A 72,089-nucleotide genomic window follows, 5' to 3' on the forward strand; every position below is an offset into this window, starting at 1 on the left:
AGAATGAGTAATCCTTCCCTGCCGGGTTATAGAGTCTCCAAACATCTTCCAGACCATGCGTTTAGCACAGGATTAGCATTTGATTGTGGGATCCATTGGGTTTGAAGGCGCAAACTGAGTTTCAATCTAGGGTGCAGTTCCTCTTTAATTTGAAATCGCCACACATAATTATTCTAGAATGCAGTGGGAGGAGAGCTATCTTTTTTTGAGGCTGGTCCAAAATGTCAGATTGTTGTTGATGGGGGCATAAATGTTCATAACACAAATTTCAGTGTTGTCATTTTGGACTCCGGTAAAGAGCCATCTGCTTCTGAGTCTGCTTCTGAGTAATTGATGGATGAACTGGAAAATTTGGAAATGAGGGAGATTACTCAATTTTTCTATTGGTGGCTGGTGCTCATGCCAGAACGCTGACCCAAGTTTTCTTTAGTAAGGTATCTTCTTTCGGGGCAACTTCTGTTTATTTAGGGGTATAAGATCTCCTATGAATTTATGTCTGTAATCTAGGATATTTTGATGCTTTGTAGGGTGGGTTAGGCCCTTAATGTTAAGGATAAGTATTTTAATGTTGTGGATTATTTGAGGTCGGTAGCATGTCAGATGTGTCTCCAATAGGTGGGTTGAGGAGTTGGGGTATGTGGTTAATGAGGGAGGGGTGGTGGGGGAGGAGTATGTTGTTGCAGTAGGAGGGTTGGGTAAGGTATCAGGAGAGGGGGGATGTGAGGCAGAGTTGGAGGAGTAGAGAGGAATGGAAGAGTACAGAGATAAAGAAAGAACATGAAGAAAGAGAGAAAAGCTAAGTATAAGTGTACCATAAACACATTTTTTCACAAGAAGTAGAGAGGCAACATAAACAATTATGGATGACCACATTCAACTTTAAACAAATGCTTGTGGCTCTTGGTTATTGATGTAGTATTTTTCTTTATTGTGTATTTCCAGAATAGCACAGCCAAAGTGTTTCACCTTACAAAGGCTTCATCAGGGCAAGAGATATGAACCACTGGGAAACACAAGGATCTTCTTGACACAGGATAAGAGGTATTGGAGTCTAAAAACACATGTGATTGAATGTTAAGTCCTGATGAAAAATTAGATAATTCAGGGGACAATATGTTGGTCTTCTAGTTATAGCATCTATGACGTGAGTTCACGTAGATAAATAATGCCATGATCCCATAGTCCACATAAACTAATCACTTCAAAATTATAATGTCCAATGTAAGTTCCTCTAGAACCAGAACTAGCAAGAGAAACAGCTACAGGTGCCCTGCATCCAAGGCTCGTTGCCGTCCAGTTTAGGATGTGTATTGCTCTAAAATTAACGTCATGTCCTATATTCTGCAGTGTTGTCGGTTGACAATTGTGAGATTTGTCAAACTAGTTGAGAACTATTGTGAACCAGCATCAATAATGAGATTTACATTTGCAAAAGGTAAACTGTTGTTATGATCCAGGTCAACTAGCCCATCGGTCTATTCAGCAACATGAAACTTTAGTAAGAACATTACTGTACAGTAGATATTAAAACAATTGTGAATGTGTGTCAGTGGCCTGAAATCGTGCGTTTAGTTATGAATTTGTCTTAATGCAAGATAGAGCTCCTTGGTAACCATCCATTCCCTGACATCCCCAAACCACTGCAAAACAAGGGGATCCTGGATGTGACCAATGTATCATGATTCTGCACTTTGCTAACAGTAATACCAGCGACAGCTATCTATGTCTTATTTTCAATATTTATTATGTGTAGGATGTAACCCCAGCACACAGCGTTTCAGGGAGCAATCCACTCTCAACCTTGGAATCATTGCTAAAGATTCTGTGATCTTACCCCAATATTGTGTGATCACTGGGCAGGAATATAGCATGTGTAACAGACGCTTTGCTGGCTGCCTGTATTGTGGGCATTCCTCTGTATGCGTCGGGTAGATTTTACTAAGAGCAAGAGTGGTAAAATAAGCATTATGCAATATCTTTGATTGTATCAACGGGGACCAGGTATTACTAGTTACAATATTATGCTACCCCAGTACTCCATCCCATTCCAATTCAGAAAAGGGGACCCCAATATCCCTCTCCATTTAGCCCTCACCACCAGGAGGGAGTGTACCTTATCCTGGATCAGGGTGCTATATGTTTGGGAAACTCATCTACCTCCCATCTGCAGGTCCATCATAGTATGTATCGTATGCGAATCTGGTGAGTGCCCCGGAAAACCGGGCCAGCATCTGCGCACTACTGCAGTCATTCTGGTGTATGTCAGAAACTGTCCCGGCCCCATGGCACATTTTTGTTACACCTCTTCAAATGTAAAGTTGGATTCTCCTTCATAGAAATCTCCTTGTTCCCGGCAGCCTCTGTCAATCCATCCCTCTCAGTTAGGGGCCATACATCTCAAAATATCAGGTGGGTCCACAAGTCCATGCCAGAGATAAAGGGGGTCCCCTGCGTCATATATCTCCTATAATGTTCCCAGATATGCAACATTGATATTACCAAATGCAGTGTCTCCCGCCCTTCCCGGTGTCTTTCAAGGTGTGCTGTCTTCAACTCCACTTCCCAGTAGCTGCCACGGTTGGGCTGGTCTGCCATCCACAGCCTCAAGTGCTGGAGCTGGGCTCGCATGTAGTAAGAGCAAGAGTGGTAAAATAAGCATTATGCAATATCTTTATTTGTATCAACGGGAACCGGGTATTTCTAGTTACAATATTATGCTAGCCCAGTATTCTACACAATACAAAAGATCATGAAGGACCACCCCACACTTTTCATATGTTCATTTCAGTGTGTCAAGTTTAATCCTAGGGTGTGCGCCCTCCCATAGAGATGTTGTAATCAGCTTATCTATGACTACCAATGGTGGGAGTAGAGTCATCATCCCCTGACATTCATATAGGCATCTAGGTAGTATGATCATTTTACAAGCTGCCATCATGCAGGAGCTTTCTCCAAAAACGGATGGACATCTCAAGGTTCTGCAGGAGGCACACAACTTTTAGCGTTAAGCCATCTGTTGGAGTGTGTGTCACATATATATCCCCAAATTTTTTCCCAGTTAGTAGTCAAGTCTAATACTCACCGAAATGCATCTATGTGATGCAGCAGCAGTGGCACCAAGCCATCCAGACCCCGCAGGATTACCAGGGTGTTATCAGTGTACATGGATCCACATGCATCCCCAAGCTGACCTGTATTCCCCAGTCCCTCATCTCTAAGCGCAATACATGTGCTAAGGGGTCACCAGATTGGGCAAACAACAGAGGTAACAGTGGGCACCCCTGCCGTGTGCCCCACTGCAGCTCCCACTTGAGAGGCACAATTCCTTTGTGTGCACTCTGGCCTCCGACCGGGTGTACAGCAGCCTGATTCATCTGATAATTTCAGGCCTAAAATTAATCTTTCTCAATACCTCAAATATATCTTCCCATCCCACTGTATTGAAGTCTTTCTCAACAACCGATGAGGCCACTGCAGTGACCTAATTGAACCCCTCCCCATTGCGCAGGGAACATTCCACATGCTCAAGCCACCTGAGATTAAATACTGTGCTGCGTTGTGGGATAAATATGGTATGGTCCTCTTTGACCAACCCTTGTAAAATCCCAGCCACATGGCAGGCTATAAGTTTACTTAGTATTTTAGTGTCCGTGTTAATCATAGAGAGTGGGAGATAGGAGTCCAATTGGGTAGGGGTTCTACCCGGCTTCACGACCACCACAACCACTGCCTCCCTCATTGTCTCTGGAAAGAGTCTGTTCTGTGACACCTCCTCCACAATCTCATGCAGCGTATCCATCAACAGACTAAATGCCATTTTATAGAACTCCGTCTGTCTCTAGTGCCTTCCCATTTTGCATATTGTCTAGGGCCTCTCAAAGTTGCTCACCAGAGTTAGGGCGATCTAATTCTTCCTTAATATCATTTGTCAAACAAGACTGTCTTGCAATATATAAATACTCATTGATCTGATGTCTGTCAGACAGTGTCTGCTGCTGAAACACTTGTTGCAGATGTACGCTAAAAGCCTCATCAGTGACAGCCTTTGTATTGTGGACCTGGCCCATGGTGTCAGTCACTGTAGTAATACAGGCCTATTTAGTTCTCTCATTTGTAGCAAGGCCAGCATTGGGCTAGTTTTACCTATGTTGGTTGCTGTCTAAACTGTTTATGGGAGTATTTATCAAGCCTGACATATGCCTCATTCAGCTGACTTTTAGTATGTAACAGAGTTTTCACATCGTCCCCAGCAGGCTGTAGTTCTCCCAGTCGCTGCTTTCCCTTCTGAATCTCCTTATGAGGCTGTCCAGCCACTTATTCAGTGCAGTCTATGGTGCTTCCCTAACCGCATCGGAATCAGGCCCTTAATGTCCACATAAAAAAACTCAGCCAAAGTAGCCCTCTTCACTCTCCATCATTTCAAATAAATTAAACCCTTCATTCCAGCTGACAACTTCAAATTGGTAGTCCAATCACTAGTCCTCTTGAGAATTGACTTTGGTAATGCTGTCCTCACTTGAACCCCAAAAGTTAGTCTAGCCCCCCTCAGATCTATGCACAACCTAGCGGCCAGGCTAATCACTGACTGTAAATGTTTTGACCTCATCTTCCCAGCACTTAAAAGGCTTCCTATTGAAGGGGGATCCCCCAACAAGACTGCTTGCATTATTCACAAAGCCCTTCACCAAAAAACCTGCTGTACCTTACAAATAAATTCTAAAAGGTGGGCTGCTCCCGACCGATGAGAAGTACCAACGCACTCCTACTCATCCCCCCTGCTAAAAAAGAATGCCACACAATCACACTCCTTCACTCGTAATTCCCCAACCATCTGGAACCCTCTCCCTAAAGACCTGTAATGTAACCCTCCTACCTCAGCTTTAAGAAAGACCTCAAACAACATCTTCTCAACAAATACCCTCTTTTCACATTTACCTTGCCTACTCTCTCCCTTCCCCCTCTTTACTCTTGCCTCCATTGCCTACTCACACCCAGCTCCTCCTTAAAACTAACCCTGGGTGTAGGACTACGCTACGCTCATGGAGCGTGTGTAGTTTGCGATACTACGCAAATTGCACGTAGCACAGTGCAAAAACACATAGTGTAGCGGGCCTTTTTTGCTTGCTCACTGTCCTCAACATCAAGTTGGCGACCGCGAGCGAGCAAAATCAACATACCAGCGAGACTTTTTCCTCGTACGCGATCAGCAACATCAAGTTGCCGATCGCGAGTGTGGAAAATAAACCTACAGGCGAGATTCTTAACACGGGGAGGTCTTGTTTCTTATTGCGAGTGGTCATGTATGCTTGTGACCGCGCGTGATGAGAAACTACCAGTCCGCGTTGAGAAAGCTGCTGCTCGAGTACAAATCTACTCGAGAGGCAGAAAACAACTGCTTGCACTATGCAAGATGCCTTTGCAATGATTGCACAGTGCGGACAAGCATCCAGCACTTTGCAATCAGTGCAAACAGCATTTTCCCTACCGCACTATGCAGTTCACATAGCTACACGCAGCGTGCGTTGTGCGAAGTGCACTTTGCGTAGCTACGTGTAGCGCTACTACGCAAACTACACCTAGGGTTACCTAAAACCTCTTGCGTTGAGAAAGCTGCTGCTTGAGTACAAATCTACTCTAGCGGCAGAAAATGACCTCTTGCACTGTGCAAGATGCCGTTTGCAATGATTGCAAAGTGCAGACAAGCATCCGGTACTGTGCAATCAGTGCGAACAGCATTTTCCCTACCGCACTGTGCAGTTTGTGTAGCTACACAGTTCGCGTAGCTACGCGTGCGTAGTGTGAAGTGCACTTCACGTAGCTACGTGTAGAGCTACTACGCAAACTACGCCCAGGGTTACCTAAACCGCTCTCCCTCTATACTACCTACTTGGCCTCAATTCGCTCTCACCCAACTACTTTCATTTTATCATTCTCCACCCGCAGACCCACCCAGAATTTTTGGCTCCCCATTTACTCTATCTTGAGCTTACCTCCGTTTCTTTTCACTGTGTAAAACTTTACTTGATTGCCTATATTCGTGTACATAGCCCTCTGTCCGTCTGTTTACTAATTTGTGTTTTAGTCTTCCCTGACTGAATGTTATTCTATTGAAAATACTGTTTTATTCCTGTACTGCCTTGCTCATGTAAAGCGCTCTGATACCCCCCGATCCAGCCAGCGCTATATGAAACCTTTCAAATAAATAAATAAGATAATTCATCGCTAGGTAGGTTTTATTTTGATGCAGACATTTTAGCTTGTAAAAGGAACTTTTCGTACTATTCTTTATATGATCTTTCATGTTCATTTGTGGGTCCCGTGTGATTCCAAGAGATTTGGTGGCGTTAGCCAGGATTAGATTGTTGTTTAGAGCATAAATGGAATATAGCCATTCTTGCATCGGGGGGTTCTATCTTTTGTTAGATATTTTGGTAGAGTTTTAGGTGGTTGGACTTCTTTGAGGGTGGCATTTAAAAGGTACACATCATCTAGTGAGGACATTTCCATGTAAAGCTGGGTGTCATCCGCATACAGGTGGAAGGGGAAGTTTGTGAGGGGTTCCATGTAGATATTAAACAATGCAGCAAGAGGACTGGGCCTTGGGGGACACACTGGGTTATTGCTACTATGTCTGAAGTCAAATTGTTTATTTGTATCAGTTCAGAGCGGTTTTGTAGAAAAGATGACATCCAAGTGAAGGGAATCCAAGAGAAGCTTGCAGTTGACCATCTCGAAGGCTGCAGAGAGGTCTAGGAGTATGAGCAGGCAGCATTAGTCTCTATTCAGGGACTTGTTTAGGTCATCTACTATATTCTGAGGTAAGTAGATATAATATCGAACTTTTGTATCGATATACCTAAATATCGAGTTTAGTATATCAATAGTATTAAATATTGATGTTTGGGCGTGGCCTGAGGCGTCAGGATGGCCGTCGCACTCTAAGAGTGCGACGGACCCCCTCCGTCATCCGCCTTGCACCGGTCGCCAACAGCCGCCATCCACCTGAAAATCTTACTGCTACAGACCAGCTGTCACCTCTGCTACACTTTGGGACAGTTTTCAGGCATTTTGTCACCGCTGCTGCTCTGTTCCCGCTCCCCTGCGACAGCCGTGCACTGGAACTGGCAGGGCTGCAGGGGGCGCGGCTTGGGGCTGTGGGCCTTCGATGGCGTTGATCCTCCCTTCGAGGCCCCTGTCACGGAGCTGGGAGTGTCCTCCTGCGGGTCTGTTGCCGAAATCGGCGAAGGGTGTCACAGAGCTGCAGATCGCAGCCGCGCAGCAGGACCCGCCACCTGGGTTGCTCACCGAGGCCGTTGGAATTGGACACAGCTCTTCAGAGGGGGACCAACATTAATGGACTGCCCTTACGGTGAGTTGCGGTGGCCGGAGGCGTGGCTGTGCTTGTCTACCGCTGCCGGGGTGCCGGCCTGCTTCGCCTTGTGGGCCTTGGGTGCTGCTGCTGATCCTGTTGGCATACTGCCCCCCGAGCCGGCTGAATCGGCCGCCGAGATCAGGCGGTGCCACATCGGGAGGGGGTGGGCCCGACAGTTCCCTGGGCTCCCGCTGGTCCGCCGCAGCCTGGATTTCCTTGGTCCCCATGGGCCTCGGTCGCTATAGTTGGGTGGCGGTGCGGTAGCTGTCTTCTGGTGTAGCGTTTTCCTATTAAGGGGTGAAAACCTCAACCAGCTTTTATGCCTTTTCTGCAAATAATACCCGTTTCGGAAAACGGAATGGCCTGATGAACTACAACTACCAGAAGGCCAAGGGGCAAATCAGAAGGAGGAACGGGGCGGTCTGGATATAAGCACCTCCTACTCAATGTGAAGGTGCTTGACAATCTTTACCAGTGAGAGGCATGGTGGATGGTGTTCCCCGCCGGATTCCAGCGTGAAGAAAGAAGCCGTGTTTTCCAGAAGTGTTCTTGCCCAGAACCGTTTCCTGTTACATTTCAACCTGTCGGAAAGTGTTCCCACTTTGCCAGGTACTCCATAGGGATTTTAGTGAGACGCTGTAATTCTAAACGCACGTTGCGCGTTTAATTGTTACGCGGCTTTGCAGGCAGGAGAATTTAGCGTCTCTGTGTCTGCTCTTCCAAGACACACTACGCCCCGTGTTTTAGAGTTAGTCCCCGAAGACTTGATAGTATTTCTGTTTGCCTTTGCCTATTCTAGTACTCGGACTCAGTGTGCAGGTCATCTTCTTGTTGGGAAGTTCCAAGACATTCACCATGAATTTCATTCCGACGTAGAAGGAGAGTATTATTGATTTGCATCATTTTGTGACTTGACAAAATTACAATAACTATGCTAGTACAGAGTTGTGACGCTCACAACTCCCATTGCTGGATTTTGTAAATATTATAAGAGAGTGGGTACTATTGTTTTCGCACAATTTCTGGTCCTATCGTGCCTACGACTCTGGTGAGCATTATACCCTGGAATGATAAAGCATGCATAACTTTATTTAAGTTCTCAGCTGTCTGTGTTTCTGTGTGAGAGCATCTCTCCTGAGGCTTTGCAGCTCCTATACAAGATCTTGCAGGGCATACAGACCATACTGCTGGTTTAATATTTTATCCACTTCCCTTTTCCCCTGGGGCACAATTTCACGCAGTAGGATTGTCTTTCCTCTGTAGGGGGTTTTGTTATGGGGAATTGGGGGGAATTACATCAGGCATCATCTCTGCTGGTCACAAGAAAAGAGGTTTGTGGTGTTTATTGATTCTTGCGCTGCTGACGATCCTGACATCTGGTCCCCCCAGATTTGTCTCCCACCCCCCTTTGACTATGTCCCAGAAAGCCGGTGGCTGACGCAGCACCTGGGTGCTCTTGGATCCACCTGGGGCCCCGTGATACTGTGTATTTTGGTGGGCCCTTGCAACTATTCTGGGTGCGTGGGCCGCCTTGGGGTCTGGAGATCCTGGGTCCGGCCATCTTGTCAGGTGACAGGGCGGGGAGCGGTGGGTGCTCCCGCCCCTCCCAACCTTTCGGCGCTCTCCGGTTTCCCCCCAAGATTCTGGGCCTCTTTCTCAAGATCTTCCTTGCTGGACGTCCTGAGCCCAGGCCCTCCCTGCTAGCCCGCACCGGCGTGGGGATGGCGGCGACCTGCCTCAGGGTCATTTGAGACTTCCGGGCAGAGTGACATTGCTGTTCCGGTGAGTGGGGCCTGGGGTGGGGGACCGACCATCTTGTCAGATGGCACGGTGGGGGCGGTCCGCCCCCGCCCCCCTCAACCATCTTTGATTCTCCTGACTCCCTCTCCAGTCATGAGCCTGCCCCACCAGATCACCCTCACTGTCGAACATGAGCCAGCAATTAATGGACCGCCTGGAGGCCTGTGTGGGGTTGGGGGTTCTCCGCCGTGGTGGCCGGCTTTGGACAGGAGCCGTCCCGTCACCTAACCCTACAAGGACACAAAAGCTTTGCTTCTGCTGTTGGAGCGACTGGGCCTGGGGGTGAGTGAGGTCCCCCCTGTCTCCTTTGCCGCCCACTAGGTCTGCCACTCCCAGTCCAACCCACTCTCTGATTAACTTGAGCCGTATCCCGGACCCCTCCAAGACCTTGCACCCCTCCTTCTGACTCGGTCCTGTCTCGGAGCCCTGCACTTCATAGATCCAGAGAGGACGGGGGAGCCTGAACTGTGGCCTATGCACACACTTTCCATTGTGTTCCCATTGGGGCACCTACACCTGTGAATGTTTGCCAATCTCTATAGTATGTGCAATCCAGCTCCATGTTTACCACGGCTGGGTGAATTGTTTCCTGTTCCACCGCCTGACTCTAAATGTACTTCTGGGTGCATATTGCTTTAAAAGTAACTACAGCTTTTGATGAATCTCTTATCCGGCTAAAGGGACGGGGGTCCTTCTCTGCCAAGTCTATGTTTAGCTAACCGTTTTAGCTTAGCAGTAAGCATCACTAGTGGGTTGTTCTTTTGAACTTTTTCCTTTTGAGGGCGACAGATGCTTCATCTTCAGAAGGTTAGGGTGGGGGGAGTTGGGGGGCGAGGGAGGGTGGGTAGACAGCTGTCTCCCGACTGTTTGTTGTTTTTCGCCGCCTACGGGCCGCTGTTTCTTGTCTTTCTTGGTAGCACCTCGAGCATGTATGCCAGGGATGACAACACGAGATTCCTTGTTCTTTGCACCATTTCTGCCACTCTCCCTCTGGGTGATCGCATCCCACACATTGTCATGACCCCATGTCCACTGGCTCTGGGCTTGGCCTTCTTCCCACCCGTCCCACCACGCGGGCCAATGGCCCGGCTACCTTCAGAGTCCCCTCATGTCCGGCGACTCTAGCGGAGTGTCCTTGCTCCACATCATGTCCTAGAATGTTAATGGCTTACTGGACAAGATTAAGCGTGCTGCTGTCCTACAATATGCTCAGCTTCATGCCGTGGATGTGCTCCTGCTTCAGGAGACTCACCTGCTAGGCAACCGCTGCCCCTTCCTTGCACACTACGGCTTGGCGCAGTCTGGCATTCTGGATTTAATAGAGGTTCGAGAGGGGTGGCAATCCTGGCCTGCCGTACTTTTCCCCTAGTAGCGTGTAAAGTGACGCATGACCCACAGGGTTGTTTTGTTCTTCTAGAAGGGGCCCTCGGGGACCACCCCCTTAATCTACTAGTGGTTTATTCACCCCTGCCCTGCTGGCTCCCGCACTGCATAGGCTTAGCCCTGTGATCGCTGCCCTGCTCCTGGGACTGACCGGGGTGGGAGGTGATTTTAATGTTGTAATGGACCCTGACCTTGATTCTACGTCCCCCTCCTCCGCCTCCAGAACTCCCCTATCTGGCCTCCTCTCATCATGGGCCGCTGGCCTGGGGCTCGGGGATGCCTGGAGACTTTGGAACCCGATTGCGCAGCAGTACACCCACACCTCGGCTTCTCACCACACTCACACGCGCATAGACTATATCTTCCTGCCAGCCTTGTACTGTTGAAAGACTCAAGCGGTCTCTACCCTTCCAGGGGCCTTTCGGATCATTATCCGGTGACTCTCCATATAGGGGCCCTCCCCCCATCCTCGCGCCCACTTTGGCAACTCAATGCCTGGTTCCTCCAGGATGAAGAGTTCAGGGGCAAGCTTGAGACTCTTCAACCCAAGGACAGAGTTGAGGTCCAAGACAGGCGGCTTACATTCCTGAGAGACGAGATCAGGCAGACCTACATGGAAGCTGCCAAACTGCTTTGGCACTCTTGGTGGCCCGAGTGTGCGGCTGGGGTGATAAAAATGGTAAACTCCTCCATCGCCTGGCCACTTACCCAATGACTAATCGTATCATACCAGAAGTGGTTGACGCAAGTGGCGGGATTCATCGTACTCCGCTAACGGTGGCTCAGTGCTTTGCTACTTACTACACTACCCTATATTCGGCGTGGGTGCCTGGTCTTTCCCTTCATGAGCTTCTCCAGCAAGAACGTTTCCCCCTTCCGTGTCTTAGTGAGGCTGAGGCGGCGGATCTGGATCTTCCGCTTACCCCCGAGGAGGAGGCAGACGCCATCTCCCGCAGGGCGGCGGGTAAGACGCCGGGTCCGAATGGGCTCCCTCAAGAATTCTACTCGTCCTACCTGGATACCTTGACCTGCCTCTCATTGAGATGTACAATGAAGCAGTGGAATGTGGCTCCTTTTGCCCTGAGACGGACCTGGCTACCATCTTAGTGATCCCAAAGTCTCAACCCCTCTCAAGCTGCTGTTCGGACTATTGTCCGATCTCGCTCATCAATACCGAACTTAAGATCTTTGTCTCCATCCTGGCCAACCGCATACGGCCCCATCTAGCCACCCTGGTTCATCCAGACCAATGTGGCTTCATGCCTCTCCGCGTCACTAGGCACTGCCTCAGACACCTTCATCTTGCTCTTGCAAACCGGCACTTGCTGTCCCCATACTTGTCTTTCCTGCTTGTAGACTTCGAGAAGGCATTTGATTCGGTCGACTGGGGCTACTTAGAGGTTGTCTTGGAGCAGATGGGCTTTGGTGCTCCCTTCCGCAAGCTGGAGAGGACGCTGTACCATCGCCCGCGTGCAGGTCTTAGTCAACGGAGCTCTATCCCAACCTTAACCTATTCGCCGTGGTACACGGCGGGGATGCCCCCTCTCCCCGATACTATTTGCCCTGGCTATGGAACCCCTTGCCGACCTTATTCACAGCGACCACTCCCTCACGGGCTGGAGGTGGCCCGGCTTAGAAGACAAAATCGCACTCTATGCGGATGATGTTCTGCTGTTTTTGGCAGATCCAGCCCAGTCGGGACCCCAATGCCTCCGAGCGCTTGGCCTCTTTGAATGTACCTCTGGCTCGTGGCTCAACCTGGCTAAGTCCGTTTTGGTCCCCCTGCACCTGTCACCGGAGAGCTTTGATTGGCAGTCGACGATTCCCCTTCGACAGCAGTCCTTCAAGTACTTAGGGATCTGGGCGGCCCTTCTCCCCGAACTTGCATGGTCGCTAAACGTCACCCCACTGGTCAAACGGGTCTGTGAGGACCTCTCGAGATGGCGTTCTCTCCCCCTAAACCCTTTGGGAAGGATAGCCCTCTTCAAAATGATGATTTTACCTTGTTTTCTCTACATGCTCCAAAACATGCACCTCTTGTTCGCCAGGTCTTGGTTCCAGGAGATAGATGGCCTGCTCACAAAGTTTTTATGGGGGGGAGGAGGCCCAGGCTGGCCATGGCCCAATGTCGCATTCCACCTTTCGACTGTGGTCTTGGTCTGACGAGACTTTATTTGTATTATTTAGCGACCGACTCCTCACTCTGCACGACTGGTTTAACGGCAGATGGTCCGACCCGGCGTATCGCCTGGAATTGTACACCCTGGTCTTCTCCTCCCTCCAGGGGATGCTATATGGTGCAGCTGTCCCTCTGACTCTCCCTGAGGTTACCCGGGGAGTGTTCCTGGCTTGGCGGGCCTCATTGCGCCACACCCGCTGGTCGGGCAGGCTGACTCAGTATACTCAGTATTTTTGTTGACACCGCATTAACTGTGCTTCAGGATCTATTTGATCACAGCGCCAGGATGCCCGTTGGGTGCCAGAAGCGCTCTACAAGTGTGTTATACATACATACATACATACCCTCCTGTAGTGCGGTACCCGGCTCGAAGAGGTGGCGTCCTTGGCAAGGTTCCGGCAGTTGGACCTCATTTGCATATCCCTGTTGGGCGATGTCTGGAGTGGTACCCATTTGCGCTCCTTTCAAGACCTGCAGGCCAGGTACTCTCTCAACTCCTCCCAATTTTTCCGCTATCTGCTGCTGCGCCATGCTCTACTCTCATACATCCTGGACGGTACTTCCTTGCCGGAATACAGTCTGCCGGAAGCTCAGATTATGACTGGTGACTTGGGGAAAGGGGAGATTTCCAGAATATACCGTTCATTTTCCAATAATACCCCCAACTCCCTCTCTCAACTCCGCGATACATGGGAGGGCTGGCTTGGGGCTCTGGAGGATGCCGACTGGAGGGATGCCTTGATGGGCCCTAAAACTATCACGGTCTCGGCACGCTTCAGTCGGTCCAAGTCTACTTCCTGCATGCTGCCTATCTTACCCTGCTGCACCTTCACAGTGCGGGGCTCTGATTGGATGCCCTTTGCCCCCGCTGCTCCCACCCCGCAGACTTCTACCACATGGTGTGGCTCTTCCCTGCGATACAGAGGTACTGGGAGTCCTTAATAGGAGAATTGAAGGAGGTCTTGGGCTGGGTGGTTCCTGTGGCTCCTACATGGGTTCTTTTGGGCATCACTGATGATTGGATGGTAGCAGGCACGGAATTCTAAGAACTCGCAGATTTGCTGCCTTCCAGGTTTCCACACTGGTATTTGAAGCATCCATACATTAAAAAAACAAGACTTCAGCGTTTACTTGCTTCGCCCTGAAATGGATGCAACAAAAAAAAAAGAAGCTCCCGAGTGGTGCGTGCGTGCCACTGCGAGCATATGTCTTCAATTATTCAAGATATATTACCTCTGGTGTGCGTAACAGACACCAATAGGCCATAGGCGGAATTACGTGACCGCCTATGACCTATTGCGTGTTCTGTTAAAAAACAGCACACACGCAAAGGCCAATGAAAATGGACCTTGGACATAATATGCACAAGCTGCATGGAATTTCCAGGTCCATTTTCAAAACCCTGGGAAAAGGACTCTCGCTGCGCGACACTGCGTGCGCAGTGTACGCTAGGCCCAAGACCTAAAAATGCCGGGCGACATGATCGATGACCTAAAGATCTAACAACAGGGAGAATCCATCTCTTTCTCTGAACTTGATAACATTTACAGAAAAATAAAATGTGCATGGTGGTCTTGGCTGATAACTCATCGCATGGACATTTGATTAGGACTCTAGACCAGTCATTCATGGCTGGGAAGCTGAGAGATCTATGAATAATACCCAGCCTAAAACGGGTAAGCAAGAATCTTTCATAATCGGAGGTGGCCAGTTTCAGATAGGGCTGCATCTTAGGGGAGATCAGGATGTGTTGATGGGCTAGAACAGTCATTTTGGAGATCTCGGAGTTAAATCTAAGATTTTCTACAAAGTGAAAATAGCTTTGTTTAAATACTTTCTTGTCTAAGTTGGCTAAAATGGATGGGTCATCAAAATATTCCTGATGGCCCATTCTACACAAAAAATCTCGTACGTATTTCAGCCAACCTATATGAGAAACTCCATTTATTTATTTATTTATTTATTTATTGGCATTTTTAAAGCGCAGCATATACCCTGGGGTGTCTTGGCGCTGCAATCAGTAATCAGTAATCATTTGGCAAGTAGTCCAAACACAATACCATAGAAGAATTGGTTGGATATGGATTACGTCCATTATATATGATAAACCATGTTCCATATGACAATTAAAAGTGGACACACACATTCCGGAACAGCCAATAAAAATCTAAGGAATCTGTTTTCTGCCATCTGAAGAGTGGTCGCATCAACGTGGCCTCAAATGCCTGCCCCATAGGTTGCAATTGCAACACATTTGGCTTTATAGATTTGAAGCAATTCTGAGGGTGGGCGTTTACCCAGTTTCCTGCTAAAATTAAACATAGTGTACTCAATTAATATAGGTATTGTGAAATAATTAAACTTAAATGTAGAGTATAGTTAGTGATATTACATTGATTTTATTGGAAAAATAAAAATATATATGTTTATGATCAGGCAACTCCTTTTATTTTACAGTAATTACAGTGGGTAAAGTAAATTTGATATGTTTAGTGTCCAGCATCTACCTTTATTTAATGGTAACTGGGGTGGGAATAGTAAATTAATTCTGTTTGGGTTCCAGCACCTACCCTGACTTATTACTAACTGGAGTCAGAATAGTAAATTAATTAAGTTTAGTGTCCAGCAACAACCCTGAATTAATGCTAGCTGGAGTGGGAATATTAAATTAATTACATTTGGTGTCCAGCACCTACCCTGACCTAATACTGACTGAAGTGAGAATAGTAAATTAATTAAGTTTAGTGTCCAGCATCTACCCTGGATTAATGTTATTTGGAGTGGGAATAGTAAACTAATTAGGTTTAGTGCCTAGCATCTTCCCTGAGTTAATGGTAACTGGAGTGGGAATTGTAAATTAATTAAGTTTAGTGTCCAGCACCTACTCTTAATTAAAACTAATTTGAGTGGGTATAGTAAATTAATTAAGTTCAGTGTCCAGCACCTACCCTGGATTAATGTTAACTGGAGTGGGAATAGTACATTCATTAGGTTTAGTGTCCAGTACCTACCCGGAATTCATAGTAACTGGAGTGAGAATAGTAAAATATTTAGGTTTAGTGTCCAGCACCTACCCTGGAATAATGTTATTTGGAGTAGAAATAGTAAATTAATTAAGTTTAGTGTCCAGCACCTACCCTGAATTAATGGTAACTGGAGTGGGAATAGTAAATTAATTAAGTTTAGTGTCCAGCACCTACCCTTAATTAATACTAACTGGAGTGGGAATAGTAAATTAATTAAGTTTAGTGTCCAGCACCTACCCTGTATTAATGTTAAATGGAGTGGGGATATTGAATTAATTAAGTTTAGTATCCAGCACCTACCTTGAATTAATACTAACTTGAGTGAAAATAATGCATTAATTAAGTTTAGTGTCCAGCACCTACTGTAGATTACTGTTAACTGGAGTGGGAATAGTAAATTAATTAAGTTTAGTGTCCAGCACCTACCCTGGATTAATGCTAATTGGAGTGGAAATAGTAAATAATTAAGTTTAGTGTCCAACACCTACCCTGAATTTATACTAACTGGAGTCGAAATAGTAATTTACATATGTGTGTGTTAATTTATAACCTTTAAAAAAATAATATAGTTTAAAGTAGCATAATATTTTTATTATAACATAGGGGCTCATTACAATGGCATTGTTTCGGATTTGGGATCGGCCGCCCATGAGGCGGCTTCCCCACAATCCAAATTATGATGCAACCAACCCCATGGCGGTTCCATCAACTATGTTTTGCATTGTGGCGGGGATGTGTTCAGCAGCCCCCACCACAATGCAAAATTAAAGGCACTTGCATATCCCTACATTATGTGGCAGGCACCATGAGGTGCCGGCTGCATGGTGCAGGGATATGTAGGGGAGTACCATAGTTGGCCCCCAGTGCCCCTGACCCAGTCACAGGGACCAAGGGGGGCCCGCTACGGCCCCCAAATCCATTTCTGCCATTTGTTTTGCTGCGGTTTTGTCGCCGCAAAACGAATGGATGAAAGTCTTGTTCAGTCACCATGGTTTTATCCCAGGAAGAGGCACGGTCAATCACGTTAGCAGGGTAGTCACCATGTTGGACTCCGCTAATGTACGGAACAGTACGGATGGAGTGGTGTTACTCGATGAAGAGAAAGCGTTTGACTGTGTCTCTTTGGAGTTCTTATGTGCAACTATGCGATGGCAAGGCTTTGGATCTGGATTTATACCATCTCTTCAGACTATGTATAGATAACCAAAGGCAAAAATATGCATGTTGGGACTTGAGTCTGACTATGTTACAATATCAAGAGGTGTCCCCGTTCCCCCTTATTATTTTCCTTTTATATTAAGCCTTTTTTGAACTTATTGGAAAACAGATTAAATGCTCTGTTGGTGAGACCCGGGATGGAGGTTACTATATTAGCCTATGCAAACAACATTGCGGTTGTCTCACCAGAGTCAATTAGCAGGTGTATTTGGGGAAAGGTCCGGATTTTAATTAAATGTAACAACAACACAAATAATAATGATTCTAGGGTTACAGAGGAGGTTACATATTTGGGGATTCGTATTAACGCATGCCTGGACAAGATGGTATTATCTAACTGGGAACCACTGGTGCGGAAAATAAAAAAGGATTTGGACAGAATAGAAGGCCTACATCATTCAATATTAGGCGGATGTAATGTTTTAAAAATGGATGTCTTGCCTAAAGAGATGTATTATTTTAGATGCGATCCCTTGGAACATACGGGGAAGCAACTTCAGAAATTGCAATCAATTTGCAGTAGTTTCTTGTCGACACAAAGTAAGCCCTGTCGAGCAATGAGGCACATCATTTTACCAAGATCTTGAGGGGGTGGGCGGTTCTCAATTTTCTGTTTTATTATTGGGTGTGTTTATTACAACACATTGGCATCCTGTTGGTTGAGGACGGTGAGGGCAAGGTAGAACAGTCCCCAAATATTTTTCAGATGTGGCTGGGTTCAAAAACAGAGAAGAACGTCCTCAAAAACTTAGAACCCAGCTAATATAAAAAAAAACTCGATTTAGGGTGTTCCAGACTACCCATAAAGTATGGCGGCAGATTCGAAAGTATTTGAAGATCTGTAAACTTATCTTCTATACACCTATTGCCTCCCTAGCACTACATCCCTCTATCTTTTCTGACACCGTCATGGCTAGATGGAGACAAAAGGGACTTATGACCTTGGGGGATTTAATTGACAATAGTGGTATCAAGGCCTACTCTTCACTGGTAGTCGAATACGATCTCCCTAAAACAGATTTTTTTAAATACACTGGTAGCCGAATACGATCTCCCTAAAACTGATTTTTTTAAATATCCGCAAGTTCGAGATTAATCTGGCTAAAAAAAAGTAACCTGCTGGAGGCAATCGAGAAGCGTGGGAGGATTGGCTCCCTGTATCAAAGTCTTCTTGAATTACAAAGTGACAATCTTGAAATACAGAATCTCAAATGGAACACTAAACTAGATCAGGGAAGCAATATCCTACAAGAATCAATTGTGTTGGCAGATAAGCTCCTGATTTTCTCTAGTCTCAAATTGCAACATTATAAAACCATATTTAATTTATATTATACGCGTGCCAGACTTGCACAGTGGGGGGGGTTAAATCAAGGTAAATGTATGTGCTGTGGGATGTACCAAGCTGACAGTCTTCACATGTTTTTTGAGTGCTCAAGTCTTGGACAACTGATAAATACAAGGAGGCTTTCTTGACAAAGGTGTCAGGGGTACAGATTGTTATTGCACCTATGGGGATGATGTTGGAAGTATTGGAGGAATCATTAGTTGCACAGGGGATACATTAATTCTGGTACTTTATATTTATAGCTCTGGCGGTGGCTAGACTGTACATAGCATCACTATGGAGGCAGAAAGAGCCACCTTCCTTTGAAATGTGGAGGGGCAGACTATATGGCATATGTAATCTAGAACATAGCCTTTATGCCCTTAAGGGGCAACAGAAACATAGGTTAGGTCTTAAGATATGGGGGGTGTTAGTGGAGTATTTAAAATAATTATGATCTAGACCTACCACGTTTGTTGCATGTCCTGACAGCTTTATGTGGGTTTATATAGGTTTTGGTGAATCATCAAGGATGAAGCTAGAGGGGCCAATCCGAGGACCTCAATAAACCATCCAATCGGTAGTAGCGACGGGCGGTGTGTACAAAGGGCAGGGACTTAATCAACGCGATCTTATGACCCGCACTTACTGGGAATTCCTCATTAATGGAAAATAATTGCAAACCCCAATCCCTATCATGAACGGGGTTCAGCGGCTTACCCGCACCTGCCGGCAAAGGGTAGACACAGGCTGATCCATTCAGTGTAGTGCGTGGTCATCTAAAGGCATCATTGACCTATTATTGCTCGATCTCGTGTGGCTGAACGGCACTTGTCCCTCTAAGAAGTTGGACGCCGACCGGCTGGGCGTCGCGTAACTAGTTAGCATGGAGGAGTCTCGTTTGTTATCGGAATTTACCAGACAAATCGCTTCACCAACTAAGAATGTCCATGCACCACCACCCACAGAATCGAGAAAGAGCTATCAATCTGTCAATCCTTTCCGTGTCTGGGCGGGGTGAGGTTTTCCGTGTTGACTCAAATTAAGCCGCAGGCTCCACTCCTGGTGGCGCCCTTCCATCAATTTCTTTAATTTTCAGCTTTGGAACCATACTCCCCCCTGAACCCAAAGACTTTGGTTTCCTGTAAGCTGCTCGGCGGGTCATGGGAATAACGCCGCCGGATCGCTAGTTGGCATCGTTTATGGTCGGAACTACGACGTTATCTGATCATCTTCGAACCTCTGACTTTCGTTCTTGATTAATGAAAACATTTTTGGCAAATGCTTTTGCTTTGGTTCGTCTTGCGACGGTCAAAGAATTTCACCTCTAGCGGCACAATACTAATGCCCCGGCCGTCCCCCTTAATCATGGCCCCAGTTCCAAAAACCAACAAAATTGAAACGGAGTCCTATTCCATTAATCCTAGCTGAAGTATTCAGGCGACCTGCCTGCTTTGAACACTCTAATTTTTCAAAGTAAACGCTTCGGACCCCCAGGACACTCAGTCAAGAGCATCAAAGGGGCGCCGAGAGGCAGGGGCTAGGACAGGCGGTAGCTAGTCTCACGGCGGACCACAAGCTCGATCCCAAGATCCAACTACAAGCTTTTTAACTGCAGGAACTTTAATATACGCTATTGGACCTTGAATTACAGTGGCTGTTGGCACCAGACTTGCCCTCCAATGGATCCTCGTTTACAGCCTGATTCATCAATCATATTTGCGCTCGCAAAGGGTCAGATTCTGAGAATCTGACCCTTTGCGAGTGGAATTTTTGCATTTGGTATTCATCATCCCAAATGCAAAAATCGCTATTTAGAAACTCGCAAATTTGCGAGGAATAGCATTTAAGGAATCTCTATTAGAGAGTCCTTAAATGCTATTCTTGAAATATTTTAAAAATGCGACTTCGCAAATTTCGGCCGCTATTTACCGCAAGGTCAAACCTCGTGGTAAATAGCGAAAACTTAGAAAAATGCTTTTAAAAGCATTTTTCTAAGTTGCATGTTACACACACACAAGTCCTTAGGACATGTGTGTGCGCAACACCTTTTGAAATGTGCATTTAAGGGGTGCTACAGGGTGTCCTTTGGACACCCCTGGCACCCTTCAAATCGCTATCTTATTTGCGATTAGCAAATTGCTAATCGCAAATAAGGAATACTCCCCATTCATTCCTATGGGCTTTTTGGCCCATAGGAATGAATGGGGAGTTATTCCTTATTTGCGATTAGCAATTTGCTAATCGCAAATAAGGAATCTGTAGGAATCGCGTTTAATTTTGCGATTCCTACATGAATCCCGTTTTGCGAGTCTGTAATAGCGATTCCTTATGAATCGCTATTTCAGACTGGCAAAACGGGTCTTTCATGAATCTGGCCGTAAATGATTTAAAGTGTACTCATTCCAATTACAGGGCCTCGAAAGAGTCCTGTATTGTTATTTTTAGTCACTACCTCCCCAAGTCGGGAGTGGGTAATTTGCGTGCCTGCTGTCTTCCTTGGATGTGGTAGCCGTTTCTCAGGTTACCCGTGGTTACCATGGTAGGCACAGAAAATACCATTGAAAGTAAGCGTGGGCATAAAATCCGTTTCGTGGGCGAAATTGAAGGTTTATGACGATTTCGGGATACCCAATAATCCGCAAATTCGCAAGCTACGAATTATTTTGCTTGGTCGCGCTTGAAAAATACAATATCGCGCGCGTGCATTGTCTTACCGTGATTCTGAGTCTGCCAAGTTGTTTTTCTTCAAGTTTTGCGTGTGCTGCGCCATTTTCGATCTTGCTGCGTGATTGCGCGAGAGTTTTCCGAACACAATTACGTTATCGCGGCTTGCCATCTTGCACGGCGAGAGTTTGACAACGCGAGTACGTCATAATAGCCCGCAACGGCGCGCAGCTGACTTCCGGCGGGAGATTTGAACAGCTCGCGTTCCCGAAATTGCAAAAATTGCAATTCTGCACAAGAAATCCACCGCAGGAAGCGTAAACCTTGTGAAAATGATGATTTTGATCAGAATAACTCCTCAGATTGACATTTGACTGCACTTTTTGGTGCAGGAGTCATTTTTTGGGGTGGGGTGGGGTGGGGTGGGAGGAAGGAAGTGCCTCAGAGTCTCGAACTTCCTGTTCCTGTCCAGCAGGCTCCTCCCAGTGCTTTGTGCAAGTACTGGTCACTTTTCATTTGGCTGTTGAGCTGGAAGGATTACTTTCTGTGACTGCTGCTGGATTTGTATTTGAGGACTTTTTGGACTTTGGACTTTGGAGTTTGGATCACTTTCGACTTGAGATTTTACAAGTAAGTTGGTGTTGTTTGTTTGGGGCATTGCAGTTGAGGCAACTACAGTTCTAAAACTTTTTTCACAACTTTAACAAAATATATATTGTGGTGGGTAGCCACAATATCCAGTAAGCCCAGGGTTAGTCATGGGTGCATGATACAACTGTTTCTGTGATTTGTTTTTTAACTTAATTCTCATTTATGTCATGGAATTTTAGCTCACTGTTATATGTTGATTTTTTTTTACATTTGGGGTGACTGTAAAGTCTCACTAGCCAGTAGGCCCAGGTGTAGTGAGTGGTGCATGGGCCTAGTCTTTCTGTGGGGTGTCTTGAACTTAAACATAATTGAGGGCATGGGTGGCATGGGATTGTGGTGATTTTTGAGTGTTTTTTGACATTTTGGGGTGGTGTTGGGGCCTGGCCATGTGGGTAGGGGCCATTTTGAGGCCTGGTACAGGCAGGGCCTTGCCATGTGGTGGGGGTCAAGGGGCCATTTTTAAGCCAGGCAGTTTGCTCAGGTCTGCACCCAGTTTGCCTTGCTTTCAACCATTATGGCGAGGGGTACTCAGTGGTGCATGGGCCTAGTCTTTCTCTGGGGTGTCTTGAATTTAAACATCATTGAGGGCATGGATGGCATGGGATTGTGGTGATTTTTGTGTGTTTTTTGACTTTTTTGGTGGTGTTGGGGCCTGGCCATGTGGGTGGGGGCCATCTGGAGGCCTGGTACAGGCAGGGCCTAGCCATGTGGTGGGGGTCAAGGGGCCATTTTTAAGCCAGGCAGTGTGCTCAGGCCTGCACCCAGTTTGCCTTGCTTTCAACCATTATGCCCAGGGGTACTTAGTGGTGCTTGGGCCTAGTCTTTCTCTGGGGTGTCTTGAATATAAACATCATTGAGGGTATGGATGGCGTGGGATTGTGGTGTTTTTTGAGTGTTTTTCGACTTTTTGGTGTGGTGTTGGGGCCTGGCCATGTGGGTGGGGGCCATCTTGAGGCCTGGTACAGGCAGGGCCTGGCCATGTGGTGGGGGTCAAGGGGGCGTTTTTAAGCCAGGCAGTGTGCTCAGGCCTGCACCCAGTTTGCCTTGCTTTCAACCATTATGCCCAGGGTACTCAGTGGTGCATGGGCCTAGTCTTTCTCTGGGCCAGGGTTAGTCATGGGTGCATGATACAACTGTTTCTGTGATTTGTTTTTTAACTTAATTCTCATTTATGTCATGGAATTTTAGCTCACTGTTATAAGTTGATTTTTTTTTTACATTTGGGGTGACTGTAAAGCCTCACTAGCCAGTAGGCCCAGGTGTAGTGAGTGGTGCATGGGCCTAGTCTTTCTGTGGGGTGTCTTGAATTTAAACATCATTGAGGGCATGGATGGCATGGGATTGTGGTGATTTTTGAGTGTTTTTCGACATTTTGGGGTGGTGTTGGGGCCTGGCCATGTGGGTAGGGGCCAGTTTGAGGCCTGGTACAGGCAGGGCCTTGCCATGTGGTGGGGGTCAAGGGGCCATTTTTGAGCCAGGCAGTTTGCTCAGGCCTGCACCCAGTTTGCCTTGCTTTCAACCATTATGCCCAGGGGTACTCAGTGGTGCATGGGCCTAGTCTTTCTGTGGGGTGTATTGAATTTAAACATAATTGAGGGCATGCATGGCATGGGATTGTGGTGATTTTTGTGTGTTTTTTGACTTTTTTGGTGGTGTTGGGGCCTGGCCATGTGGGTGGGGGCCATCTGGAGGCCTGGTACAGGCAGTGCCTAGCCATGTGGTGGGGGTCAAGGGGCCATTTTTAAGCCAGGCAGTGTGCTCAGGCCTGCACCCAGTTTGCCTTGCTTTCAACCATTATGCCCAGGGGTACTTAATGGTGCTTGGGCCTAGTCTTTCTCTGGGGTGTCTTGAATATAAACATCATTGAGGGCATGGATGGCATGGGATTGTGGTGTTTTTTGAGTGTTTTTCGACTTTTTGGGGTGGTGTTGGGGCCTGGCCATGTGGGTGGGGGCCATCTTGAGGCCTGGTACAGGCAGGGCCTGGCCATGTGGTGGGGGTCAAGGGGGCGTTTTTAAGCCAGGCAGTGTGCTCAGGCCTGCACCCAGTTTGCCTTGCTTTCAACCATTATGCCCAGGGTACTCAGTGGTGCATGGGCCTAGTCTTTCTCTGGAGTGTCTTGAATTTAAACATCATTGAGGGCATGGGTGGCATGGGATTGTGGTGATGATTTTTGAGTGTTTTTCGACTTTTTGCGGTGTTGTTGGGGCCTGGCCATGTGGGTGGGGGCCATTTTGAGACCTGGTACAGGCAGGGCCTGGCCATGTGGTGTGGGTCAAGGGGCCATTTTTAAGCCAGGCATGTGCTCAGGCCTGCACCCAGTTTGCCTTGCTTTCCACCATTATGCCCAGGGGTACTCAGTGGTGCATGGTCCTAGTCTTTCTCTGGGGTGTCTTGAATTTAAACATCATTGAGGGCATGGATGGCATGGGATTGTGGTGATTTTTGAGTGTTTTCCTACTTTTTAGGGTGGTGTTGGGGCCTGGCCATGTGAATGAGGGCCATTTTGAGGCCTGGTACAGGCAGGGCCTGGCAATGTGGTGGGGGTCAAGGGGCCATTTTTAAGCCAGGCAGTGTGCTCAGGCCTGCACCCAGTTTGCCTTGCTTTCAACCATTATGCCCAGGGGTACTCAGTGGTGCATGGGCCTAGTCTTTCTGTGGGGTGTATTGAATTTAAACATCATTGAGGGCATGCATGGCATGGGATTGTGGTGAATTGTGAGTGTTTTTTGACTTTTTGGGGTGGTGTTGGGGACTGGCCATGTGGGTGGAGGCCATTTTGAGGCCTGATACAGGCAGGGCCTGGCCATGTGGTGGGAGTCAAGGGGCCATTTTCAAGCCAGGCAGTGTGCTCAGGCCTGCACCCAGTTTGCCTTGCTTGCAACCATTATGCCCAGGGGTACTCAGTGGTGCATGGGCCTAGTCTTTCTCCGGGGTGTCGTGAATTTAAACATCATTGAGGGCATGGATGGCATGGGATTCTGGTGATTTTTGAGTGTTTTTTTACTTTTTGGGGTGTATAACTGATGTTCCTCTGGCTTCCATTGCTTTTAGGTGCACAAGAGAACCACCAGTGCCAGGAAGAAGTCCTGCAGCGGTGTGTGCAGCACAACGTCACGTGACGTCATGTGTGGCCACAGACAAGACAGCTCTGCAACTCGTGCAACTGCAGCCTGCTGTTCTGACTTCTCAAGAAGATGGCCCCAAAGAAAGCTGGCCGTAGCGCCTCAGCAAAAAAAGTTGATAGTGCCACTGCCAGTAAAAAGGAGCAGAAGAAGCAAGTGGAACCACCTACCAAGGAGACTGGTGTGCCCACAGAAACCTTTTTTGGGAAAAAAAACTACACCTACAGCAGCAGCGGTGTCCGCCGGGGACCAAGCTGGAAGCAGCACCTCCGCTTCATTGGGCTCAGTGCCACCACGCCAAGTTAGGTCCAAGACCATCATGAGTGCTGCTGTGGCAGCCACTTTGGTTGTTGAATCACCATCGACCAGTGATCTTGGCTCATCACAAGAAAGTACCATCCAATCAACTCCGGGTGTAACTCAGCTGATGAGTGTTCAACACCCACAGCCACAAACACAGGTGCAAGTAGTACAAGCGCAAGTACATGGGCAAGGAGAGGCGCAAGTACAGCCGCAAGGAGAGGCGCAAGTAGAGCCGCAAGGAGAGGTGCAAGTAGAGCCGCAAGGAGAGGCGCAAATAGAGCCGCAAGGAGTGCCGCTAGTAGAGCTGCAAGGAGAGGCGCATGGACAGGTGCATGGAGAGGTGCAACTAGAGGTTCATGGAGCAGCACAACTGCCTACAACGCTTGTTCCTCCAGAAGTATGGGCACATCAGGAAATTGATATTCAAGAGGAGGTATCATCCGAGGAAGCCACTCCTCCTGATGATGATTATCCATTGTCTTCCAGATCCCCAGCAAGAAAAAGGTCAAGGAGGCATACTACTACTACTACAAGTTCTTCTTCAAGCCCCCTTCATTATGATGACCTTTATCATGATTGGAACCCAGCCATGCAGTCTGAGAGTGAGTCACGCCATGAGCCGACAAAGGTAGCTAAGCCTAAAAAGAAGGCTCCCGCAAAGCTTCGACTTACGGGTGATGACGACGAACAAGAAGTGGTGTCCTCTGCTGCTGATGAACAGTCTGACGATGACCCAATCATCACAGTCGTCACTCCAGCCCCAGCGGGCATGCAGCAGACACACATTTTGACCCTATCCCGAATGGCTGCTGAGTGGGATAAGGGCGGCGTGGCACTGGTACCACCACCGTTAACTACAACACCAACAAGACCGACAGCTTCAATCTTTTTTAGTAAGAAGGGCCGGCATGGACCTCCATCCAGCTCGACCTCAAGTAGTGGTGCTGTAAGTGAACAACAGAAACAAATTCAGCTACGCCCATCCTCCACTTCATCTGGCATTGAAAGTCAAAGTAGCACCTCCACCTTCAGCAGACATAACCAGTCCCAAGTTTGGGATTTCTTTATTGTTAGCGCAAAGGCGGAAAACATGGTCGTTTGTTCGATTTGTAAAGCATGCGTTAGTCGGGGTAAGCTTGGTACCAACTATGGTACCGGAGGCCAGAGAGGTAATCTCAAGCAACACCACAATATCGAGTGGGAAGCACACATGAGGAAGATCGAGGAAGGCAAAAGAAAAACAAATCCAAATGTATTCCTTGATATTGCATCTGATGATGACGAGAATCTGATCGTGCAGGTGGGAAGTGAAGAAGCGACAGACATTTTTTCTGGTACACCCAGTTCTGCTGGCAGCAGCACTGCAGTGGTATCGCCCTCTACCCCTGCAACATCTATCAGGCACACTAAGAGTGTTGTAGAGACACCAATGCGAAAAACTACATCAATGGGCCTAACTGGTTTGAAGACGTCATCATCATCATCATCATCACGTAAAATGATCCAGCCCGCCATTCGCGGATTGTTCTGGTCGGAGGCGCCATTTGAACGCAACCACCCAACGGTACGTCTGTATAATGCAAAGCGGGCTAAAATGCTAGCGCTGGACCTTCTCCCTTTTTCATTCGTGGAAGGGGTGTGGTTTCTAGAATTATTGGCAACAGTCTGCCCTAAATGGAAGGTTCCTAGCCGGTCCTATTTTGCCAGGGTTGTGGTTCCAGCACTACATCAAGATGTGCTGGAGGTGATTGGGGCAGCTTTGCAGAAGAGTGCTGTTGACACTATTCACTTGACAACAGACATGTGGACCAGTTGCCAAGCCCTTGATTACATGTGCATCACTGCACACTGGGTCTCTTTTGCAGGGTCTTTTGCAGTGGTTAGAAACAAGTCAAGTGCAGTTGTTGACCTGGACACAGTTTTTCAAGCTACTCGGAAACATGCAACATTAGCCATGTGTGCCATGGAGAAAACTCATACTGCAAAAAACATTTTGGATGAGTTTAACAGTAAGGTCTCTGAATGGCTGCAACTAAGAAATCGCATAGTTGGTTATGTTTCCACGGATAATGGCAGTAATATAGTTAAGACCATGCAGGACGGTGCATATATCAGAGTGCCGTGTTTGGCGCACTGTAGAAACCTGGTTGTTCAAGATTTCTTGAAAACTGAAAACCAAGTCAAGAAGTTACTGTCTACCTGCCGAAGAAGCTGCGCACATTTCAGCCATTCTTTTAAGGCCCGGAAGCAGCTGAGGAGCATTCAACATGAACGTAAAGTGCAAGTCAAAGGACTCATCCATGAGGTGGCAACACGTTGGAACTCAACCTTTTACATGCTTGAGCATCTGTTTGAGCAGTGCATGGTAATCAATGACTATATCTTTACAGTAGGTTCTACTATTAACCCCTTCAGTGCTCATGACAAGGTCAACTCGTCATGGGTTTTACCTGCCCTGTGCTTATGACGAGTTGACCTTGTCATGAACAATGGGGATCCTGTAAATCCAGCGCACAAGGGGAAAAGCCCCTAGCAGCCAAGGTGTTAATGACATGAGGCTAGAGTTGGAGGAATGGAAGCTAGTTAAAAGCCTGACAGACATGATTCATCCTTTTGAGGTCTTCACGCGTGAAGTCAGCAGGGAGGACTGTTCTTTGAGCAAAGCTATTCCATTGTTGCGCATGTTAGAGCACCAACTGAAGGCGGTGTCTTCAACGTTGAGAGATGATGGAGGAAAGCAAGCTGCATATCTGTTGGCGGAGAACTTATTAAGCTGCCTAGTTGCCAATGAAATGCTTCAAAAGATACATACAGAACAACATTACATTTGTGCCACTATTCTGGATCCACGGTACAAAAAAACAGTGGCCAGCAAAGCATTCATTCCTTTTGATGAGGCAGATGTTTCAAAGTACAAACATTAGATAGCTGTGTCAGCCAGTCGGTTAGAAAAAGATCGGCAGAAAATTAAAGGAGCGGTCAGAAGTCCAACTGAATCAGCAGGCGATCCAGCGTCAAGTTCCACTTCTGAATCTGTGGGCGAAGGGAGTAACTTTCCCTCACTGCCGCTAACGACACCAGCAGCAACCCTATCATCATCCTCAACTGCACCAGGCCCAGCCATAATATTGTCGGAAGCGGATTGGCTAACTCATCAAGGGTTTGTTCGTTCCAGTGCTGAGAAGGCCACAGATGGTACGCAAAGTGGAGCGACCGTGGAGAACCTTGAGTTGATGGTGCAGGCCTATCTGGATGACCCAACACAGGTCTTTGTTAATACGAACCCATTGCTGTATTGGTACAGGAAAATGGTTCTATGGCCACAGATCACCAACCTGGCTCCAAAATATTTGTCTTGCCCACTCGCAAGCGTGTCTTCTAAACGTGTTTTCAGTGCTGCTGGTACCATTGTAACTTCAAAAAGGACCCGCCTCTCGGCCAAAAATGTGGAGAGGTTAACACTGATCAAGATGAATCAGCACTTGATACCACCAGATTACAAAGTACGTGAATGCACGCAGGAGGAAGAGGACACCGAATTAGGTGATGGAAGTTCTTCTCTGTTACCTGACCTACTCCCGTCTCAATTCATGGAGTTGGAGGACGAGCTCTACTTCCCTGACACTAAGCCCTGAAAATGACTTCCTTTTTTTCGTCCTTATTCACTTTTATTCGTGTGTGTCTTTCTTTGTTTTGCAACTTTTACCACAACAAGACTCTAATCACATAATCACAACAAGTCCATCAGCAGCACTGTCTTCATCTTATATTCCTTATAGATTTGAAGGTTCTGCAGTCTGCATTCCTGAGGTTCACAAGTGCACAACTCAATCATGCTCCTTTATACTCTTCATCCAGACTCCCCCTATACATTTCCGTCAAGGCAGATGGATGGATTACGACGAGTCCCCTCAATTGGGAATGAAATTACTGACTGACTACATGCTTGCTGATTGCTGACAGAGTTACTTTTGATATTGACGGGAGAGGCTGCCCTGTGGGCCCTCACTTTCCGAAGAAAATGCGGACAAAAAGTAGAACAGGTAATGAATAATTGAGAAGATGGCATGCACTGGACAGCAATGGCTGTCTGGCTCTGATGAAACCAATTGCTGTTTGTTTTTTGTGCATGAAATGATGATTCATATGTCTTGTCTTAGTTATTATCCAATCTTTCACACAGTAATTGTAACTCATGTCAACAACTCTTTTTTTTTACCTTGTTTAATTAAAATTGTACTTCAAATTCAGGGGCCACTCCATTGCATTTCACAAAATATGCAAAATGTCCTTGGAGCGGACTCACTTGCCAATATACCATGATGATTGATCAAATAATATATCTTTTTTCTTTACGGTCACTCACTGGGATGGATGGATCATCAGCGTCGATTTACGGAAGAACTATGGCCAATTTGTAAGTGGCAAACAGGTAAACCAGTCTACAACAACTACTTCAGCAGGACTACATGTCTGCCTATTCATGGTATGTATTGGTCGAGGGCGAGGAAGTGTACTGTTGTTGTTATACCAGGCAGAGTCCACTCCAGACAGCAGTTCATGTAAAATTGGGGCTATGTGGCTTGCTGCATACAATTAGATATGCTTTGTCTGTCTGAAAAAGAGCCTAGGTATGCTACATCGGGTTGCTTCACTCAGTGGTGCCTGCCTTGACCCTCTGCATGGCACTGCCTCAAGCTTGGGCCAAACATCCGTTATGTTTGCAAAATTTGCTGTTTTTCGGTATTTCCCAAAAACGCGAAAGTACCGAAAAATCGCAAATTCTTGAGCGGAACAGATTTTTGGGCCATGCTTGCGCCAGGGCCATGCAGACGGTCAAGGCAGGCACCACTGAGTGAAGCATCCTCCTGATGTAGCATACCTAGGCTCTTTCACACAGACAGGCAAAGCATATCTACGGTTTAGGGTTCAGTGCGTTTTACTACGGTTTTTGGGTTTAAGTTGGTATGGTTCACGCTGATTCTAGGGCTCGGGCCCGATGCAGGCTCGTTCATAATGACGTTGGCAATATTTTAGGGGGGTTTGGTGTTCTTTGGTCCAGAATTGGCAGAATTTTGGCCTTTTCAGGTGTTTTGCGGGCGCGTGTGTTTGGGTGAAAACTAAGTGAAAACTAGTCGTAGACCTTCTTCTTCTTCTTCGTCTTCAAAGAGTGCAGTGGTTCAATTTTGTTCTGCCTTGCTGAGATTCTTGTGAATCGCTGGAACAAGTGACTGTCCAGGTGAGTTTAAAGAGGATCAAAGTAGTGGAAGTGCTGAAAACAGCAATGTTTTGTGAACAGCGCAATTTGCCATGTTTTGAATATACCAGTATTGCATGTTTTTGGGGGGCTTTTTAGGGGTGTTCTTGATTTGAGGGGGAGGGTGTGGGGGTCTGGGAGCACAGCTGGGATAGCATAATTTTTATTGGAAGTGATCTGGAGAAAATCCATGGTGGGAAAGAGGAGTTAGGGCCTAGCTGTAGAGCACGTTTGGAACAATGTTGACTGGTTGGCTGACAACTTTCTAAGTATGAGTTATTGCATTTTTGCCTATTTAGGGGTGTTCTGCAGGGGCCTGGGGTCATAGCTCGGAAGGTCTAATATCGGAATCAAGTGTTTTGGACCAAATCCATGGTGAAAAAGTGTTTGCGTTTTTGCTCACTTGCCTGTCTTTGGGGTGCTGTTTGGGGGGCTTCCAGGTTTTTGTGGGTGGGTTTTGGGGTCTGGGAGCACTGCTGGCACAGTTTAATGTTGATTGCATTTGTTTTTCAGGAAATTCATGGTGGAAAAGGGGAGTTAGGGCCTAGCTGCACAGCGTATTTGGACTGAATGGAAGGTAGGCCAATTTTTGCTTTTTGCCTGTTTAGGGGTGTTCTGCTTTTTTGCGGGTGGCTGCAGGGGTCTGGAGGCATAGCTCAGAATGTCTAATATCAGAATCAAGTGTTTTGGACCAAATCCACTGTGAAAACGTTTTTGCGTTTTTGCTCACTTGCCTGTCTTTGGGGTGCTGTTTGGGGGGCTTCTATTTTTTGTGGGTGGGTTTTGGGGTCTGGGAGCACTGCTAGCACAGTCTAATGTTGATTGCATTTGTTTTTCAGGAAATCCATGGTGGAAAAGGGGAGTTAGGGCCTAGTTGCACAGCGTATTTGGACTGAATTGAAGGTAGGCCCATTTTTGCTTTTTGCCTGTTTGGGGGTGTTCTGCTTTTTTGCGGGTGGCTGCAGGGGTCTGGGGGCATAGGTTGGAAGGTCTAATATTGGAAGTTTTTTGGACCAAATCCATGGTGAAAACGTTTTTGCGTTTTTGTTCACTTGCCTGTCTTTGGGGTGCTGTTTGGGGGTCTTCCAGGTTTTTGTGGGTGGATTTTGGGGTCTGGGAGCACTGCTGGCACAGTCTAATGTTGATTGCATTTGTTTTTCAGGAAATCCATGGTGGAAAAGGGGAGTTAGGGCCTAGCTGCACAGCGCATTTGGACTGAATTCCAGGTAGGCCCGAAACTTGCTAAGTCTCACTTTTTGCGGTTTTGCTTTTTGCCTGTTTGGGGGTGTTAAACTTGTTTCCGCCTGGGTTGACGGGTCTGGGGGCATTGCTGTGAAGGTCTAATACCGGATAAAAGTGGTTTGGAGAAATTCGGAGGTGAAAAAGTTTTTCCATTTTCAGGCATTTCGCTCACTTTAGCGTTTTCGGGGGCTATTTGGGGGGGTTCCTGGTGTTTGTGGGTGGGTTTGGGGGTCTTGGAGCAACGCTGGGTATGGATACTTTTGATTGCAAGAGGTTTGACGGAAATCCATGGTGGCAAAGGGGCGTTAGGGCCTAGTTGAAGAAAGCGTTTGACACTATTTTAAACTTAGGGCTTGTTAGGGTTAGCAGTATTGCATGTGTTTGGGGGTATTCGAGATTTTGGCAACTGGGTTCTGGGGTCTACTCTTGGAGCACTTGTCGAGAAATGTCTAATTTTGGTTGCAATTGGTTTGAAGAAAATCCATGGTGGGAAAGGGGGGATTTGGGCCTACTTTACTTTCAAAGTTCGTTTTGTCACCATTTTCCACTAGGTCTCAGACAGGTAGCAGTATTGCACCTTTTTTTTGTGGTCTGATTGGTGGTATTCTACATTTCAGTGTCTGAGTTTAAGGATATGGGAGCACTGCTGGGAAGGTCAAATTTTGTTCTAAAATCCTAGTTTACACTACACCTAGCTTGAGGGGAAAGATCCGCAAAATTCGCCCATACTTATTTATCCTTCAAAAGGAGACTCAGAGTACGCCCTTTCGAACTGTCGATTCTGAAACTGAAAGTGTGACTTTTTGCACTACACAGCGTGCGTACCTTATATTTTTTCTCAGTGGTGTTTTAATGTCACTTCCTGTTTTTGCATCAACATTTACAGGGTGGCTTTCACCCTGTGCAATGGAAAAAAGGATGAAGTCAGGCTTCACATTAGCGACCCGCAATTCAGCATCCGCCAGGCAGGCAGTGGACAGGGTGTCTTCTGGTCACCAACATTGATCGACGGAGGGTCAGATGGAATGGAGGAGTACCGCAAATAAGAGGAATGGCTTGATGCATGCAACTTCCCAAATTCAACAGGACAAGTACAACAACATACAGTAACAGTATCCATTCATGTCTACTTTTCTTTTAAGTAATGTTATTGCTGTGAACTTTTATGAGTGTGACTCTGCATTTCTTTGCTCTCTGCTTCTAAATTCATCCCTCCAGCCATTGTATAGTTTTACTTTGCTATTTTTCAAACTAATATAATGAACAAAGTGTTTCTCTGAGTGCTGAGATAGGCAAAAACGCAGAATTACTGCAGCCCTGTACTGTCGCATTCTTTCATTCATTAGAAACTACTACTTAGTTTAAGTAACCTAACCGTCCATTGAGCAATCAACTTCCTGCCTGCAGAAGTGCATGCACTTCCTTTATGTCCCTTAAAATATTTATGGATATCTTCGTATCCAAAGATTTGTTTATCTTCATTTGTTGTTTCTCCATGCTGTGTTTTTTTTTTCCTCTCTCAAAACTTTCCGAAAAAAACCCATTCCCATCCAATTTCCAAAGCCTACCCCTCTTCCCCCGGGCTGTGTGGTTTTCATTGATGTATGAGTAAACGGCAGCAATAATTCCACACACTTGCTGGGGAGGATAAGGTCATAGCAGCTGAAAATGAATTACATTTCAAGGCTGGTGAAGGAATCGAAGGATATATTCTTACTCAGCTTGACACAGACCCATGACTATTGACAAATCAAAGCAGATTTTCATGGGCGCCATCAACTGGATTGATCATGAAGAACATCCTCCTCCTACACGTGGCAAATGATTATGCTGCTGTGTCCTTCACCTTCAGTACTATTTCTTGTAGTAGTAGCCAATGTCAAATTCCACACAAGTAGTAGTTATACTTACAATACTTTAGCATTTGTAAGGCTACATTTTGGCACTGTTCCAGTGTACTATCACGTGCTATAGTATCTATTGTACCGTTCTAATGCTCTGCTTAGGCCAATCAAGGTTTCAATTTCTTTTTTTTCATATGCTGCAACTGCCACTGTGTACCACCACTAGTACCACCGCAATGATGCCATTTCAACCGCCCAGGATTGCCATCCTTAATGGCCATTTGCCATGCAGCCAGCCCTGTGCCTAGCCCTATTTTCAAACATGAATTACAGGTAAGATAAGCGTTTGGGGGCAGGAAGAATAATGGAGTAGTATGAGAGACGAGAGACTGGCGGTAGTACTTGTCCTAGGACAATTGAATTCACTGACTCTGTGAGAGGCACTTACTTTTGTAAACATTTGAGCAATTACTTACACAATTTGAATCAAGAAGCCACTTAAGTTTCAGGAAAACAAACTTACAGTTAACCCCCCTCCAGCCTCAACTGCAGAAAAAACACGTGTGCTATGTTTAAGTTGAAAGTGATAATTATTTATATCCCTAACAAAAATAAACTATCCCGCAAGACTGACCCACCCACACTACCTAACCCCAACGAATGTCCATGAAATAAAAAGTCCCCAAAGTCCAAAAAACCCAACTCCCAATTCCCGCCCCCCAAAAGTCTTTAAAAAAGGGGCAAGGGACAGTCTATCCTTCTCTGATGCAGCCGGCGGCGTACTTTTTGGGCGAGGTGGTCATGCTCCTTGCAGAGGTTTTTTAGCAGGATTCTCAGTTTCTTCTGCTTCTGCTCAAGGTAGGACACACTGAGGGTTAGGCAGTGCACGCGTGCCTTGTACCTGCTGTGGGGGCACCTGATTTTCTGGCTGCTTGGCGGTGGCGGGTGGCTGCGGTACAACGGCTCTGTACCGCTGGAGGCCTGCGCTGACTGGCTGACCCAGGGAGCGCGGAGGAGGATGCAGCTGTCCCTGTGGATGTTGTGGTAGTCTGCAACAGCTTGTCCTCCTCCTCCTGGGCCACCAGCCGCCGATATTCGGCGACAGTCGCCTCCAGTTTCCGTTGCCGAGCCCGTCAAGCCATCTCCTTCCTTGATAGTTAGGAAGGAGCATCTATATGAAGAAAGAAAAACATAGTCTGTAACCAATGCTTTTTAAGATTAACACAAAATAATTCAGTAGAAAGTTGTGTCACAGTAGAACTAGCAACTTGCTAGCACAGTACATAACATTTGTGGCCTGTATCTATCTAACCTCCCACTTCTTCAGCCTTGCTCTAACATTAGTCGGAGTTTCAGGAATCAATTCTATGAGCACTATGGACTCAGTACATTAGAGTTGACTATGATAGTACACCAGTCTTATTCTTCTTCTTCTCTCTTGTTTAGCGAAATTGGTACGTAAACTTCTGGAAGCCGGCATAATGCCAGCGTAGTCAACTTGCACGCCATGATGACACATGCTTGCTTTACTGTACCGGTCCAGTACATGCAGGTGGTGAAACTCTTACTTTTCTATTATGGGTGGCACTGAGAATACTCTGTTACAAGGGCTACTGATTAATTAATTTAACTTTCACCCTACAGTGCCAATGACTACTAGAAAAGGAAAATGAATACGATTATCTATCCCTTCACAGGATATGTATTTGATTACATATGGCATGACTTTAGGTGGTTTTTTTTCTATTGAGTGAACACTGATAGGCCACACATGAATGACAGAGTTTTACTAAAATTATTAACAGAGGTAGTGAGTGGCCCCCGTAATCGCCGGATATATGCTGTGCTTGCAATACAAAGTACTGCTACTATTCATGGTAGTATTCGAAAAAATTACAACTTCTTTTCCTTGCCTTTCCTACACTGGAACGGACGTGCGGGTGCGGTGTTACATGCTCTTCAATGTAACACTTAGTTCATCCAGTGACCGTCTACTCTCTCTACATACACATATGCTATCTATGAGTCAGATAGTACCATGATCCAGGCATCCATCCATTCAAAGTAAATGTCAATCATTCTTCTTAATGTCTCAAGTGGACAAACCTTACTTTTTCTCACGGGAAAAGAACATTTTCATTTTATTTTGGAAACCGCAAGCCATGCATCCGTGCTTGACTTGCATTTGAATTTCAACCAAAGGATATATTGCACACACATACAGTTTCTGTTTCACCCACCCAGGCAGTCCTCTTTCCTTTCTCCTTCCACCTATCCTTGCTTCATCCTTCAACTGGACATGCATCATATTCCCAGCCACCTCGGGCAGCATTCAAAAACACGTATCATTCTTTGCCAGTCATCATTACTTTTAACTTGCTCGTCCTTCCACACTTACTTACACCCTTCTTTCCCTTTTCGTTCATACCATCCATTAAGTTCATCTCTGATATGACTTGGATTCTCGAAAAAACTTTCACAGCTGAGTTGAAGTCAATTTAGAGGAGGCTACTACCTGGTCAATAAAAACTTAGTTCTAAATTTATAAGTCTTCTTAACAGTATAGTATACTTGTACTGTACAACATATACTACACCCGTGCAGAGAGCACACTCTGCAGTCTGCTATCTCAATAAGTTAGGAATATAATAGCTTACCACTGTCCGCCACTACCTTGGCATCCCCCACAGCAGCTTCCGCTGGCTGTTGCACCGCCTCCACCCCAGGAGTGCCCACCTCCGCGCTGGCCCCGGCACCGGTGGATGGTTGTGCCGATGTTTCGCCTAGAAAATACATTTCAGATTCTTAGATGCCATGTACACCACTCCCTAGTATTTTGTCTAGGAATGAAATAATTTCACTACAACTACACAAACAAATGTAATAATTTGTGACTGTCTAGTCAAAACTAAAAATTGCACTTTTTTTTCTGGGAAGGGTGTTGTCTTGCTACACTTTTTGGCACAACTGATGAATTCTTGCTTTTTAACATGGACCGTTTTTCTCATAACAGAGTGAAGCTTCCCTTCTAAGAACAAGAGCAACCTCAGATCATCATCAGTAGGACGGAGTCAGCAACGATTCAGCACTACAAAGAATATTTGAAGTTCCAACCAGAAGAGGGCTTGCCCACAATTAATGTGTGAGATCACTAAGTACTTTTCCATTTTCAATCCACCGTTTATGTTGTATTATGAACTTGATTTTAATAAATGTTTTTACTTTTAATAAAGCTTTAAAACTTACATGGACTCTGTGGTTTTTAGTCATGAGTGAGTGAGCGGAAGGGTTTGCAATTTGCAAGCATGAGTCCGTGGCTCTGACAGTTCAGGACTCTGACTCCGTAGTCTTATGTCCTGGGTTGGATAATCATCATTGGGGATCAATAAACGATGAATTAGGGAGCTAAATGACTCTGTCACAGTAGCTAGTCAGTAAGGAGATTGGGGGTTCAAATTCTGTTATGACTGAGGTATGTGGAAAGTCTAACTGCGCCTATTATAATTGATAAACAATGCACTATTTAGTGTCCATAGTTCTGTTTGTGCAGAATTGTCCCTGCAACAATAGTAGTATGGATTGTCCTCCTATCCAATAAAGAAGTAAACTAGTATCTTATACTTTCTTGTTGGGCATTGACAGTTTATTGTTGGGAATTGTCAAAGCATAAACATTTAGAAGACTTCAAAAGACATTATGGACAACCCAGAGGACTGCACTCAGTGCATAGAGCTATTGCTGAATAAAATGGCAGTTTTGTTTAACACCTTTTGCCATCTGTGCAAGCTTAGTTAGCTACACAGACAAACTAATATTAATAATCTAGTAGTACCACAGGGAGTCATAGTAGAGGCAGGATAAGAATTTAGAAACAGTCTACAAGAAGATCAAAGACGATGTAGGAAAAATCGATTGTGGAACGTTAGTAAAAAATAGGTACTCTAAAAGATAGGGAAGTGTAATTATTAATATTAACATGAAAACTTACTGGGGCCAGCAGAGGAGCCCTCGCCTGACCGATCCTGGCCTTCCTGGTCCTCGTCCGCCGGCGCCGCTACCTCCTCCGCTGTCCTATTGCCCCTGGGGGGAGCTGATGAACAACATGAAAGAAAGACCCAAACATGGATGATTGTTGTCAACAAAATAAAACATTTCAAAAGAACAATGACAAACTATTTCGGGGAAATAGCAAATAGACAACAATGGCACTACATTTATTGAACTATCTGATATGGTCTACTAGGATGTTAGTATTGCTGGATTCGCGGACCGTCGACTTGGAAAGTTATGTAACTCACTAAACAAACTACAAAAAGGTTCGACTAGGACTGGCAGGCAGCACTACGCAGCGCGCGAAGTGACAGACAAAGTCCATCGTGATTGCAGACCAGTGAGAACACTGAGAAGTGAGTTTCCTACTACATAACCAGTCATTAAAATACTCAAACTATCAATCCACCACCACTATCTCTTCTTAGTGGGAGGTGTACAAAGGAAGGACTAGACTTGAGTCTCTAGGGGCAGATTTACAAGTCCCTTGCGGCTCTTTTGCTCCATTGTTGCGTGACTTTTGTGACGTAGCGGCAGCGTTAAAGAGGCGCTATGATGTGGGGTACATTAACAACGTGACGCATCTGGGAGATGCATCACGTTGTAAAGCCCTGCGCCATCAGGGGGCGTTCCAGCACAAGGAAGTGTGTTCCTGCGCAGGAACGCATCCTAAAAGTGGCTGAGTGAAATCTACAAGATTTCAGTCAGTCACTTTTAGGCCAATGCTGCGTCACTCAGTCAAAACCCTGCGCCTGCTTGAAGCAGACGTATGGCCTGATGCAGCATTGGGGAGATAGGGCACCCTGGAGCATTTCTGGAGCTGTGTCGTGGTTGCGACGCAACTCCAGCAATGCGCTGCCTTTAGGGCACAGATGCGTGACGCTTCTGTGTCGTTTTTGCCTCATGGTGTGCCGCATTGTAAATGCGGCGCACCATGGGTGGTGGAGGCGTGGCACACAATTACTGGCGCATCCCTGCTAATTTGCAGGGATGCTCCAGTAATTGTAAATCTGCCCCTTAGTCTCTAGTATTACGCAGTTCTGTAAAGTACACTCATACATAATTACTCAGACCAATAAAATGAGCAAAAAAAATCGAAAACAAATAGGCATAGTAGCACCTCCACTGAGCAGGAGAGCAGTGCACCTAAAATGCAATCACAGAACATTTTAAACATCATTTACCTACAATCTAATCAGCAGCATTATTGCTCTTCGGAAAAAACAAAAATTTGCAATATGATATCACATAGAGCAGGAGAAAACAGAGTAGTGATTAAATAGCTACTACTACTCACCAAGCCCGGGGATCTCGACACCTAGCAGGTCGAGCAGGTCGCGTTCACGGTCCAGGATGTCGGACCACTGGTGCGTGGCCTGGTTGTAGGTGCGCCGGACCCGAGAGTGTTGATACATGGCCCGGCACACCTTATCCCACCGCTTCCAACGCTGCCGCCTGCCGCAATGGTTTTGGGGAGGCGGCGCTGCACACAGAAAACCAGGGCGGCCACCTCCTCCGCGCTGAAGATCTCCCAGGCTGTGACTAGCTCCCCCCGCAATCGCCCGCATGGGAGCCGGGTACGGGGTGCGGGACCCTTCCCCTTCTCGGCTCCCTTTGCCATGGTCCTGTACAGCAGAAAGAAAAAAAAGGAAAGAATAGGGAAAAAGTGAAGTAAAAAAAAAGTTTAAAAAAGTAGCTTTAAAAGTAACGAAAAGTTGAAAAAAACACAAAATATAGATCTAGAAAAAGAGGGGGATAGATACAGAGTAGAAAAGATAAAAAAAGTCCAAAGAAACAAAAGATTGCACAGGTGAAAGGAGGATTAGAAAGCATGCACAGAACCATAGCAATGAATGAAAAACAAGATGGCCGCGCCCATTGAGGACCGCGTGGGTAAGTTCGCACGATTTTTACCCCGCGAGTATGCGAAAATACGTGCAAACTCGTAAAAGCGCGCCGCACACAACGCAACATTGTCAATAGCGCCTGGAAACGGAAATTCACAACGCCCACAAGATGGCCGCGCCCATGTACGACCGCATGGGCAACCTCGCGGTCGGTGCGCTGCAAGCGGTCCGCAAATAAGCAAATAAACAGACGAACACGCAAAAAAACAGAAATCCGCACGAATTCGCGGATTGCAAGTTCAATTTCGAGTGAATTCGCGCCTCGCGAAATTGCAGAAAAACGAATTTTGCAAAACTGAAAGCACTTAGCAGGTGCAAAAGTTCAAGCTAATTTGAAACCATTCCCTGTAGTGCTTCTTGAGGGGCCCCTCCAGAGTTCAGTTGTCTACTTGCAACTATTCTCTGACCCTGCTCTGACCCTCAAAGCAGGGTCAGAGAATAGTTACAAGTATGGCACAATGCTCCTGTAAAAAAAAAATAAACTGCAACTGGAAGCACTTACAGTTAAGGAAGCAGGTGCCAGACTTAAAGCTCAAATTCAGTGACACATTAACCAGCCCCAAATGAATTCATCTCAGTTGAGGCTGGGAAGGTGTGCTTTGCTTTCCCCTCATAATCTACAGTGGTGAACAAGAGGGTGGTAGTGGTGAACCAGAGGGTGCTGTGATAAACCAGAGGGGGACAGTGATGATCCAGAGGGTGGCAGTGGCAAACCAGAGGGTGGCAGTGATGAACCAGAGGGTGGCAGTGATGAACCAGAGGGTGGCAGTGATGAACCAAAGGGTGGCAGTGGTGAACTAGAGGGTGGCAGTGATGATCCAGAGGGTGGCAGTGGCAAACCAGAGGGTGGCAGTGATGAACCAGAGGGTGGCAGTGATGATCCAGAGTGTGGCAGTGGCGAACCAGAGGGTGGCAGTAATGAACCAGAGGGTGGCAGTGATGATCCAGAGGGTGGCAGTGGCGAACCAGAGGGTGGCAGTAATGAACCAGAGGGTAGCAGTGATGAACCAGAGGGTGGCAGTGGTGAACCACAAGGTGAAGAACCAGAGGATAGCAGTGATGAACCAGAGGGTGACAGTGGTGAACCAGAGGGTGGCAGTGATGATCCAGAGGGTGGCAGTGGCAAACCAGAGGGTGGCAGTGATGAACCAGAGGGTGGCAGTGGCAATCCAGAGGTTGGCAGTGATGAATCAGATGGTGGCAGTGATGATCCAGAGGGTGGCAGTGGCAAACCAGAGGGTGGCAGTAATGAACCAAAGGGTGGCAGTGATGATCCAGAGGGTCGCAGAGGAAAACCAGTGGGTGGCAGTAATGAATCAGAGGGTGGCAGTGATGAACCAGAGTGTGGCAGTGATGAACCAGAGGGTGGCAGTGGTGAACCAGAAGGTGATGAACCAGAGGATAGCAGTGATGAACCAGAGGGTGGCAGTGGCAAACCAGAGGGTGGCAGTGATGAACCAGAGGGTGGCAGTCGCAATCCAGAAGGTGGCAGTGATGAACCAGAGGGTGGCAGTGATGATCCAGAGGGTGGTAGTGGCAAACCAGAGGGTGGCAGTGGTGAACCAGAGGGTGGCAGTAATGAACCAGAGGGTGGCAGTGATGAACCAGAGGGTGGCAGTGATGATCCAGAGGGTGGCAGTGGCAGACCAGAGGGTGGCAGCGATAAACCAGAGGGTCTGCAGTGGCGATCCAGAGGGTGGCAGTGATGAACCAGAGGGTGGCAGTGATGATCCAGAGGGTGGCAGTGGTGAACCAGAGGGTGGCAGTGATGATCCAGAGGGTGGCAGTGGTGAACCAGAGGGTGGCAGTGATGATCCAGAGGGTGGCAGTGGTGAACCGGAGGGTGCTGTGATGAACCAGAGAATGGCAGTGATGAACCTGAGGGTGGCAGTGGTGAACCACAAGGTGATAAACCAGGAGAGCTGTGATGAACCATAGGGTGGCAGTGGTGAACCAGAGGGAGGCAGTAAGTAACCAGAGGGTGGCAGTTATGAACCAGAGGGTGGCAGTGATGATCCAGGGGGTGGCAGTGGCGAACCAGAGGGTGGCAGTAATGAACCAGAGGGTGGCAGTGGCAAACCAGAGGGTGGCAGTGATGAACCAGAGGGTGGCAGTGGCAAACCAGACAGTGGCAGTGATGAACCAGAGGGTGGCAGTGATAATCTAGAGGGTGGCAGAGGCGAACCAGAGGGTGGCAGTAATGAACTAGAGGGTGGCAGTGATGATCCAGAGGGTTGCAGGGGTGAACCAGAGGGTGGCAGTGGTGAACCAGAGGGTGGTGTGATGAACCAGAGAGTGACAGGGGTGAACCAGAGGGTGACAGTGGTGAACCAGAGGGTGCTGTGATGAACCAGAGGGTGGCAGCAGCGAACCAGATGGTAGTTGTGGTGAACCAGATGGTGACAGTGGTGAACCAGAGAGTGACAGTGGTGAACCAGAGAGGGGCAGTGGTGAACCAGAGGTTGCTGTGATGAACCAGAGGGTGGCAGTGGTGAACCAGAGGGTGATAGTGATGAACCAGAGGGTGGCATTGGTGAACCAGAGGGTGGCAGTGATGAACCGGAGGGTGGCCGCGATGAACCACAGGGTCACGAACAGGCTGGACACGTAGAAACAACATGGTCCCGACCGTTGCGACCACACAAGTAAGTTTGCGTTCCCGAACTTGTAAAAAACCCTAGTGAACTGGCAAAAACAGCAAATTCGCAAATTCGCATGAATTCCCGAATTTTGCTAATTGCGAGTTCGCTTTCGCACGAATTCGCGGATCGCGAATTCGCAAATTTCACCCATACTTAATCAAAAGTTGACAGGGCAGACACATGAATGTATTGTCGCCGTCACCGGGACGTACGATCGGCTCGAGGTTATCTAGAGTCACCAAAGTGGCTGGGCGAGCCCGGATTGGTCGTGGTCTGATAAATGCACGCATCCCTGGAGGTCAGCGCTCGTCGACATGTATTAGCTCTAGAATTACCACAGTTATCCAAGTAACAGATGGAGCGATCAAAGGAACCATAAGTGATTTAATGAGCAATTTGCAGTTTCACTGTACCGGCTGTATGTACTTACACGTGCATGGCTTAATCTTTGAGGCAAGCATATGCTACTGGCAGGATCAACCAGGTAGCCTCACCTGATGATGGGATGGGAGCCGCGTGCCCATCTCCCCAACCAGCAACCTTTGCGCATTTCTCGGGAGCCTGCCAGGGGAAGGAGCCCACCCGCCTGGGCGGGAGGACTCGCTGGAGGGGTGTGGAGCAGTGTGGTCGCATGGGCACCAGCAGGGCCAGCCATCTCCCCCGGTAGGGAGAGGCAGGCTGAGGAGCAGCCTCAGCTAGACGCAGGGGTGCCGGAGCCTGGCAGCGGCAGCACCCCTCGTAACGGTCGATCCGAGCTGCTGTGGAAATGTGCTGGGCAGGGAGGGGTGATGATAGGCATCAGCATCCAAGGGCGTGGTGCCACCCACCCCCTTCTGCTCGGGTCAGACCACTGGGGGGCATGAGCTGCCGGGCCACTCAGCCTTCGCTCTGCTGGGTAAAGGGCCTCCCACCAGGCGGCAGGCCCTTGAGTCGGACGATACATGCGGGGTGGAACCTCTTTGCTTGAAACAACAGCCGAGGCTGGCCAAGCAGTCCATCCCTAAACAGACTGAGAGTGCCCAATCAATCAGAGTACAGCCAGATGGAGGAGAGGTGTTGTCCCAGCATAGCCGATCTGGTCACCGGCAGAGAACCGCCAGCCCAAACCCGGGAGCGGTGTCCCGGCATACCCTGCCCCTAGTAATCTGGATAAAGGCTACCCCTCTTTCTGGGAACCCGCACGTCCCGAGTGAATAACACCAATCTGCCTGCCCCCATCCTTCACGGGAGGGCTCCCGCCTGCCCTTGCAGGGCTCTGGGGCTGCAGGGCTCTGGAGCTGCAGGGCTCGGGGTCTCCGGGGCTGCAGGGCTCAGGGGGGCTCTGAAACCCAACGCTGGGCCTCTGGCATGGGGAGGCCCGCACTTGCTCTTGGGGCGCAGCCACCTAGGGGAAGACTGCCCGGGACCCTTGGACCCTTGCAGGTCTCCGGGGCTCTGCACTAGGGACCCTTGTCCCGGGCAAATGGACTCTTGGCAGGCCGCAAGACGGGGGCTCCCAAACCTAGGCCCAGGGGCCAGTCCCTGCTTTCCAACCTAGCCAGGCCAGGGAAATCGGGGAGCCTGCCCAGGCACGAGGGACCACTGTCCCGGCCACACGGCCTCAGGACGTGCCCTCGTTTTCCACACATTTTTTCCAAAATTCTGCATAGTGTGCATAGTGGCGCTACGTAAACTATGCCCAGCCCTAATATTAACATTAAATAGAGTGGGGCTCAGGGCAGATTCCTGAGGAACCCTGCAAGTAAGGGGCAATTGCTTTGAAACAATGTCATCTTTAAAGACTGCGAAGAATCTATTTTCCAGGAACGACTGCTGCCATTTCAGCGCTATTCCAGTCACTCCCACATCCCTGAGTCTGTGAATCATCACATATTGCTGAATCATGGGGAGCAACTTGAGGTCAGAATCAAAAATGATGCTCAAGGTAGGTATTTGGTTGTGAATTGCGGTGCCAAGATTTATTAAAAAAAAATCAGAATGGGTGAAGCAGGGAGAGCATTTCTGTTGTACCCTAGAAGGAGTATATCGGGTTTGACAAAATGCAATTGAAGGCAGCTATCTTGCATCCACCTTTTAATTTTACAATGTCCCAGAGGTGAAAGGTGATTGCTGCACCCATATAGGCAGACTTGGGAGTGGACACCGTCAGGCTAAAATTGTATGTAGTGTTCAGAAATTATGAAAAGGAGTGGTGTGAGATAGAGGAGTACAGAAAGGAAAGAATAATAAGAACCTGGGGGCATATCAGCAACAGCCGGCGATAATTATTGCTAAGCGCTTTTAGCACGAGGATAATTTATCGCTGGATTTCATCACTGAGATAGCGCTATCTTTTTTTATTCTTTCCTCTAGTTCCTAGAGTTCTATTTTGAGTGTGGCTGCTAAGTCTCTCGCAGTTTCTATTATTAAAATCATCAGGTCACGGGAACATTGACTAGCGATCATACTCCACTTTTCTAAAAACTCTTTATATTGTATAAACAAACCAGGAACATTACGTACTGTGAGACCTTGGGGGATGATTCCCGCTTTCAGATACCCCAACATAAATTCTCCATGGGCCTCTATTCTAGCAAGTTTTTTCTTTAGATCTAATAGTTGGTTTATGTCCTCATTATTGTGGTTATTGGTCTTGGAGCTACTCCCAAATGAGTTACTTGTGCCTACCAATAATGCGAAGTCCTCATCTGAGAACCCAAATGTTTTGAGTTGGGCCATGAGAGGATATGATGGAGAAAAGAAAAGTAGAGTCGGAGGGAAAGGAAAGGATATTAGTTATAGATTGAAAATTCAAGAGAAAAGACAAAAGAGATAGTAAGACTTTATGATGACTAGAACTCAAGGATCTGTGTACAAATGAAGGCAAAAACATCCAAATACAAAAATAGACTAACACATATGTCTTATTTCTAATATAAGAAGCGAATGGTCCCACACAGGCAGGCTGTGGGTAAATATTTAAGGTAAAAAGGACCAGGAGCCCTTGTTACCTTAAATATTTATCCATAATATCCACCTTCCATTGGATATAATGGCTAAGTCAGATTAAAAGCAGGCGTAAGAAAAGTAGAGGTAAGCGCTGTTAGCGCTACTTTTCTTATCGCTCTGCAGGTTAGCGTCAAGCTAGATAATTGGAGAAATGTCGGTTAGCGACATTTCTCACGTTATTTTGGGAAGGAACGCCCACTTTGCATCGCATTAGAGATGCAAAGCTGGGTGTTCAGGAAATTGAGGCATGGATTCACGCGATGGCTTGACCATGCTGATATTGCGATAAAATTATCGCCGATTTTCGCCTGAAAACGGACGCTAAAGCGGTGATAATTTTATCGCAGTGCCTTCTGATTATGCCACTTACTTACCTTAAACCAGTCCCACATCAGCTGCTTCGCACTGCCCTGATATGGAAATAGAAAGAGGACAGCGTAAGAAAAGGAAGATGCAAACAACCAGTTCAAGGCTTATGAGCAACTGCGAGACAGTATTCCTCACTGATATAATAATATCAAAAGTATAAACTGCCACTAAGCACTATAGCACCCTTGGTACCCCTGTTTTCTTTTCAACCGCTGCCTCCCACACACTGGAATTTTATGTATAAGATGCACACCTACCCATGGAACATCCATGAATCCAATCTAATATTTGTTGCCCGTTAGTGATTTTTAACGATTTATGGCAGCAAATTCAGCACTTCTGGGTCTCGTAACAGCCAATCCTAGGGCTGAACATATTCTGATAGTTGTATGCGAGTGGGCGGTATAGATAGTGTCCTGCATAAAATTCTGAAATGCAGGCAGAGGGGTTAAAATTGAATGAGAACAGAAGTGGTGAGGAGATTATCATTCTGCAATTGCCTTTAACCAAAAAATAAACAATGATTAAAACAAATACTCTGTCGCTGCCAATACATGCATGATTCAAACTCGAGGCGGTTGTGGCCTCCAAGAAGACTCTTGCCTGCAGCTGCGGGTATGGGATTGGTGCCTCTAATCTGATGGTTTTGCACGCTTGTATGTATATACGTCTCTCGTGTGTTTCATTTATGCAAATCAACATGTTAATTGTATTAGCCAGCAATATATTTTATATCATTGAAACTTCTTTCTTTAAGAAACGAGTGGGGGCCTCCAGTTTGCTCACGTTAAAAGAGCACATTCATTAGAGACTCTTAATCTTTCACGTCTCAGAAACCATAAAAGGAAAATGGTTCTGAGTCATTTATCTGTAGGACTAGTTAAGTTTACAGAAGAATCAATCTGGTTAGCAGCTAGGGGGTGCTTCGCTGTTGTGAGTTAGGGAGTTGTCTACTAAAAATCAAACATTGCATTTCAGATTACTCATTTTGAAAATACAAAACTGCCATGCTATCCCTCGCACATCTTCCATGCCTGCTTTCTATGGCTTGGGACAATTTAAAAGAAAACCAGGAGGGCTGCAGCTGTCCGGCCTGCGTGAGTGCTAGTATTTGTGTGGACGTGAGGGGAGGAGAGACGCACGCCTGAACCCGGCCAGTGTGGGCAGGAAAAACTGCCTGCACACACCTCTCATGCCGGGTGTCTACAGCGTGGAACAAATTAAAACAAAACAAGCACTAGCACACATACTCTCCGTAGACCCTTCATTGGAGCAGCTAGGCATGAGAACCCCAGCGTGGATAGGGCCATGAAGGCCAGCAGCAGGAGAAAGGGCAGCCATGACCAGCTGCTAATCCAGCTCTGTGAAGTGAGAAGAACAAAGACCAGTGCTGTCACTTGTAGCAGCAGTCGTTAGCCAGCCATCCCAATAGCAATGTATCTACAGAAGACGCAGATGTTCAAGCCTGTGTGTTACCTGCAAATAGTAGGAAGAGTAGGGAACCCCCAAAAATAATCTGTGGTCACTTACACCCTCATCAATGTGACAGCAGTCTTGATTTCATGAATAACTTAAAACTTAAGCAAATGTTGTAAGTTGTCTGTTTGCAACCATAGGAAGCAAGCCATCAGAGGTCAATGCAGTGGGACTGCAAACACACAACAAAAAATTCCACAAACACATAATAAAGATAACCAGTAGAAGGAAATGGTACTTGGTCGCTGTGTTCTGGGAGGGATAAACACGAAAGAAGGCATGACAAATAGATGCCAGAAACAAAAAGAAACAAAGGTTAGGAGAGAGACAAAGTACCCACTGAATCACAAGCCTATGGGCGAGTTATAGAGCCCACAGACTAATTACAGGTATAAGCAGGAACCAAGTGCAGGTGAAAGTAAAAATAAAAGTACTCACTAAGAAACCCAGCCGTAATTACGACCGCGGAGGACGGACAGATGCGGTTCCTCTGAGAAGCCTCTTGAGTATAGATAAAGAATCTTACCCAGACTGCGGTGCTGCTATACAGCGACCGCAGAAAACAAGGACAACAACTTCAATAGAAGCATAACCTTGAAGCAGAAAGGAAAGCCATTGACCATCACATTGGAATTGCTCAAGCCACATATTCACTAGGGAACCCGGCTGGGTTTCTTAGTGAGTACTTTTATTTTTACTTTCACCTGCACTTGGTTCCCACGCACTTCACCAACATAGAGCAATCCTGACAACAGATGTCCCCTACATCATAAGTCCTGAAGGACTCGATATTCATGTTAGGTTTGAACTGCCGTCGACAATTGAGAAAAGGGAACCAATAGATCTGGCATTCTATCATTCTATAGATGTTATGTATTTGGGAAAAGAAACTGGTCACTTTTTGCATATAACAACATTTTTCTGAATCCTTGCACATATTGTTTCACAAAGGTTTCCATATGTTTTGGTTCATAATTTCACTTGGGACACAATTCACAACTGTAAATAATTATTGTAGAACTTTTTTGGATTTATTTATATTTTTTATTTTTGTTTGATTTAATATAAATCGTTGTTCAACCTAAACCAGTGCATTTGAGTCTCTTTCTATCTGACATCCCACTTCATCCCTGCTTATACATGCGATTTTCGCTATTTACATTATCAGTAAAAAATAAGTATCATCATCATCAAAAATCTTTATTCGAATTTCGAAGAATTCATAAAAGCACATATATAAATAACAATCCATAAAATCCATGACAATAATAATATTATTTACAATCAAGCAATGATGTTGCAAATGTAAGCATTTTCCATCATCTTACGGGCACGAACTACAATTTTTAGAAAAGTACAAGTGCAACAAATTATCTCCTCATTATCAAGAGTAAGCAGCAACTGATAGCATTCATACAGAGTAATTGGTCTATGTTTTTTAAAAAACGGAATTAAAAGCCATTCGGTATATTTCAGATAAAAATTACATGAAAAGAAAAAATGTAAGTCATTTTGATTACTTAGCCCATTACAGCGGCAGCTTATTTTGTTTAGACTTGGGTGGTGACCCAAGGAGAAATTTAACAGATATCTGATGGATCCAGCCCTAAGTCGAAATAGAAGACTTCTTTCCCAGTGTGTCATTGGTAAAGTTAGGTACAATGCTAGAGGATATCTATAAAGTTCCATATCCATGTACGTGACAACTGTAGTTTCCTCTAGTTCTGTCCCGATTCTAACCGTTGTGTGAAGTGCATAAAGTGCTTCCTTCAATTCAGTTTTGTTCACCGCATTAGCAGTACTTGCTTTGGTAAAGATACTGTCTTTCCCTATCTTGCATAAGCTTTTGTGAACAAACGAAAGCCATGGGATCTCCATCCCCCTTTCACATTTTAGGCAGTCGGTTATTATTTCTTGTGTCAGAGTGGCTAAGTTATTTCTCCATACCGAATGCCAAAATAACACTGGTCGTGCACTGATAAAACCTGAAACAAAATGTAGGTTTAATTCTCTGTGCACAATGTAGTTAGATGTGGAAATTGTTATACTTAGCAACTTTCTGCAGAACCGGTTTTCTTCCTGCTTTATGTGACAGTTATTTCCGATACCCCATACTTCTGCCCCGTAGGTAACTATGGGCGCACATTGTAATTTAAAATTTTTAACAATTGCTTTAATGGCACCTGATCTCTTTGGTCTGGGGATGCTTAAAATTGAATTAATTTGCTCGTGGCCTGGGCCAAATGCTCAGTCCACGAGCCATTCGCAGCAAGGGCCACTCTCAGATAAGGAAAAATATGAGTAGCGGTAAGTCTTTCATCCCCTACCTGTATAGAGCTCAGCTGTCTTTTCCCTGGGCCACATGACATTATAAAAGATTTTTTAAATTAACCCGAAGATCTAATTCATCCATAAATTTCGTAAAACTCGTTACTAAAATACGCAGCGAATTAGGTGTGCCGCCCATTAGGACCGCATCGTCTGCGTAAAGAATAGCGGGTAATAATTTACCATTTATTATAGGAACATCCGAGGTAGAATGTTCAAGATAATTACTGAGGCCATTAATATAGATAATAAAAAGCAGTGGTGCTAAAACACACCCCTGCCTGACCCCCCTTTCTATTTTGATTGGCCAAGATAATTCCCCTCCCATTCCTATTCTCACTCTTGATTTTAGATCTGTGTGTAAAAAGGCTAAACAGTGAACCAATGTATCATCCAATCTGTAACCCAATAAAATAGACCAAAGCTTGGACCTGTTAACTAAATCAAAAGCAGATGACAGGTCCATAAATGCTAAATAAATGGGGGCAGAGCGAACAATGTTATATTTATCAATAATTAGTTTAAGATTTAGACATTGTTCAACTGTGCCAACCCTGCTTTTGAATCCCAATTGACATGGAGATAAAATGTCACTTTCCTCTGTCCAAACAATTATCCTGTTGTAGATAACACGACCCAAGATCTTTAGAGTGTTATCTAACAACGAGATCGGTCTGTAATTTGTGGGATAAGACCTGTCTCCCTTCTTATATATGGGGACAATTATACTAGTTCCCCAAGTTTCGGGCATCGTCGCTTGAGTTAGACTATTAAAAACATTCACAAACATTGGGGCCTAGAGATCGGGCTTCCATTTGATGAGATCTATGGGCAACCCATCAGGTCCTGGTGCCTTTTTACCAGGACTCTGGGCGATTGCCTCTTCCACTTCCCCCAGAGTTATCTGTAGGTTGCTGGTCTCTTCTGATACATCAAAAGTTGGACTATTTAATGGTGGGGCATACATTTTTGCAAAACATAATTACCAGGCACTGCTGGCAATGGTACAACTTAATGGTGTTAATTATTGGCCCATATTCCGAAGGTCTTTTACCGAGGACCAAAATAGGTTACCACATTTCCCTCCGGCGGTTTCGGCCAGTATTTCCCAGCATTCGCCTAGGAGTATGCCTCTCCGTTTGTCTAATGCTAATTTATATGCTTTCCTTGCTGCAGTGACGTTCGTCCTAATTTGAGGGGTCTCTATGAGGGCCTTGCGCAAATTCCTATTTGCCTCAGAGCAATTACAATCAAACCAGTTCGGGTCTTTTGGACCAAGGGACACTGGCACTGATAATAGGGTTCTAACCGTAGAACATATTTTTATAAAATGGGCAATAACTTCGTGGCCTCTTATTAATTGATATCTGCTCCTTCCTTAATAAGGACTTAACAGTTTCATCTTTATCTATGCCTCTCCATTTCAGCCTCAATTTATCCGTGGTTACACTTATATCCCTCGCCCCCTGAATAATACCATAAACTGGACGTTGAGCTAATCTTAGATTGACTGTTACTGGATTGTGGACCCCAAAATCTGTTGCCACAATTTTCGCTACTAATATGCGGTCCACCAGACCAGGGGAGAGAAAAATAAAATTAATGGTTGAGGTACTGACTCTTCCTCTGTGTGTGGGAACCTGCTGGAGTGTAGATTGTTGGCCAAAGTCCATAACGTTACTTAGAATATGTTCATTTAACAGGGTTCTCAATTCAAATCCCCTCCACTTGGCTGGGTCCCCTTGTCTTGTTCCCACATCATGTGTGTCCTTTGGAAGTTTAGCATTAAAGTCCCCACCCAATAAAATCTCTAAACCTTCACCTTTCCCCGGCTGTCCTCTAATTTACAAATAAATTTAAAAAGTGCTACAAAATTCTTGTTTGGAACAGAAATAAAATCATTATTATAAAAATGTATTAAGAAGAAAGGGACTTGACGCTTGTATTCAATGACTTGTATATTGGGGTTATTGGTATTTATATTCATAAGCCTCCCCCCAGCCATTATACTAAACCCAATAAACAAACCTCCTACTGCCCGACCAAAGTGTGACTTGCGGGCCGCTATACTAAAGCAGTGAAACCCATCTATGTGCAGATTGTGTAGGGCCCACATTTCTTGGAACATTACTATGTAATATGTGGAAATTAAATGTACCCAGTCTTTATCCTTTAGTCTAGGTTCAAGACCAGCAACGTTCTAACTAAGTATTTTAAGATCGTAATCATTGTTACGCTTAATTGATGTGACTTTTTTGGCGCACAAGGTGGTATAGTTGGTTCTTTATCTAAACTTCTTTGATTATGTGGTTCGTTCTCTGCCACCAATTGCCCTGGGTAATTCTTAACATCCTTCCTATCCCATAGAATGTTTGGTGCAGACGGTTCTGATCTGTCTTCTGGAACAGTTGTTTCTATTACTAGGGGCAGTTCATCATCATCATTTCCCATACTTGCTACTTCTCTACATGAATCAGGAGGATTCTGAGTGATAAGGGTGGAAGTTCCCTCGCACCGTCAGTCTACTCCCTCAAGACCTTCTTGTGCATAAAGAGCATCAAAGCGGTTATGAATAGGGACTTTAAACTGGTTGTTATAGAAATCCCTATTCCACCTTCCCTGTGTGCTTTGTAAGTGCATATTGCGTTGGACCGTGGGAGGTGGTGGATAAAAATAACTTAGGTCTACTGTTTGTATTCTGTTCTCAAGATTTCCCGCCCTCCAGCCATTAATATGGTTTACCACTCGCCTATCTTTAAAATTCACTACGATACAGTCACCATCTTGATCTTTATTCCTCTGCCCCACCCAACTTAACCTGCGGACATGGAGAATTTCCCTGTGTAAAAAAGGGGGAATCGGCCTGTACCTGTTTAGCCAATGGCTAACTTTGTTTTTCAATTCAAAGTAGTTTTCTAGCTGTCCCTCTCCTAAAACTGGTACCCCTATTAAAACCACGGTAAATGGTAATGATTCAGGCAGAAGATTGATACATGTATGTTTATTCATTGATCTTGCCCTGTCAAATTGGTTAGATTGATTCGATTGATTCTTGCCCAAGGTCTCGTGTACCCTTTTATCCCTGTTCTTCCTATGGGTATTACCGATATCTAATTTCCTAGACTGGGAAACAATAGGTGACTCCATTCTCTCTGCCCCTGGAGTTGCTAGGGGATTATTTGTTGCGTCCATGTGCCCGGTAGCAAGTGTTACAGGCGGTTGCGCACATATGCCAGACTTACGTATGCCTGGAACGGCAGTTAAACTGTTCGTAATTTTAGGCCGCTTGGCTGGTGTTATGGCTTTTAAGGTCTGTGTTGATTTTTCATACTTCAACAACATCTCATTATTCAACCGCGAGACTTCTTCTATCTTAACCAGTTTCTCCCCTATCCCCTTTACCATTTCACACAGTGGTATCATAAGCGACTTCATGAGGTGTTCCATCTTTAACAAGAGCCCCTCTGCCCAGTTTGTATTATCCGATACCTGACTTGCCTGTTCTACCGTAATAATATCAGGAACTATACTCTCCTGGGTCGTTATTAGCGGGTTTTGATCTGTATTTGTTAGGGTCTGTACTACTCTCCTGACACTCCTGGGTGCTTTAATCCTATTTCCCCCCTTTCTAGATGTAATTTCTGTCTTCTCAGCCCTTTGTTTCTTATGTACTTTAGGCTTATTGATAGGGACTTCCTTTCATATGTTAGTTTTCCTTCCATAATTAAAAATGTTTTTAGGTTTGGATCTAGTCCTGGGTGGTGGGGTGTTGTTGCTGGCTACACTATTTGAGTCACTAGACTCCGCCAATTCTTCAGCAGAGCCACTACTTTGTATTAGTTCTAAATTTGCCGTGGAACTTAGAGAGCCCCTCATTATTAGTTTCATTGTTAGTTGCCAAATTATTTCCCCCTACCAAAGGTCTAACTTGTTGGGGTGTGCTAGAGTTTGCTATGGTTCCCATGGATGAGCACAAATACAAAAAAGAAGACCAGGTCTATGGTGGTGTGCTGTAATGTGCGGTAAACAAGTCACATGGATGCATGTGTCAGAATAATTGAGTCGCACTGGGCTATTAAATTTCCCTTCAGACCACCCTCGTGGCGGAATTTCATCATATGGGAATAAGCATTCGCTCCAAATGCCGCCCAACCGTCAACTGACGGTGCGGAAGAGGAAAGCGACGCATTAAGCCACAGTGTTGCTCAATGGGTAATGCTGAATGGGTGCAGTGCTCTAATGATAGTGCAAACTAAGATTAACTACCCAAACTCAAGATAAATTAATAAAGACAAGAGTGGGTGCCAAGATTAAAAACACGCCTAGTAGTTAAGGAGTAAAACTACATTATGGTGCTGTGCAGAGTGGTCAACTAGTTTCAGCTTGATGGAAAACTACTCCAGCTTTCGTCAGGACCTAATGAATACTAAGCTACTGCAACAAATTTATACTAAATATGTGAGATTGCAAAAAAATGATTCGCATCAAAATCAATAACGTGAAGTGTACTTGAAAGAATCAGTATCTGCCAGAAACTTGGAGCCCCAATGTCCACTGGAGACAGGAAGGTAATCTTCTTCCTGTTAACAAAATACAGAAAGTACACACCGTACATTAAAGTGTACACAAAAAACACATAACCTCACAGCCACCGCACAAACAAGACACACATGCGGAGACAATTTGCGTTCCACATATCAACGAACATACTAGCTCAGTCACACGGAGGCATTTCCTCCTAGTGATACTCACCCAGCTTTGTGTGGGTGACGAACTCACCTCACCCGGCAACCGCTCGGGAAGAAGAGGCCCCACTCTGATGTGTAGGAAAAAGAGGGCACAGTCAACGCACAAAGCTTCTGTACCCTACCAAATTGTGCTACACATCTACCCCAAAGAACGTGTGATAGACACCAAACTGCCCCTCTATATGTATACCACAGAAACACGGCCCATACCAGTAGCTCAGAGTTGATAATTAGCTCTGGTCATGTAGTAAATATGTCCACTTGCAGGCATCTAGGTTACATTATACAGCAGTCTATAAGGCACAGCATTATTGTAAATATGTGCCGAAAAATCAGAAGGATACCATATCTATGTGAACAAATAGGACCCTAGTCTCTTATTTATATTGCAAGAGCTGAGAAAATAAGTACCTAGATATCCTTCACTTATATTAAGATGTACATGTCAGACTCAAGGCGGCCCCTTATTAAAGTGATAAAGTAAGATAAACAGAGCATCCGCTGGCTTACCTATCCGTCGGTACCCCACGCTAAATTCGAGCGGAAGGGAAGGTGCCGACGGGATCACCCACCTGATTTAAATATCCGGATTGCTAGGATCCGCCGCCAATCACGGTGATAGGGACTAAGGTAATATCACATGCCCCTCCTTCACTTCCCTTTCGCACTAAGATGCTGTCACGGTGAAAATTTCCATCGCGGCTAAACACAGCGCTAATCCTTCGCGCACGCGTGCGTGCGACCTACTTCATGCAGCAGTGTCTGAGCACTGCGTCGTGGCGCATGCTCTATAGCGTCTATGGCCACTCGTGGAAAAATAGGATAATAAGGCAGAGTCTGCCATCGACCCCAAAGGCGGAGGCTGATAATAAGAAGTCACATGTTTTATGAGGAAACATCACAGCAGTAGTCAAAACTGCCCCGATCGACCTGCGGATAAGGAGGAGGAAGAGATATATTCTGGTATACGTATGATAAATGCCCAGTCTGCACGTATAAAAATTACGCACACAAAAAACGTATCTACATGTAATTGTGAGAGGTAGTTGAATAAATGACCGCGGTTGTGCTAATCCCTAGTGACGCCCACCATATAAGGTGGAGCTCACAGAACCACCTCACCACATTACAATGGGCAATCAATCACCAGGATGGATATAGTACCAAAGTCCCAATTGGAATATATCCGTGTCTGTTAAGTCTACAGTGCTCCAAATGAAGGAGCTCGAGCCTTATTGGAATGATGCTAAGTTGGGGACAGGACCAAGTAGTAAGACGTCACACTTAGCTGTATCCTATTCTGTGGCATACATCTATTGTCCGCAAGACTGAGACAGAATATATTGGGCAGAAAGAGTCAAACACAATTTGATTGGCGAGAGCAATTCGTGTAAACATAAACCTGAGTTTACAACCAGAAAAAATAGACCCGCAGCCAGAAGCTGCTCTAAATACTATAAACAAATATACGGGGGGTCAAGGGGAAATAATTTAAAGACCTGTCTACTCACGCCCCTTCTATCTAAGTACACAAATACAAAAAAGAAGACCAGGTCTATGGTGGTGTGCTTCCGCACCGTCAGTTGACGGTTGGGCGGCATTTGGAGCGAATGCTTATTCCCATATGATGAAATTCCGCCACGAGGGTGGTCTGAAGGGAAATTTAATAGCCCAGTGCGACTCAATTATTGTGACACATGCATCCATGTGACCTTGTTTACCGCACATTACAGCACACCACCATAGACCTGGTCTTCTTTTGTGTATTTGTGTACTTAGATAGAAGGGGCGTGAGTAGACAGGTCTTTAAATTATTTCCCCTTGACCCCCCGTATATTTGTTTATCCCATGGATGAGCGCCTATTATATAATGGTTCCATTGACAAACGTCTCTCGGTTAGAGCAATTTCTTTTTCTAGGACACTAGCAGCTCTAATTATAAAATTATCGAGTGTTCCCGTAATGCTACAACCAACCCCTCCCCTTCGCACGGTGTCATTCCGTGTACTCATAACCCCTATCAATTATATTAAAAGTATCATAAATTATACATACACCCGAATGCTGTTAATGATATGGCCCAGCCCAGCCTCGAACAATCACGAATGGTCCCAAATGGTCCCGCCCTTGTCCCGGGCTTCTCCCGGGAAGCTCCCACCTGCTCCCGCTGCGCGGGGGTTGGTGTTTGATTTTAAGTGCCTCCTGGCGCTTAATCCCCGGAAGCGGGGCCGCAAGGGCACTTGGGAAAGGTAGTTCTTTGCGGGAAACATCCTTTACGACGCAACTTTTACCACGCAGTGCCTTTACAACGCAGATTTTTCAACACAAGTAATTACAACGAATTGCGCTGGGGGCGCTCTAGGATAGGTAATAGTTTAATTTACTATCCAACACCTTCCCTACTATCCACGGGGACTGGAGTTGGAATAGTAAATTAAACTATTCACTATCCAGCACCCCCCAACGCAAGTCGTTGTAACGACTTGCGTAGAAAAACCTGCATTGTAAAAGCATGCGTGGTAAAAGCATGCGTTGTAACAACGAACATCCGTTCTTTGCCCCCTCGCCCCCCCCCCCCACTGCGGCCGCACTGAGATTGAAGAGCTGTGGCGGCGGGGAGAGACCGGATGCGGCGTTGGACAGCTAGGCATGAACGCGGGTCCCAAATGAAGTCCCCCGACAGAGGCAAGATGCTGCAGGCAGGTAAAGTTTTTAGTTAAGTCCCCACTCCACCGAGATTGATGTTTGATTTTAAGCGCCTTCTAGCGCGTAATCCCCGGAAGAGAGGCCGCAAGGGCACTTGGGAAAGGTAGTTCTTTGCCCCCTCGGCCCCCCCCCACTGCGGCTGCGCTGAGATTAAAGAGCTGCGGTGGTGGGGAGAGACCGGATGCGGCGATGGACAGCTAGGCAGGAACGCGGGTCCCAAATGAAGTCCCCCGACAGTGGCAAGATGCTGCAGGCAGGTAACGTTTTTTAGTTAAGTCCCCACTCCACCGGGGTTGGTGTTTGATTTTAAGCGCCTCTTGGCACGTAATCCCCGGAAGCGGGGCCGCAAGGGCACTTGGGAAATGTAGTTCTTTGCCCCCTCAGTCCCCCCCCCCCCCCCCAATACGGCCACGCTGAGATTGAAGAGCTGCGGCGGCGGGGAGAGACCGGATGCGGCGATGGACAGCTAGGCAGAAACGCAGGTCCCAAATGTAGACCCCCGACAGTGGCAAGATGCTGCAGACAGGTCAAGTTTTTTAGTTAATAAGTATCGTTTCACAGGAACCACTGTCTTTTTTTTAAAAAAAATACTTAAATCACTCTGGCTCCGTTGTGAGTAGAGTCCCCTTGTTTTTCCCTTTCCAACTCACAGACTAATTACAGCATGTCGAGAGATAACGCATGCGCGCTGCTTAGGCTCTACCTTAAAATGACTGAAGCCAATTCATTTTGTCTGGCTTTTATGTGCTTGCACTGCATGTATTATAACATTCAACCCGGACCGATTGGATTTTTCAGTGTTTGTTTTCGAAGTAGTGAATGACAAAGTCTTCACACCTCTCACCCCATACTGCTCTTGTCACTCCATCATACCCTCCTCCGCTCATACTCTTGAATATTACATGACTTTCAGAAGCAGAAAAAAGTAAATCGTAAAATGTCTGTACCACCTAACATGAAGTCTCTTTGAGACTTTTAGGCAGAGAAATACAACAATCAATCCCAGATGTCCCAGAAGCCCGGACTATTATTTTAGTCTCTGTTGGTGACAGGACTACTTAATGTGTCTGCGTTCCTGAGAATATAATAAAATCCATGGGCCTTATTTATGAAGGCCTTGCGCCGCCGGTGCGTCACTTTTTCCCATTTTAAAAGTGACGCACCGGTGGCGCAACGCCTTCATAAATAAGGCCCCATGTCCTTAAAACACCACAATATTCTGTTGTGGCGCTTTACGATGTAAAACGTTACTTTTAGTTCTCCTTTCTAATCAGGTTCCCTGCTATCCGTGCATAAATATACAATGCAAATATTTTACAGCTCCTCTCTTCTCTCTTATTACGGTCTAACTCAGAAACGGCCTCACCATTTTCCGTTCGCCTGTAGGGAAAGCTCCTCCAAGCTTGTGCATTAATTGTACCAAATGTCAACAAAATATAATTTGTCAACAAAGCCAACATTCTCGTTCTGTGGTCGGATGAATCAGTCAACCACCGGCCGTGCTCTCGCTTAAGTAAGTGCGCCAGGACCCAAAGAATCCCAACCATGACGTTCCTCGGCATTTACTGAGAAGATTTAGAAGGATAATGGCAGAGTTTCTGACTTTAGAAATAAATTCTGAGCCTAAGGGTAATGTTGTTTAAAACGCATTTAAAAGTTCGTAGCAATGCTTACTGCTAGACTCCATGGAAGAGACAGCGTTTCGGACCCTCATAGCATAGAGGGTCGCATTGTTAAAGCACCTCTCTAATGCAGCCCCATAAACGTGGGCAAGCCAGAAAATTCATACAGAAAGCCAGAGCCGAGCCAGCAGTCTAGCTTGGTCCTAAAAGCCAAGAGCAGGATTCAAGCTATAGCAACATGTGGCATGTAAATCATGCAATACATGTCATGTAAACATGTGACCTACACTGTTTAGAACCGAGAAAAGGTTATTACTTTATCATTTGTGGTTCAAATAATTCATTAGAATATATCAGTGACATTTATTGAAAATAATTATTTCTAAACTTAGAAACATTCAAGGATACCTCTGTTCCCTGAGGCAATCGCCATAAGTCAGCCGCGAAAGAAATATCTTTGTGGTGTGCACAGGGAGGCAGTGTGAAACAAATTATTTGCCTAGGATCACACAATTTGGTCAAGTGAGGAAGGTCGGATTTAAGCTGTTTTCCTGATTACACATTGTACAACTCTCGTTCTCCAGGGGCATCCTCTTTAATCACTTGTTTGACAAGAAGGTGTAAAATATCATGAGCTAAATTACTGCAAAGTGCTCAATAAACAGAAATATTCTGTGAAATCAGTCCGACGCACACACACTATATAAATATATATGTAAGATTTAGGGCCAGATGTAGGTAATTCCCATTTACCGATTCCTAAATACCAAATTTTACCGATTCGGTATTTAAGAATCGGTAAATGGGATGTAGCTAATTATTCAGTAAATTTTACTGAATCGGTAGGATTCGGTAATTAAGAATCAGTATTTACCGATTTGGTGATTCCCATTCATTCCTATGGGCTTGGAGGCCTATAGGAATGAATGGGAATTACCGAATTTGTAAATACCGATTCGGTAAAATGGGGAACACATTCAAGGGTGACACCCTGTTGCACCCCTGAATAGTGCATGGGTGCACATGTGGCACACACATGCCCTAAGGGCATGTATGTCTGCCACATCGCACTGTTGGAAAAGCAAAAAGTTGCTTTTTCAAAGGTTTTCGTTATTTACCACCAACTTGTAGTTGGTTGTAAATAACGAATCCTTAACTGAGGAATGCCCTCACTTGAGTGCTCTCTACATTACGGATTCGGTAATTTACCGAATCGTTATGTTGAGAATTCGGTAATTTACTGATTCCTTAAGTTACCGATTCGGTAAAATACCGAATCCTACAATCAGGCCACCTACATTCCAAATGCCAAATACCGGTCGGTAACGGCCGAAATACAGTAATTTTGGCCATTACCGACTAGTATTGGGCGACCTAAATCTGGCCCAAAGTGTTTTTTCATGATAGTAAAAAGCTTGGTGAAAAGGAAGGCAGGACAATTTCATTTTCTATCATCATTGCATGCTTACACTGATTTATCAAAAACAGATTAGTCTTAGTCGTGGCTCAATACTTCAGTTATGACATTTAAATAAAGAAGCAAAACAAAGTGGTTTTAGAGATCCCACAGAGGGTACTTTCGGTTACGAGCTTTTCGAGAGATGTTTGTGAAGTGCTGCTGGCTACTATGAGGCATTCATTTACTTCTTTACTTCAAGCAGAAAAACATGTTTTGTAGCCCGACTCAGGTGACCTGCATTTAAATGATTCTCCTGAGGATTTTCTGTAATTTCTGGGTATTAATCCAGAGATCCCTCACTCTGGGTTAGTTGCTACTTGTTGTGGTTGGAATCTGTATTTTGGCCTTTGTGCTGGTGTTTCTTTGGCCTGGATATCTCATTCTATGTGACCTTCTAGTAGTTCTGCGGTGGGAACTGGAGATGAAAGTTGCCTGGCACTGGTTTCTTGCATATGGAGGCAGTACACCATGTCCTGGCGTGTGACATACCCAATGTCCTGGCGTATGACAGAAGTCTGTGGTTGGGAGCTATAGATACCTGCCAGGGAGGAGAAGAGATTCTGGGACGGGGATCAGAAATGTTGAGCTTTGGATTAGGTTGAGATAGCTGTGGAGTAGTAGGAGCAGAGGAAGTGTTCATTGATCAGTTGTACATTATTTTAAAAGTTAGGAAAACCTTATTCCTTTTATGAGCTTTCTGTTATTAATTGGATCATTTGTGGGCTGCAGGTTTACCAGACATGGAGATTTGACACAGTGGGCAGGATGAAAGTTGGAGGGGGGCTTCCTTGAAGATGGTGATGGCTTCCTATTAGGACAATTTCAGCTGTCAGAAGAAGTGTAAGTGCATTGGGGTGCCCTGAATCATATATGTAATGGGTATACAGCGATGTGCAATGATCATGCCTTTTTTAGTTTAAATTGTTACATTTTAGTCCTCTGTACCATGATGGATTTATAGTAAAAAGTAATTGCTGTCAGAAATGCTTTTCTTCATTAATAACTGAATCACTGCTCTTTTATGATAGCTACTACAATTTACATTTTAATGCACAGGCAGAAGGAGAGGTTGCTCCATCTCTCAATGTATTTTTTATACATGAGCAAGGAAGGCTCTTCATGCAAATTTATCACACTCTGTAGCAGAGGCCGCCCACAAAGGGGGCTTCGAGGGCCGGCGCCTTAACGGCCACCCGAGCCCACAAGGAACGAAACCGGTTGGCACAGGTTAGCGCCACCAGGAATTGCTGTGCGGCAAAAAGCACCCGAGGTCCTCCCCCTCCCCAAGAACAAAGGGAAGGGGGGATATAGGGCGATGCTCCCCCCGGGCAGCTCGCCTTTTTCATCAGGGAGTTGGGGGAGCAGCACCAACGATTTTTGAGTCACTGCTAAATGTTGTAAGGAAGCCGTTGTTTCCCCCCATCTACCGTCTTGCCGCCGTCGCGACCTAAGCACAGCGAGGAGTGACCATCAGAGGATAGCACGTCCTCCCTCGGGAACATGGAAGATAGGGGCAGAATGGACGGAGGTCCGACAAGGTCAAGAGATACAGGCATGACCTCCAGCTCCCCAGGCAGTGGTTGGAAAGGAAGAGGTTCTTGACAGCTGGCGCCAACCTCAGTAGCAAGCGTAAGCGCACCCGGAAGCACGGAAGCACGCAAGCGCATACGATCACGAAACGTCCTGACGCACTTACGCCACGTGCCCCGGGGCGCGTAGCGTAAGCGCGTCGGGTCATGTGACCTGAAAATAACACTTTTCATCGGTTCACAACACTTTTGGTTTCCAAATGATGAAAGCCCTGCTCATGTGACTTGAAAATAACACTTTTCATTGGTTCAAAACACTTTTGGTTTCCAAATGATGAAAGCCCCCACCTTTTTTCCTTATTCTGACTTTGTCCTTTGACTGAGGAAGACCTGTTTGGAGATCTGTCTCTAATCTTTTCTACTTTAAAATGGCTACAGTAGCAGCAGCAGCTGGAGCATCTGCCCCACCACCACCACCACCACCATCAAAAAGACCACCAGAAGATCACATTGGTGGTCAAATAGAAGAGGAGGAGGATGATGAAGAGGAGGGACAGACAAGGCATTTCCTGCCTGAAGTTAAACAGCCCTACAAACCAAAAGAGCACTTCGTATAGCAGTTCTACAAAATCCCAAGGGGTTTCAAAAAAGTCAACGCTGCGAAGGTAACTTGTCTGATTTGTGATTCTGAGCTGTCCAGGGGGAACCCTAACAAAAAATATTCCTTTGGGAATCATGCCATGATTCGGCACATGATCCGTTGGCACCCAATCAACTATTCTGCTGCAGAGGTAAGGGACCTCTGCAGTAAGCTACCCCATCAACATCTAGACCCTCAACATCGAAAGAACCAACTCCATCGGGTTCAGAGGCAATGCCTATCATACAACCAAAATTTAACGATTTTAAAATCATGTGCAAATATTGTGGAAAGTTAATTTGCTATGGTGAGCAAAGTATAAAACTTATCATCTGTGCTGGGGATAACCATAAGTGCCCGAAAAATCCCTAATTTTTTCTGTTTGTTTTTTGCTCCAGTTGAGCCATTTACAATTCCCTGTTTTTTGTTTCTCCCCATAAAAAATACAAAAAAAATATAAAACTGTTCAGAAATTCTAAAAAAAGTAAAAAATGTTCAAAAAAACAATAAAAAAATATAAAACAACAAAAAGAAGAAAAAACTGTTCTTTTTAGAACTACCTCCAATTTTTAAAAAAAGACTACATTTTTTAAAAACTCGGTCATTCTTTTTCCCCCATGGTACGCTCCCCGGTATGCTCCCTGGTGCGCGTACTGGGCGGTCCCCGCAAAATTTTTTACATTTTTATTTTTTATTTTGGCCTATATGCTCCTCCTAAACTCCCCTCAGAAAACCTAGAGAGTTAGAGGCTGTCTACCATGCCCCCTTCTACCCATTCCCAACGTTGTTTGTCCTCCATTTTGTGTTTCAATTGCACCGAAACACAAGATGGCGGACTCCCGTAGCGCTCCCGGTGCACGTACCGGAGCGCGCACCGGTAAGCGCTCCCTAAAAAAATGTGGGAACTCAATTTTCATAAAAACCACTGGAGACACTTTCACCAAATATAGAATAGGCCCTACTACATAGCAGTCCCTACCATTTACCCAAATTTGGTGGTATTCCATTGAGCCATTTAGGCTGTATCCCAGTCTAAATATCCTGAGGTAAATTACATGACAAAAACACATATGAAACTGTTGGAATTTATAACCAATTAAAATGTTACTTACGTTTTGTACTTTTTCTGTGCTGACATTTGATTGGTTAAGTACATGAATATATATGAAAAATGAGAGGGAAACACAGCCATTTTGACTAATGCTACCTGAGGTACATTTTGAAAGAATGTTGACAGAAAACTTCAACTACTTTGAAAAAGGTAAGTTGTTAATTTGGAAGGGGAACTATGTTGTGCACTTTAAGTTAATTTGGGAAAACGTTTTCTGATAGTTATATACAGTCCCTCTGTAAGAGTTAGAGATTGAGATAGACTTCTCTGTTATAATTATGGATTGAGTTAGGCTTCTCTGTATAATTATGAATTTACTTAGGCTTCATCACATGCACTTTTTAATAGTTCTACTTCCTGCCTGAAACCATACACAGCCCAAAAATTACTTCACTGTTAAAAACTCAGAAGTACCTGTCTGAACTTAAACCCAACAGTACCCTAACTCTACTAATATAGTTAATTTTTATGCAATTTTCAGAAAGAAAATGGAAGGAGAAAAACAATCAACTGTTATTTCTTTCAAAATAAAGGTGGAAAATCCAGAAGAACAAACAGATGAATTTGATTTCATAGATGAATCTTTGGACCAACAGTTAATAGAATGTTTGGAACAAATAGAATCATGTACTAATAATTATGAGGACATTCCGGACAATTTTATGTTAGAAGTTTTATTACATTTTGAAAAAGAATCAGAAGAATAAATTTATATTTAATAATTAAAAATTGTTTGAGACATTATTCATTTTTATATGTAATTCATGAAGTAGTACCAAAATGATTATATTATTAAATGAGACTTATAGTATACTGTGCAACTTTTTTTGTGTTACATAGTAAGTTTACTCATAGTTACTACCTTTCTCCCACTATATTATCTCCAATGTGTATTTTACATCTCTTTTTCATCATAAGGGAGCAGGATAGACTACCCATGATCCCCTAGGACTTCTCAGGGAGTGCTTAAAGGATCTGTTTCTGCTTTCCTGACAGACTATGTTATGGATTCCATATACCACAATAACTTCTATAACAACATGCAAGATATCTACAGAGGAAATGGTGTACATTAAATTTAAGTCTCTACATTGGGTGCACGAAATATAGTTAGTACAACTAACTATATATGAGCAATTTCAATGGTTTTGTATGAGTGAAATGTCCAGCTAACTATAACAGCCCTAAAACTTATAGTTTTTTGAGTGAATTTCAAAGGTTTTTTAAATGCTAATTCCTAACTATATAAGGCCTGAAACCTATGGTTTTTTCAGTGAATTTGCAAGGTTTTTTAAATGCTAATTTCTAACTATATAAGGCCTGAAACCTATGGTTTTCTCAGTGAATTTGCAAGTTTTTTTTAAAGCTAATTCCTAACTATATAAGGCCCGAAACCCATGTTTTTTTCAGTGAATTTCAATGGTTTTTTAAATGCTAATTCCTCAATGTATTCATTTTTTTGTATACTGATTTACTACATTTTTGCAGGCAGGTGTTCAGAAGGCACCCCCCCTTTTTACAACACTCTGCAGTGCAGCTCCATGGCGCTTACTGGAGATACCTGTTGGACTAGTTCCCTCTAGGGGACCTCTGTATTGAACAGGAATTAATTCCCCAAGTTAAACTGTACAAACACGCCATGTAGAGTGATCTAATTTGGGGGATTAATTTCCCTTGCATACTGGGGGTCCCTAGGGGCCAACTAGCCAACCATGAGCCTCCATTATGCGCCAGGGGGCTGCGTTGCTTTTCCCTGGGGGGCGGCGGTCCCCGGGGCAGTGTAGGGGGGGATTGGGGCCCCCCACACTTCTTTATCACAATGCCACCGCAATTTTGTCCTCCTGGGGGGTAATTTGAAGAAAAAAAACGGGTTTTAAAAAAAGAAAATTGGCCTTGGGGGTCCTTGTGGGACCACCTGGGCAGGCCTAGGGGGTCTGGGTGTTTCTACCCTGCCCCCTTTTTGTGTTCTACACATTTGTTTTTATGCTTTCTTGTGACTCTGTCTACCGAGCACAAGATGGCTGCCATCAATTTCTGTTTTGGAGTGTTGACAGACAGTGGCAGCCAATCAGCATGCAGCTCGTGCACGGGAAGGTGCTCGCACGGTACGCGCACGGTGCGCGCACAAAGCGCTTATAGATATAAACATTTTTTCAAATTCGATTTTCTCAACAACTACTGGAGGGATTTACACCATTTAAATAAAAGGGCGATCTGCGAATCAGACTCTACCATTTTGCCAAATTTCTTGTAATTCCGTTCAGCCGTTCCGGCTGTAGCCGTGTCTAATCGTCCTATGGAAAATAACATCGGGAAAACACATTTTGGGACCCCCCTTTTTTCTCGGCCCCTGCTTGACGAATCTACCCGAGACTTTCAGGGAAGAAGCGGAGCGGAACGGGCCATCTTCTTTGAGAAATTCGCGAAGATTCGTCCACCGGCGCCAAAGTTATTCCCAATAGAATGTTACGGATTTCCTATGGAAACTAGGTCCTAACTATATATACCTACTGGCGACTGCCAGTAGGTAATATATATATATATTATATATGTATATATCGTCCATCTCTCGAGGGGGATGATTGTTGAAATGTGTGTCGGCTTGGTTCTGCCGAGGAGTATAACGCACAGCCACAAAAAGAGCGCCAGGCGTCCCCGCACCGAACCACCCTTTTTGGAACCGTGTCAACGGATTGAAGGGGATCGCGGTGCTCCCGGGGACTGGACTCCGGTTTTGGCCCTTAGTCAGCCCTGAGAGTTGGCGGACATTGAGGAGACTTGCAACTTAACGTAGCAGATGTAAAGCAGTCCGTGACCACAACGAGATAAACTTTGCACCACCCACTGGAGGGTTAAAACTACATGAAGCGCTAATGAACCACAGGTCCCATAAAGCAAAAGAACAAAAAGGAAGTTATCCTAAACTGGGCGGGACCATCGGAAAGAGAACTTCAAAAAACATTTCAAGCTCACCTGTGGCACATTATCGTTTGTATTTGGAGCAGGCATACCTTGAGAAAGTTTCAAGCAGAAACGAAACATGTTGGATTGAAATGCTGTATCCCGTTGCCCTGCACGAATTAAAATAATGAAGGCAAGTCTTTGTGCGACTCGTGCATCTCTCGAGGGGGATGATTGTTGAAATATATATATATATATGTATATATGTATGTATATGTATATAAGTATGTATATATATATATATATATATATATATATATATATATATATATATATATATATATATATATATATATATATATATATATCTGCAATACCTCGCAGCGCTCCACCACTCAGGTGAAACAAAAGGCATGGACCACTTTTTTGCAGCATACAGTTTATTTGCCCAATAAACAGCTGGTCCTGACGCGTTTCGACCGTCCTTGCGAGCTTGGTCACATCCATATATACATATCACCGTCAATCCTGAACTACTGGCTCCTCCGTAGACCATCAGGTACAGACCACAACAGTGCGTTTTTCCAACTATTTAGTGCTTTATTTTCTTCTCCATTGTCAGCATAACGCGTTTTGGCTGTGTGGCAGCAGCCTTGATCACATGACACCCTGGAAATAGTGCATTACATTTATAGTGACTTCCTGGTTCAACATGATTACATTACACCAATAGAAATAGAAAAAATACTATTGTGAAACAAATGATATCCTGGGTCATATTAAAGTACATTTGCTGTGTATAAATGCTAAAAACATAAATGTATACTTTGAAGCAACGTACTATTTTTGATACGAACGCAACTAAAATACAATCAGAGTAAAACAGTTTAAAATACCGAGTTAAGAACGATCAAATGTATAGTATGGGCCAAGTGGCCATTAATCTTAGAGTTTTCATATTGCAGAACCCAAGTCCACAAGATAAGTTCTTGTCCTCTATGTAACCGTAATCAACTACCTAAAGGGCTAGTGCATAAAAAACTCCCTAATGTGCAAATAAAGTGCACATTATCTCAAAAAACATGATGTTAAAATTCATATCAAAATAGTTCCAGGATAAAAAAGTTATTAGATTAACATTTTTGAGAAAATACGAGATATAGTCATAAATAGCTTGAATCAAATTCACCCTCAATAAGATAAAGTGCACATGCGATTACTATTAGAACATTCTAAATGAACAGTCATAATTATAGAAAGGTCGCTTAAATCATAACGTTTCTAAAAAATGAGTACACATTTTGTATTGGATATTTATATTCATTCTGTTGAAAATAGGATTGACCTTAAGACCAATGTTGAATATCAAAGGAATAATTCAAAAATATCTGAAATTGTAGGAATTAATACCTAGGCACTTGTAAACAAGACTTTCTATCAACCTATTGGCAACATAAGACATATCCTCTCTATTCTTATTACTGATTCCAGCTAGAGTTTTAAGATGATGTCATATAGATATTAGAGATGAGTCTACAGAAAATTATGCAGCTCTTCCCCTGTGTTCAGCCCATTAGGGATTCTCATATCAAGCAATAATATATATTTAGATTCCAAATGCCTCAGCTGTCTCTCTCTGTTACCTCCCCTTATATTTCTAGGAACATAGTCAATGATAAAATTGCTCGTCTTTTAAATGTTTGTAATGCACAAGCTTAAAAGGCGAGCTACAGGGTAGTTTTCGTCGGAATTAACTATTGCCCTTAAGTGCTGTAGAATGCGATTATATGCGTGCAGTTTGGACTCCCAACATATTTCATTCTGCAACTGCACTCAAGCACATATACAGCATAGTCTGTACGACATGTGTAAAGGCCTCGGATTTTAGTAGGGCTGGGCTGAAACACACTTTGATATTCCGTGGTGTTTACACCAAACTTGCATGCTCTGCATAAAATGCATCTATGGAATCCTGTCTTATTAGAGAGCCAATTCTTACTAGGTATCACCTCTGGGCTCGATTTCACTAAAGCATCCCTCATCGAGGGTCCTCTTCTAAAGGTGATAGAGGGCTGATCAGGTAGGACCTGTGATGTGATGTCAGTTTTTAGTATCGGCCAATGCTTGTTAATGATTCCCCTAACCTTTCTTTCTTCTGTGTTAAAGGTGGTGATCAATCTTATTGGCTCTAGAGAAGTACATGTATCAGAGCTGGCATTATCTACTCCCTTTCTCTTACGATAGTTGGTAGTTTTCGGATACTCTTCTCTAGAATGGCAGTTAGCTTTGGTCTTGGCTTCCTTTTGTTCTTGTGAACAAGAGCCTCGTGCCAGAAATATTTTATGTGCCTCCATCTGACAGGTCTCCAAGTCCCTGTCAAAACTACACATCCTACACATTCTCAAGAATTCACCGTACGGAATACTTTTTATCAGGTGACCTGGATGCACACTACTGGCATGCAGTATTGAATTACCTGCCGTTGTCTTTTAGTGCATTCTAGTTTGAATCTCATGATCATCAATATAGATATGGACATCAAGGAATTGGATACTGGTTTTACTTATATCAGCCGTGTACTGTAAATTAAGTTCATTATTGGTAATAATGTTAACAAATTCTTTAGCTGACTCCACCGTGCCCTTCCAAATCATACAGATGTCATAAATAATCCTCCAAAATTGAATGATATTGGAGTCATCCAACAGTTTGTGGGTACCTCTGAGGACATGTTCCTCCCACCACCCAACATGTAAACATGCATAGGTTGGGGAAAAACACGACCCCATGGCAACACCCCTCTTTTGCAGATAAATAACTTTATCAAACAAGAAATCGTTATTTTCTAGGCACAATTGAATCATTCTGAGTATCATAACATTGTGCTGACGATAATTTATACTCCATTGGTCCCGATAATACGGATCATTGACATAATATCGAATTCACAAATATAGAATTACCAAAATATCAAAGAAAAAGTATAGAATGCAAAAATATCGAATTCCTATCTACAAACAGGTAAGTACAAAAATATCGAATCAAAAATATAGTTTTAAAAAATATAGTTAGTCAAAATATCGATTTTTTTTAAATATCTTAAAAGTGATTTAAATTTAATGAAATAATAAATATAACATTTAATATTACCACTCCAGTGAGTGCAACAGTAGGGAAAGCATTGGATAGCGTAAGGGTAAAAATTACTATTCCCACTCCAGAGAGTGCAACAGTAGGGAAAGTGTTGGATAGTGTAGGGGTAAATATTACTATTCCCACTCCAGAGAGTGCAACAGTAGGGAAAGCGTTGGATAGCGTAGGGGTAAAAATTACTATTCCCCCTCCAGAGAGTGCAACAGTACGGAAAGCGTTGGATAGCGTAGGGGTAAAAATGACTATTCGATATTAAATTACTTACCTTCGATTTGATATTTTTCAGCGCTATATTCTGTCCATTCGATATTTTGTCCATTCTATATTTTGACTTTGATATTTTGGTAATTCTATATTTTGAATTCGATATTTTGTCTTGTTACCCTATCGATACATAGTCATCTTCCCATTTAACATTTTTGAGTCTTGATAGGAAATGGCCAGTGTCTTTGAAATACGAGGGTAAATTTTCCACTGATTCATGCAAAAAATAGTCCAAATATTTAGATAGGGGCTCCATGAGACTTCGTTGAGACGAAATGATGGGTTGGCCTGGGACAGGAGTAACCAGTTTGTGGATCTTTGGTATGAAATATAGGGTGGGTATTACCAGAAAATAATTTTTAAGAAAACAATACTTGTGTTTACTTAGTAATCCCTCCCTTTTCCAGTGGTTTAATTACTTGAAAACAGTCTCTTTTAGGCATTTAATATCATTAAATGTGCCCCTTTGTTAGCATGAATTGTCATTTAAGTGCTGCATTGCTTCTTCCATGTAAAGTGTGCGAGGCCGGATAACAATATTTCCTCCCTTATATGCCTTGTTAATGATAAGGTTGGAGTTGCTACTTAGCTTTTTCATTAGGTTAGCATATTGTTTTTCCATATATCTGTGCCTTCTCTGCTTTCTAGATGTGGCACATTGTAACGTTTTTAGTTCCTACACTACCACATTATTAAACGTGTCAATAGCATGTTTTGCCATTAAAGGCATGAATGTAGAGGGTGGTCTGAAGTTGCTGTGACCTGGAAGATGGGGTGGATCCACCTATATCATCCTCATCTGTGGCCAGAGCATTAACTGATTTCAGAACTTCTGTGTCAGTAACTTGTAATTTACTGGTGGGTCGCGTGGTATTACTGATTACTGATGCTTATTCATGTGCCTTTGATCATTTAAAATTCTTCCTTAATTTGAGTTTTCTGATAATTTTAAAACGTCAATGCGTGTTCGGACATTATCAAACACATTGTTTGGGCAGAATGAGAGGCCCAATGCCAGAAGTGGGGATTCGGCTTTAGTCAGTGTTTCCTCTGGGAGATTCACCACTGTATTATCTGAAACCTTAGTTGCCACAGGTTTTTTCACCATTTCTTTCCCCTGCCTCTCTTCGCAAAGCCTTGCCTTCCTGCATTTTCTCCTTTCTTTGGCACATTTGTTTTTTATGCTGCGTTTTTCCCTTGCTGTACTTGCGATCGTGGTCGCAGCGTTTGTCGTCTCTCCTCTATTAAAAAATCCAACTCCTCTGAGGGCGAATAATTAGTAGGTATTGAGGAATGATTCCCCGTATTCAATCCACCATCCTCTGAGCCCGTACTGCTCGCCGCTGAACTTATCTCTACATCAGATAATACAGAATTGGAAGCGCCTTATTCAGTTACTACAGGACCTTTTGGTACTAGGGCTTGTCTTTTCACAGTGTCATACTTGCGGGCAAACTTGAAAATTCTGCCTGTCTCGTAGTCACGTTTGTCCCGTGCAAATTTATACTGTTTCCTTGTTCTTATAGTTTCCTCGTGTTTGGCCAAACGCGCCTCAATTTCTTCTCTATATTTCTTGATAAACTCTTTATTTTCATGCTGATCAAGATCACAAACTAGTTGCTCTATTTCCTTTAGGATTTCATTATGATCTATTTCAAAATACTTTATTAGGATGCAAATCATATTTATTAACGCCTCAAGATTATTGGACACCCATTCCTTTAGCATTAAAGGGTTGAGGTTCTTAAATGATGGAGCTATGAGAACCCTCAACCCCCTTGGCACACGCCCCACTTCCTTGTATTTCTCCAGGGAACGTTTTTCCCACCATTTGGTTACCTCCGTACGTAAACGTTTTTCCAATTTTTTCAACATAGTCTTTAGGTCAGTTAACGAACTACTATCAGTGTTCGTAACTTGATTGTTCACATTTACTGTAGGCAAATTCTGAAACAAAGCATCCGCTATTGTCTCTCGATTTCCGAGCATCTCCGTTGACATCGACATGGTACATGGAGCAGAAGAACAATTATAACACTCGAGATACCGCTGCAGTTGCGCTGTGAATGTCCTTATTATTTCAGCACAATCCTCTCACCCACTTAACTAATGGAACTTCTTGAGCAATGGCCGCTTACCCCAAAGACTTCCAGGATATCCCGCGGGCATCCTCCGACTCCAGCTGGGTTTTCCTAGGGTGTTCTCGTGTCTGCTGCCAAACGCGTGCTTCTGTTAACTCCGGCGGGGGGCTGGCTGCTTGTGTACTCCCTGCGGGTTAGATTCTTTTTCACTGCTGCGAAGTCGACTGCCGAACAAGCCTGCCCATAAACGAGAGGAGGGTCTGTAATGGTAGAAACAGCCGTATTCCACCAAAGTTGAAAATTACCGTCAATCCTGAACTACTGGCTCCTCCGTAGACCATCAGGTACAGACCACAACAGTGCGTTTTTTCAAGTATTTAGTGCTTAATTTTCTTCTCCATTGTCAGCATGAAGCGTTTCGGCTGCGTGGCAGCAGCCTTGATCACATGACACCCCGGAAATAGTGAATTACATTTATAGTGACTTCCTGGTTCAACATGATTACGTTACACCAACAGAGATAGAAAAAATACTATTGTGAAACAACTGATATCCTGGGTCATATTAAAGTACATTTGTTTTGTATAAATGCTAAAAACATAAATGTATACTTTGAAACAACGTACTATTTTTGATACAAACTCAACTAAAATACAATCAGATTAAAACTGTTTAAAATACAGAGTTATTAACAATCGAATTTATAGTATGGACCAAGTGG

At 44.9% G+C, this 72,089-nt stretch overlaps 1 pseudogene; it reads right to left on the reverse strand.

Moving 5' to 3' along the window:
- Nucleotides 1–18,756: 18,756 nt before the first annotated feature.
- Nucleotides 18,757–20,927, reverse strand: LOC147665744 (18S ribosomal RNA; annotated as a pseudogene).
- Between the last annotated feature and the right edge of the window lie 51,162 nt (nt 20,928–72,089).

The sequence above is a fragment of the Lissotriton vulgaris genome, unplaced genomic scaffold (assembly GCF_964263255.1).
Source record: "Lissotriton vulgaris unplaced genomic scaffold, aLisVul1.2 SCAFFOLD_1264, whole genome shotgun sequence".
Lineage (NCBI taxonomy): Eukaryota > Metazoa > Chordata > Amphibia > Caudata > Salamandridae > Lissotriton > Lissotriton vulgaris.